General features: G+C 43.9%; 2 pseudogenes; both read left to right on the top strand.

The window, feature by feature from the left end:
* Positions 1 to 41,014: 41,014 nt before the first annotated feature.
* LOC146802145 (zinc finger protein 800-like) lies at positions 41,015 to 41,711 on the top strand (annotated as a pseudogene).
* Positions 41,712 to 42,039: 328 nt separating this feature from the next.
* Positions 42,040 to 43,598, top strand: LOC146802144 (zinc finger protein 800-like; annotated as a pseudogene).
* The last annotated feature ends 28,491 nt before the right edge of the window (positions 43,599 to 72,089 follow it).

The following is a 72,089-nucleotide window of genomic DNA, read 5'->3' as shown; positions in this document are numbered from 1 at the left end:
CTGCGTGTCGCTGGGAGCTGGAAGTGAGACTCAAAACAAAGAAGCGTGTCACTGCCGCAGCAGTTGTCGTCGCATCGCCGAGAAAGCATGCCGCTGCTGCCGCTGTCGCCATCGCATCGTCGAAGCGCCTCGCATCACTGAAGAAGAGTGTCGCTGTGGCAGCAGACGCTGTCGCTTCACCGGAGAAGTGTGTCGCTGCCACAGCAGCTGTCGTCGCATCACTGAGGAAGCGTGCCGCAGCTGCCGGCATCGCATCGCCGAAGCGCCCCGCATCACTGGAGAAGAGTGTCGCCGTCGCAGCAGACGCCGTCGCATCACCAGAGAGGCGTGTCGCAGGCCCTGTCGTGGCTCAAGAAGATTCACCGAGTCACATCACCCCTTCGTTGTCGCAACATCAAGAAGACACCATTTCTGTTCAGGAACCGACGCATCACCGTCCCCTACGCAGCAGTAGGTAATTGACGCATCACCTCCCCCGAAGCAAGGAACCGAAGCATCACCTTCCCTGCAACCCTTTTGTTTGTATAGCGTTACACATCCAAAGGTACATTGAACGTAAAGTGTCGCATTTACCATCTAAAGAGAACTAAGCTATTTCTACCATTCTAAAGTACGTTATTGTAGATTTTTGTCGTCTGTGGTCTTGTGTTAAGCCTATATAAAGATACTTATTTTTTATAATACAACCTGTGTGGTGTCCATCTGTAGTATTGTCACTGTATTACTGTATGTGTTCACAAATGCTTTACACACTGCCTATGAGATAAGCTTGTCTGCTCCTGCCAAGCTACCAAGGTGATGAGCAGGGGTTATTTTAGGAGTGTACCCCCTTATCCTGACCAGACGCAAGGGCCCCTATTTGGTCAAAGCTACCTACCTCTGCCAACTAGAGACCCCCAAGTCTAACAGCAATGTTATATTTTGTGATATGAAGCAGTCAGCCGGACATGGTGGACAGCAGAAATATTTATTTGTTTATCTCTCTGAGGTTTTACATAGTGTAGATCATGTTTTTGTCAGAGCACTTTACAGGAGAACAGAGGATGTGATTTTGGAAATGAAAAAACATTGCTAAGATATAGAAACATAAAAACAGAGGCAAATTGGTAAGTTAATTTCAAAATCATTATTACAGACCCTACATGTCACAGAAAGTGATCTAAAAGTGAATCAAGCATGTTTTGAGCTAAGTAACCTGTGCGGTGATGTACACCATTACATTTTATGCACAGGCCCTGAGTATGACAAGTTTCGAGCTGCGACATAAACTCGCTGTAAATCCTGGTCCTCCCTGAGTGTCGATAGAGGTGTTTTACCACTCTCCCACCTCAACAGAGAAAGAGGGGTGTACAGTAAAGGGGACAAGAGACACAGCACCACTTGCTGTGGCCATTCAGCCATGGTAAAACCTGGACCAGACTGGTGTTGACTTGCAAACATGGGAAGTGGTCTGCTGCAGAAGTTCGGTGGTGGACTAAGTTCTAAAACGGAGACTACATATCAAAGCAAATGCGTTTATATGGCATGAGAAGGTATAGTGCTGTTAAAAGGAATGGTTAAGACACCGTGCTCTGAGATGGAGGGAATGGTGTAGCTGAGACCTGGTGTTGACCGGGATATCATCACTGATCCCCAGCACGCCAAAGACCTGGTAAGGTATGCAGACGAAAAATAATAAACAAATAAGGGAGACTTGCCACAAACAACCAGCCAGGGCATGATGAACAGGGAGTTAAGAAGGGAAAATTCAACCAATGTACAAAGACGCCAAGTCGAGTAAACAAACTATTTGCAAAAGGCAAGACACAACAGCAAGAGATGTTGCAAGGCACAGTTCCATGTGTGTAATGGGGTTACATATACTCTTCCTAGAATAACCGACAGTACAACCAAATAGGACATTCCTGTGCCCGTGGCAGTTGGTTGTCTGGATGTTCTTACCTGCTATTGCCCTGCCTTCCATAGCCTCCACCCACGAGCTGGTCTACATCAGGGGATTCAAAAGTTTCTTCAGAAATATTTATGCAACGCCTAGTCTTGCCCACAATTTCCTTATGTGCAGCATCCCACAAACCCTTCCCAGCTCTTTTCTGGAGGGAAATCCTGACAGTATTCAGCGTTTTCCTACCAGGAGCCAGTTCAGCGTGATCAGTGTGAAATGCAATATTTTAAGATCCAAAACCTCAGTTGGTTAATGTGATCACTACAGGTGTATGAATCTGCAACCAGAGGCACACAAAATGGAATCCTGTTTGATACGGCATGGAATATGACTTGTGTATTTGTAGTGCTAGGAGGTCCCTGCTCGTCACAGAAAGCACTGTGAATGTGTAAATCGTTATTTTAAATTTGCATTACATACAGAATAAGATAGGTTGCTACAAAATGCCGAAATAAAATTATGTTTCTATAGCGTAGATTTTAGTACTATGCAGACTGTAACTAGTGCAAACATTTTTATAACTGTCCATTAAAAGCATGCACTCCACAGCTCAGCTTGGATCACCCTTAAAATACCTCTCAAAAAGAATAATTCTTTGTCTTCAGGAAGCTTAAAGTGAACGCAATCAATCAACACCTATACTGGATCCTAAGCAGCCTTTACATTTGCAGATTAACCAGTTGCAAACATCCACTTCTTTCGGGCAGCTGGCACCCTTGCAAGACAGCTGGTTTCATTTTTAGCTGTCTGCCCCTCCCCTTGGAACACAGCACCTGAGACTTCCTCCCTTCCACTTTAGCTGACTCATCTCAACTGTCAGAATTTACATTTGTTTGTTAGCACAAAGGGTAAAATTATAGGCAAACGCCCATCTGTTGGAACCTCCATCACGGACAATGGACATTAGAGTTAATTTACGGACAGCCTGTGTAAATTACGGATGGTTGGACACCCTACTTAGATACTTTACTTGATAAGAGGTAGAATAACTTTACTACCTTGTGGTTCTTATTTTATGTCACTTGAACTTGTCAGTTTGGTCCATCTTCAATGTCGCTGATTAGTTATGCCACTATGGGCCTTTTTTATGGTGCTGGCTCTATGTGCCTTAGTGGTCGTTCTTGTATGCTGTGGGTTCTCTGTGCTGTTGTGGTCCTTCTAGCATGTTGCTGCTTGTTTGTCCACTGTAGTTCTTCTATGCCTCCGGTTGTAGGCACCAATGTGGTACTTCTTAAATATAGTATTTTCAGAGAAACAAACGAAACAGTCTTAGTTCTGGCTAGACAGTGCCACTGCCTTTCAGTGCTTATGTCAATCCTCTTCTAAAAATTGTGCACAGAGTTGGCTTCAAGGGCTCAAACGCCTTTCACCTCACACTAATGGCTGTTTGGTGTAACATGCTGCTTCATAGGAAGTGCTAAGTGCTTTACTTGCAATCAGTAAAGTGGATTACTTTCAATATGTGGCAGGGACTATTTGCTTAACACAGAAATCATCATGAAGAGAAGGATTCCCCTTAAAAAAGTGACATGTTCTACATCATGTGCAGATACTTACTCGAAGTATGATATAAAAGTAAATACTTATATATGAAGCATTTGTACATTCAACATAAAATCTTTTTGGATGTGGAAAAGTATACATAAAATAAAAGTTCTCTAAACACAACACCTTATAAATATTATCTAGCATGTATCTATGTTTCCTGGTGAGCTGTGCCATTACTTTAATTAGGCCCCTACTAGAATCCCAAGATCAAATCATCTGGCTCTCTTCATTTTGAGATTGCCCTAAAATGAATGTGTGTGACAATGTGGTCTTTCTTCTGTAACTCTGGTGATAATTGCCATGGTGGTCCTTTAATGTCACTAGAGTTGCCACTCTGTTCCTTCTATGTTCCTGATTGACACCTTCATGAAATACTTTTGAAATTATATGGCAATTACTTGCAGTGCTATAATTGTAATGAATTACATCTTCTCTTTTCTATTGTCAGAACACCTAGTAGCAGCTGTGGTACTGCAGGCTTGTGCTGCTCACTCTCTGGACACCTAATAACATCATTTGGTACCTCAGACACCTGCTACGCACTGCCTGGATTCACAGCGATTTCATGCTATTTTCCTAGTGGAACGCATGGTAGGGGTTGCTTTTAGAGTAAGATGGGCTGCCAGGGACCACTCATGGCTCAATTTATTGGTAGCCTCCTGCAATGTGGGGCTACTTTCAGCATGTTTTGCCACAGAAGAGTTTGGTTTCAAGTCTGGTCCTGGATGTAGAACTGTGTGACTTCTAGGTTTTACAGACCATTTTGGATTTCCTATTGGTTCTTTCCAACAGCTCATCACATTAAAACTCACCACTTACTACAGTATCACGCACACTGTCCCATACAGAACACAGCAACACGTACACAGCATAAAAGCTTAACTTACTGCCAGTGGCTCCTCCGCTAAGGCGCAGGAATGTTGCCCCACTGCTCTCAGAGCAGGAGAAAGGAAAAATAAAATTATAATAACCTCGTTACTATCATTTTATTATTCACCAGGGGGCTGGGTTAGGGCAGGGTGTGGTGCGGCTGGTGGCACGGGTGAGGAGGGGTTTGGACACTCCAAGTGGGCATCACTGCTTGGCCTGCCATCTTGGGCAGTGAAACAGTCATGCGTCCTTCCAACATTCTTTACCAATCTGCAGTGCACAGCCTGGTGAAGAACATGCACAGGCTCCCACTGCCTGTCTGAGCACCGAACCACAGCGCTCAGACCAATCACCATGCTGCATTGCAGCATGGTGATTGGCTATGGGGAGGGAGCCTGTGTGCTTCCTGTTTGCAACAGAAGCTGAGGAGAGATGGTGGCGGCAGAAGAGACTGGAGCTTGGATCAGATTGCGACCGGCAAAATGTAAGTGTCCTGTTTTTTTGTCCCCCCACTCCCCTGCCGCCCCCGCCAGCTTCACAATCCCGTTCCCTGCCAGCCGACACTGCTTACCGCCCAGCACCATGCCACCAGACGCCACACCTAACCTTTCTAAACCAAACCAGAACAAACCACATTCCATTTCTACCACAACTCCACAATATGGCCTGACTCCACAAACAGTGTTGAAGATATCGAAAAGGGTCTGGAGACCAAGATATTTGTTATCTTATTTGAATGATCTTAAATGTGCGAGAAATAAATAAAAGAAAACGATACTTAAGTCCAAAGGTTCTTTTTTTCCTTTGACCCTATTTCCACTAACTCTCCAGTGAGGGCCTTGAAAACCTATCCCAGCTCCTTAATTAAAACATTGCCATCCTACATTTCTCCATATTAGGCAAAACTCACAAAGTGCTCAGTAAAAGAGGGAATGTCCCCTGGCAGCTTAAAAATGGACAAGTCAAACCTGAATACTGAAGATATTGAGCTCAACATCAGATCAGTAACTAGGCTACTTTTTGGGCAAACAGTGGAGAGCATGGAAAACCAACAAATGGAAGGCCACATTAAAAATAGCAACAAACCACACTCAACCCAGCCAGGTCTTGGAGACGGATAGAGAACCGAAACTGCAAACCTATCAGCCCTTTGATTACATTAAATATTCAAGACAAAGGAATGTGCACCCTTCTAATTTTTCTTGACACTGTCATCCATGTGACCCTTGTGAATATTCAACCAAAAGTGTGAGGATGGACAATGCTGTTCTTAGATATATAAAAACTTACATGTAAAACATACCATTTACAGTTAAAATGAGAAATGTCTCATCAGATCCATCTAATCTAATGGTTTACAACAATGCTCTCGACCTGACCATTGATGGCAATTTTACTTTATGTTGAACCACTCAAAGAAAGGATATGGGGAAAGTGGCCTAAATATACACTAATACGCTGATAATCCTCAGATCTGTCTTAAATTAGCTGTGAATAAGTTTTACTAGTTTAAAAGAGGCTTAAAATAACTCAGACGTAGCTATCCAAATACTTCCTAAATCTCACTCCTGACAAAAATCGAATTTCATACCAACAAGGTTTCAGCCCACGACTGGATACTGCACTCAAACCTTTTAGTAATTACACCAACAGAGCCAAGTCCTTGGGTTCTATACTTGCCAACTGACTCTCTCTTCTAGATCATGTTAACAGCATTGCAAAAAATCCTCAGTGGCAATTGTGCACCATTTATGACTTGAAACACTTGATCAATAATCGGGATCTACAAACAACTACGCACTCTTTAGTTATCTCCAGGCTGGACCACGGTACGTCCTCAATCACAGGCCTTCTCAAATTAATACTACTCTACTGCCCCTAAAGTCATGTAAAGCTGTGCAGCAAAACTAATCACAAACATGAAGAAAACCGAGCATTTCTCACCAGTCATGCGTAGATTTCTGCTGGAACAACACTTTATGCCCACTTCCAAGGGCCCTGGACCGGATTGGCACCACTTGGAAGATAGCAGAGTTCAGCTGCTGTAGCAGGGAGGTTGGAAGTCTTTGATGTCCCTGGGACTTCAGATCAGAAGACAAGCAGACAAGCCCTTTGAGTCACTTTGGTTCTGGGTTGGAGAGATGTATGTCCAGTCCTTCTCACTCCCAGGCAAAAGGATTGCAGGCAGCATATCAGCACAGCAAAGCAGGAGTCCAGCAGAGATTCAGTCCTTGTAGCAGCCTAGCAGCCCTTCCTCCTGGCAGAGTATCCACAGGTCCGAAAGTGTACTGAGTTGATGGTGTCAGAGGTCCAATACGTATACCCAGTTGTGTCTTTGAGGTGAGGGATGCGTCAAAGAAAGACCTTTGAAGTGCACAGAGTTCCTGCCCTTCCTGCCTTTGTTCCAAACTTACTATAGGGGGGTATACAACCTTTTATGTTGGGACAGCACAAAGCCTAATCCTGTGTAAATGTCAGCTCCTCCCTTCCATCCTGCCCATGATGGCCCATCAGGATGTGAATAGCCCATCAGCCGCACCTAAATCCCCTTTCTGTGTGGCTGTCTAGAGGGCATGCACAAAACTCAGCTGGCCCACCCCAGATGTGTATTCAGAGACAGGCAGAAGGCACCAAATGAAAAAGTAAAAAAATGCCAACTTTCTAAATGCTCCAACACCACACAAATGCCAGTACTGACTGCTTCTGCACACCCTTGGTTTCCTTCATGACCACTGTATTCAATAGCAGGGATCACTATTTATTCTTTCAGCTCATTAACCATAATACTTTTTTTACAAAAATTGTCATACACAAAAGAAAAATATGAGCATATCATAAATATACATTACAATACATTACACCCACCCCACATCACAACAGAAAAATGTTGTGCAAACACAAAACATACAATACAGCAAAACAACTGTGTCAGTTCTGAATATAGCTGCCCAAGAGGAGGTTCTATTTTTTACACAGTGTACAAATAAGTTATAACTCAATAGTTCAATAGACCAAGCAACCAAACAGTGCTGCGCTGGGTGAGACCAGGGGGGTTACTGTCTTTTCATCAGGTCACTTCCACCCTGACTACCTGCACCTATTGTTTTTTAATACACTAGTTGGTTGGAAACTTGTCAATGCGTTTCAAACCCGTAACCTTTTTTCGGGATCACCTCAGAACTTTAGACCACTGGAACAAAAAATGAACACCATATGTACCTCTGAACTCAACATCTTAAGGGGGTAAAAATGTACTAAGCATCCAGCCATCAGCTATTTATCTAATGTCCACTCACTGATATATGAAAATCCTGTGAGAAAGCCTTCCATAGTACTCTGCTGGGTTGGCATAAAACAACAAACATGGGCTCATTATCACCACTTTAGGATAAACAAAAAACCTATAACCGTAGCCAGTTTAAACAGTACTCACTATAGCCCACAACAGTCGATACTTAGCTTCCAAAATCAATTAATAATATAATCCTTCATCTGACATGAAATGGAAAACGTTGTTCTGAAAAACAAAAAGAACAGAACTCTACTACAGCTTCAACTCACATGCAAATATGACTATAGCACGCTACTGTCTATAATTACCAAGTGCAGAGCTCTGGGGCATACGACATATGCTCCCCCCCACATCTGCAGTACCTCACACAAGAGCACACAGGAGCGCCATGTCCCATACCCTACAGGGTGCACCATGCAATACGCGTGGTGCCGTGAGCAGTTGCCTGGGCGGGTCCCCCACCGCCCCCAGCACAGCCCAGCAACAGCCCCCATCCGTGCCGGCAACAGCATCAAACCAGCCAGCTGCAAATTGCACCTGTGCTGCCAGGTAATATGTTTTCATGTCAGGGACCCGTAGCCCTGCTCGTACGCACATGTCAATGTGTCCATTTTCCCTGATAAGTGTGTTTATAAAAGATCAGAGCCTCCTCATATATTTCAGGGGTATCATGTAAAGGCTGCACTGGAAGAGATAGAGACACCAAGGCAATACCAGCATTTTGGATACTGCAATGTGCAGAAATCCATGGAGCTCTGAAAGTCTTGAATTAATTTTTGTGTATTTAGCTCATGTCTGGTGCATTCTGAGGTAGTCACCATGATCCCCTGGTATCAGAAAATCTTTGTTTCCCATGGGATACCCGTGAGGAGCAGCTCTCCAGGCACCGCTTAAATCCAGCTATCGGGTATAGCACTGATTTCTGTGCATTGATGCGCAGTCCCGACTGACCACTGAAATTGTCTAATATAGTAAGCAGGCGGGGTAGCGCTACCGCAGCGTTTCGTAAGAATACAAGCAGATTGTCTGCATATAGGGATGCTAGATGTTTTACCGGTCCCACCTCAATGGCCCAGTCTGCTAATGAGTGCCTGAGCCAACAGACCAATGGCTCGATCGCCAGCACATAGAGCAGAGGAGACAGTGGTCATCCTTGTCGCATACCACGCTCGACCCCCATTCCCTCTAAATGTACCTATTCATTTTCACCCTAACAATGGGTTTGGTGTATAATAGATTAGTCATTGGTATAAAAGACAGTCCAAAATTCATGGCCCATAAATAATGCGGCAAACATGTAATGCTAAGACAGTGTATCAAAGGCCTGTTCCATGCCTAGAGACACTAGGGCCATGGGTTCGGTCAGTCTCAGAGAGGACGTGTCATAGTTGTCTGAGACTGAGTGTAGTGCACCTGCCCAGTTGGAAGCTGCACTGATCTGCGTCAACTAGGATGTGCATTATATGTGGTAATTGACTGGCCAGTGCTTTGACCAGTATTTTCTTATCAGCGTTTAGCAGCGATAATGGGTCCGGTGGGTCCTTTCCCAGTTTTCAAGATGACCACTATCACAGATTCTCTAACACAGTGTGGAAGTGCCTCTTTCCAGTGCCTCTTGATACATCTGGAGCAATTTCTCAGCCAGCTGATTGCTGTATGTACAGTACCATCAGAATAGCAGCCCACCTGGCCCCAGAGTTTTATTGGATTGCAGATCTTTCATGGCTTCTTTTGGCTCATCAATGGTAAGAGGTTCCTCCCATTGCATTCTTTAGTCATGCTATACTTTGAACAAGCCTGGAACCTCCAGTATTGGGTATGTGGGTTCTGCTTCTATGGGGTGTGGATTCTTGTACACATGCTGATAATAGGCCTGGAAGGCATTGTTTATGCCCTCCTGTGTTTCCTCGATTGCGCAATTTGCGACTCTGATGACCATGATACATATAGGTGACTGCTCCCGTTTTAATAGCCAGGATAACAGTCTACCCACCTTATCACCCTCCCTGTGCAGTATCTGGCTAAACATACAATTCTGCAGTAATTCTTTTTCTATTGTTTTCTTTGTGATATCTGCACATAGAATCTCCAGTCTGGCTTCAGCTAGGGGATCTCCACTGGTGGCTGATTGTTGGCTCGCTATAGCACCAATTGCATATATTGGATTTCCCTGTCTAAAGTCCTAATCTTTAAAGTCACCTGACAGCTGGCGAAGCTGCGCACCACTACCTTGAGGGCATACCACTCCACCTCTCTTGTGCTAGCTGTATTATCGTTTATGGCAAAGTACTCTGTGATCGCCTCACACATGTCCTGTCTAATCTCTGTGTCATGTAAGGCCGAAACTAGGAGCCACCTTGTGGCTAAGTGTGTTTAGTATACAGTTATAAAGTAGAACACACTCACAGGGGGGTGATCCAAGATTGCCCTCCCCATGCGTCCCCCATGTTACATACTGCACCTCTTGTCTACCCAGCAGTATGTAGTTCAGTCTGGAATAAGTGTGGCTAGTGGCAGCATAATGTGTGTATTCCCACGTGTGTGGGTTGCTCTGCCTCCAAACATCCACTAAGTTCAGGTCTTCCATTGTTTGACAAAGCAAGGCAACCATCCTTTGTTTGTATGCGGTATTAGGGGTTTTATGTTCTATATTGCCGCACAGTTCAGGTCGCTAAGCCAGATGAATGGCATGCCAAAATATGGCGTGTCTAAGATTGGCAAAGAACTTGCCGTCATCTATTTTCGGAGCATAGATTCCCACCAGTACAATGTCTCTGCCATTCAGCTTGCCCTGCAATACAATATACTGAATATCATTATAAGGTTGTACCTTGGTGACCGCAAGTGGTGAACTTGAGGCAATCCAGATGCCCACCTCCCTCACATATGTGCTATAATTTGCATGTTAAAAACAGCATTTCCATTTATGTGTGAGTTCGTGGCCTTCCGTTGGCAGCAGATGTGTCTCTTGCAAGGAGGCCACTTGTATAACATGTTTGCACAAATATGCTCCCACTCTCAGTCTCTTGCTATAGTGGTTAAGGCCCCTAACAATCCATGTTAGTAGTTTTACTTTGTCCATTGGTTACGAGTTAGTGTGTGCATATATATTTGTGCCTAGATGTCGTGTGTGTCCCAGCCTCCCTCATGCAGGGCCGTCCCACATGTGTCCGCCTCTAACAAAATGTAACTCCGACATGTTCAGCAAATGGGCACCCTTGGGTGGTGTCCATGTTTTTACCTTGCAGCTAGATGTAATGTCCATATGTATGGCTTATAAATACATATGAGCCACTAACTGCATAAAGAAGAACATTGTAAACAGTATAAACTTAAACAACCAAGAAGAGAAAATAGCAGACCATTTGGTGATAGGCAAAATCATTTAACAGGTAAATAACATGAGCATGTGTGCTGAGGTGTTCGGATGATTTGCGTGTAGCACAGGTTTAGGTCCAACTGAAATAAAAAGGTCCTACTCAAATAGGGAGGAGTGGTGTTATCATTATGCAAGCTACAAATGTGTCCCGTAACTGAAGGCAGTCTGTCAGTCATTGGTCCCAGAATGGTGACCTTCAAGTTCAGTGTTGTCATGACAGTAGGTTTGGCAGGAGGTGACTCAATGTTCTCTGTGCGTGCATGCTGTCCGCGTCTACCGGCAATCTTCCATGTCTGTGGTGACATTATTTGTGTCCAGCTAATCCCAGGCATGGGTTGGTTCCATTTAGAAGTACGTTTTTCCCTCATGTGGGATTTTTAATGTGACCAGCTAGAACATCATGTACTTCATGTTACATTCTTTACAACATTGCTTTACCGCTTCAAAGGACCATCAGAGCTTTTGTACATGTTGTATATAGTCTGGGAATACCATGATGCATGCCTCTATGATGTGTAGATTACCGGTATTTCTTGCTGCCTGTAGTATTACACCTCTGTAATTAAGCAGGCTGATTATGATAGTTCTCAGAGGAGATCATGGGTCAGGGGGCCCAATGGCATCCTGTGGGCTCTCTCAATCGAGAAAAAGTGCAACAACCCCTTCAGGTGCCACTATTCCAGGATCTGCCTCTCAAGGTAAGGTTCTAGGCAGTCACCCTCGACATGCTCTGGGAACCCCACTAGACTTACATTTTTCCTGTGCAATTTCCACTCGGCGTCATCCACCTGGGCCACCAGAGCCTTCACATGGCGTAAAAGATCATTTGTTGCTTTGGTGGTGGCGCAGAGGTCCTTCACGGTGTCCGCAACTTGTTGTTCCACATGTGTCACCTGTTCCTTGATGCTACAAGTTGATGGCCAGTGCATCCACTTTGAGTTTCAGTGAGGTTCTTATCTCCCAGACTACTTGGAGTACATGTGACAAGGTGGGTCATCTGTCTCCCCTCTCTATACGTGGACCCTGTTGTGGCAACGGTCTGGTATATTTGTCAATGGGCGCCTGTGCCATCACCCCCTTGGCTCCCCTCACCATGCCAACCACCTCTGTAGGGTCCGGGCCAATGCATGTCCAGCCTTGAGGCCTGCTGTCCTTTGCATGGATGGTGTTCACACCTCCCGGCAGGGACGAAGCAAAAATCTCTGTAGCAGTCCCGGTGCTAGGATTCCATGTGTGGCCCCGGGCCGTATGCCTCTTTTGTGTCCTCTGGGGCTTGCCCAGCTATCGCCATGGTCGTCGGGGTCCTCCCTCTCTCCCCTTGGTCTTACAGCAGCCAGAACAAAGCGGAAAGGGTTGATCCTTATAGTCACTCTTTATTCTCGGGGGCCTCCACAATCCTTCAGGACGACTGTGCTCGGTGCCTACCTCCGACACCCTTTGTGACACGTTGCTAGCCTGCAGACCCTCGGCAGCAGTGGACCCTGCCTGTCTCCTCTTTAGCTGCCAGCGCAGAACAGGCTGTGGCTCTCACTGTCTGTCCTCCCACCTCCAGGTCCTGGTGTGGCGATGGCATAGCTCCTCCTTGCTCGGCAGATGCCTGGCTCCCAGGCCGCAATGCAGCACCCTTTGCTACTGACAACCTCAGACCCACCTAAGTCCCGGGCAGGTTCTCATAGTGGTCTTAGAGTGCCCAGCAAGTCCCCGTCAGCAGCATATACATTATCAGCTTTATTCCTCCTGGGGGTATAGGCCTCAGCCACACATGTGCAGCAGGTCCATCTACAGCTCCACTGGAGGTGGCAAGCAGAAGAGGGGTTTTATGCTTTGAAGCCCCACAGCTGCATCCGTGTATGGGGTGGGGGTACAATTTTGACTGTGAGGCCTCAGTTTTGTAGCAGATTTGTGCAGAATTTTATGCCAGGGCTAGGGAGATGCCACAAAGTGCGTCTCTACAGCATGGTGTCTAGGCCATGCCAGATCAATTTACTAATGAACAAGGAGATAATGGTCCATCTGAATGTAGCATACCTAGAGGTAATCTCATACTGAACACAGTGAATAAATAGTGCAGTATAAAAAAATAGTAAATAAATGCTTTGATAAAGTAGTGGTGCATGGCCACTCCTGGGATGTATCCCTAAAATTCACCTTTTGCCCTGAATTTCTGTCCTGAATTTTCACAGTCCTGCCCTGAATTGCCTCCATGCCAGGTGGTCACTATATACCTAAGTGCTAGATAATGTTTGTTAAGTGTTATTTTGAAAGAAGGTAGATCTGTGTATTAAGTGGAGCGTGAGTTACGAATTAGACATAGATTTTGCTAACCGTTAAACTGGTGTGCATCTGAATCAAAAAAATGACTTTGTTCTGAATGGGGATGTCTTTAAAACGAAAATGTTGAGCATGTTAGGAAACTACAACTTAGTTTACACTGTGTGGGTGAAGGTTGAAGCAAAAACTAGGCATTTGACAACAGGACAGTAAAACAGGGCTGTCATGTTACAGAGATTGAATACTTGGAAGATACTGTTTGGAAATAAACAACATATAGGCAGACAGCTATGCATGGAAAATACTTTTAAAAAATAACACCAAATCGACAACATTTTAATAGGGGGAATTAGAGATATTTATGGCGTGCATGAGCTAGTGGGTCGGGATTACTCATGGCACGCCCCTAGCCAATGGGGTAAAAGTTCCTAACGGGTAGCCTATCAACTTATGTAGCATGTCCTATGTCCCATTCTGCAACCAATCCCTCAGTGCCCCTCCCTGCCTAAATTCAAGATGGTGAAACCCTTCTCCACTTGTGAAAAGCATGTATGCCCAACCAAAGGTGGGCCAGAGAAATGAGAGGCCCCTCCTATGTGGACACTCTAAACTAGTTCTGGGAGTAGTTTCCCACCAACCTAGATTTGTGACTGTCTGACTGGGGGAGGGGGGGCATTGGGACAAAAGATGGAGATTGCCTGGGTGTTAGCTAGTATTGTCAGTGACTGGAGGCCCCAACCCAACCGACCATCCTGTCAGATGAACAAAAACACTGGGAGCAGCTTTCACACTGCATCAGGTCTTGAGCACCCAGTGGGCTACAGCTAGAGACTAATGCAGGGAAAATGTAACTTTCAAAAAATTCCTTTTCCTTCATAATTTTTTTAAATCCATCCATCTTCACCATTAAGTTGAGCGTTTAATAAATATTAAACATAGTGGTTTAATCATTGCTCTTGTTAGTACCTGCTCTGAAATAGCAAAATTAATGTTTAAAATTGCTTTCCAGTGTTTCTCTATGGGCCAGCCAGCCCCCCTATGGTGAAAATAGCTTTTGGGCACTAGCCACTGTAAGAAAATGTTAACATAACATTCTCCATATCCTACTTTTCAATACCTTGCACCCTGCCTTGTGGGCCTGCAAGGCATACCTAGGGGTACCTTATTCACATTTAAAAGGAAGTTTCCAACCTGTGAAAAGGTTTTATTTTCACAGGTTGAATTGTAGTTTTTACACTGCTACAGTCTGGCTATAATGGCAGGCCTGAAGTGCTGTGTGCACTGCCACTGTAGTTGATGTCACAATAGGTGCTGCAGTACACTAGTGACATTAGCGTACAGGCCCTGGGTACACCTCATGCCATATACTAGGGACTTATAGGTAAATTACATTTTACATTTAGGATTATGACAATTCAGCAATCTTTAAAGGGGAAGCACAGGCATTTTACTTTTACTACTGTTTATGAGGGGTAAAGTGCAGCAAAATGAAACAAAACCTGGATCACCACACAGAAAAGGTGAATTTCCTCCAAAGATTTACAGATTGAGGCCTTCTCGCTTAATGTTACGTGAGAAATTTTAAATGACTTGGCAAATTTTATGAACTAGGAAACATTGCCAAAAGACAATTAGGGAATTTAATTAATTTTCCTATCCTCTGCAAAGATTGCAGATACTTTGGGGGGGGGGGGGGGGGGGCGAGTTCAGGAAATCACCCATCACCCTAAGGTGATTTCCAGATTTCTGGTGTTTTCATGACACCCTCTGATCTGGTACATATCAAATACGTTTCAAAACAGCAGTGGTTTCACTGCTTCTGGAAAACTTCTTCTGATTCCTCTTCTCCTTCACACTATCACCCAGTATCTCCAATTCCCCCTTTTCTAAGATACAGAAGTCATTGTCCTTCAGTTGGAATTTACTTTAGGTTCTTTTACACCCTCCACTCAGTGACACAGCACTTTCACACATATTCAACTTTATCGTTGCTTCCCATCAAAACTGACTTTCGTCCATTCTCACTTAATTCAACATTTGTAGAGCCTTCAACTTAATTGACCACCATAAGCTAATCTCCTTTCTTACTTCACAGGGCATCACATGCCCAGCACTCAAATGGCTTCCAACATACCTTTCCAGCTGATCATTTTCCATTTCCTGGAACACCAATATATTTTCCACAGATGTTGGCTTTGGGATGGACAAGAAAATGTTTTTGCCACTATTGTATACTTGTAAAAAATGTAATTCATACTGAAATTGATTAAATATGCCACAAATTGAATGTATGTAAAAGTTGACCATCACTACCTGTAGCTTGCACACTTGCATGTCTGATTTTAGCATTCTCCCTCCCATAAAACCACAATAGTTAGTTTCCTTAGTTCTGCTGATTGAGTGTAAGGTGGCTCTCTGGGAAGAACAAATGATCGCTGGGAGCAGATAGCCTTCTGAGAGAGCTTAGACAGGAAGGAAAGCTGATGTTAATTACAGGACATCCACCCCTACTTATCTAGAAATGGGCGAGGAAGCAGAGGTACAGATGGTCACAAAGAAAATTTAAGAACTCTAGTGGTGGCAGATTTACCCTAAAGAGGCCTCTGGTGTGAGCCCACCTATGAAGACCTACTCTATAGTCAGACTGCCTCCAGTCACCACATGACGTGCCATAGGTTTAAGGGGGTCGCTTGCTAGTAGGGGAGATTCTTATTTCCATCTGCCAGCCCCTGGGAGGGCTAGGGGAAGCTCACACTGGTCCTGAGGCCCTGCAATCTTGAACTATGCCTAGAATTAGATTTTCTGGTATTGTTTGCAGGAAAATTACAAGATTTGTCAAAATAGAGGGTTGAACTGAAGAATGACATTTTCTGAGCCTAGGTTGATTTCTTATCAATATGTGACTGCTATAAGAAGTGCTCCCACTGTCAGAAGATAAATGGAAATGGAAAATAATAGAAAATAATGGAAAAGGAGGAACTTTCTATCTGTGTTTGCCTATTACAGAGATCAACGCCTTAGATCCTGTTTTCCATTTTGCCCTAGTTTAGAAGGGATTCTTAAAGTTCGAACTAACTGGCCCGCTGTAGTACCAGGAATAAGTAGGTAAGCACTACACCATTACTCAAGAACCAGCAAATTAGTGGGGGGCTGGGATCTGTGCTGCAGACCTGGCGTAGGAGAGTGGTTTAACCTGTAGCAACTAGAATCTCTGCACTTTTGTCCTGTATACTGTCACTTGTAGTTTTGGGAACATCAAGAGTGGCCATGAGAAAGTTAAAATGGAAAAGTTGGGACTGGATTAAAAGGTCTGGCCCAGGACCCCTTGGAACAGAGCCTCCAGTTGGGTGCTGTTGAGTGTACCAGACAATAAGGTAACTGTCTCTGTTCCCTCCCACCTGCTAGTTTGAGGTCATGTTGTGTGCTGGAAACTGGTTTTGTTTGCACTGTAAGAGGGGCCTCCGGTGGTTACTTTTGGCCATGCACATAGGCTTACATTAACTAACATTGCTTTTTACATCGGTATTTTATTATGTAGGCGTTTTTGATATTTTCTTCGATAAATCATATCCTAATGCACAGAGATTGACATTGACTTTTACACTCACATTGTATCAAATTGGCATTTTTTATATTTTCTTTGAGAACTCACATTTCATACTTATTTTTTAAAATCTTATCAGTTTGGTTGACTTTTAATATTACATTTGTCATGTTTTTCCTAAAGGGACTCAGGGAATTTATTGGCTAGTTTCTTGACTTTAATATTGTGGTATTGCTTGAATACTTTAATCAGTTTATTGTAAGGAAAATCCTATCGAGTGTCCCATAGCTACAAGGGGTATGCCAGGGTTTTGACATTGAACATATATTTATCTACCAAGGCACTATTTTCTTAACTTTGTGGAAGCTCCTATCTTACTTTTAGTAATCCAGGATGTCACAGTGTCCCATAAGGCTTGGTCCTCCCTATTCATCTCCTCTCTTCCTTGCTACTGTCCCATAATCTGGATTCTCATATCACATTCACAATTACAATAAAGTAATCTTTGTCACCCTTCCATACCTTTACTCCTACCTTCAACGATCCATCTCGAAGAGCACCACTGGATGGCACTGCAGCCACTCATGAAACAGAGGTCCCATCCTCCATGGAACCTATCTCTTTTGCTAACTTTATCCCCATTCCCCAACTCTCTGAAATTTGACCATTCAACCAGAAATGTTGGATTCACTTCAGCCCAATCTATGAAAATGATACTCTCAGTACCAATATAGGACAATTTACTTGAACATAGCTCACCTCGGCATACTGCCAAAAGCAGAAGGTTTATCACCCAGAAGAAGGCATACCCAAACAAATTGTGCATGTATATAAAGCAGTAACTAGTTTGGCCCCCTCAACTAACTCTTCATAATCTTCATGGTGCTTTAACCAGCCTCTCTTGAAAACCAGTCCAATTTAAATAGCAATTCACAAAACATGACTGCCTTTTCTAAGCACTGTTAACAACATGCGTACTATTTCTCAATTGAATGCTACTCAATTTACTCACTTCTGGAAGAATGTAAAGTTGAGTCGACCTTGCCGGGAAACAAACTCATGACCTGTATTATGGTGGTGTCCTTCAAGCTGACTTGAGCCACCCTGTGACTAAATGGTATGATATTGTATAGAATATTACAAAACACATGTGAACTAATACAGCTACAGGATATCTTCACAACATTAAAAGCATCATTATGATGGCTGTCATCCAGACCGCCGACCGCTATCGTTTCCTGCAGGAACCGTCTGACAATGAGTTTGTGGTCCCGCCTGCTCTATCAGGATATGACCGCCGTGCAGGCAGTCATAAAAATCATTTTTCGAGTGTGACTTGTGCTGCGGCCCAGGAAAACGGCTGCAGCACAAGCCGCACTAAAACAAAGCATTGTCTGCACATCCATGCACCGTGACAGGCATCATGTGGTGACTGGAACAGGGTGCATGGATGTGTGGGGGCACTACAAGTGCCGCAGTGGCCCACAGGGGACACGGGCCCTGCTTGTGGCCCCCAAAGTCCCTTTCCATCTGTCTATTCATGGCGGTAAGACCGCATGAACAGGCAGTTATCCTAATCCTTATGGCGATGCCTCCTCAGGCACCACCTCCAAAGTAGAGTTAAGAATCAGACCGCTGTCCAGATGGGATCTTTGATACTGTCGGAGGCAGCAGTCTTTCCCCCTGATATTATCGCTCTGACTACATGCATTGTAATTTGATGGGCGTGCCGATACCCTGGATGTTAGGCGGACTGCCACCGATAGCCTGTCGGTGGCGGTCAGACCAACATCATCATGAGGGCCTAAGTGTGATAAATTTACAGGAAATGGTATATTTCACATATGACTAGCCAACCTATGGTATATAAATTGCTTTCAATAATACAATTGTTGATTATTTACTTAGAAATGATCAATAAAGTATCATAAAACAACAATTAACGTTTCCTTAACTTGTTGATTCCTTATCCATCTTGGTAGATCTTCTGTATTCTGTTCTACCTTTATTGTAGTCACAGTAACATCACTGATGGAAAACATGAAATACATTTTCTATCCAAATGGAGGAGGCACTGCCAATAACAACATATGGTAGCATACCCCTCCATAGCTCGGACACAGAGGCATATGATTGTTTTTTAAAAACACTTGTTCTTCCTTTGAACACAAAACTCTCAACCACTATTGGGTAACAGTTGGGTATTTTCAGTACATTTTTCTAGCATGTACATTGTGCTCCTGATAATTTAGACAGAGCAATTTTAAAACAAGATTGTTTTAAAATGGCAAAAAACGCCAATCCATAAACAGGATAAGAAAATCGAGATATTCTCCAGGCACAAGAAAGATTGATTGCAAATTCCAAAACTTGAGCAGACAAAGCCTGTAATGAAAAAATCAGTTTCCTATACATAAACCATTAGGAAAGCAATTTTTTGCCAAATAATCAATCAAACTAATTTCAATAGGTGACAAATGTATGTATTTCATAAGTATACATGCAACTTAGACAACAATAAGTACAGTGTACATTTGGAAATGCAGACCAAGTCCAATTTATGTCACTTATGTGTGGTTTAGTAGTTACGGCTTCTGATGACAACAGTTATGACAGGGTGGTTTGTCGTTTTAGGAAAAGTTTGGTTCAGTAACTACGGCTTTGATGTTCGTTCTCTTCTATGCCACTATCTCCCTATCATCTCGGCTGATGCCCTCATGGCCTTTTAACATGGTGCATGCTACACTTTACAGTTGGGGTGTTGTCCTAGGGTACAACATGCCCCCGCCTTGTTTTAAAAAATGAGACACGGCTGAATGTCAGTAACTACCTCGGGACTCTTCAACAAAGGCTTACCAAAGACATAAGAAATGCTTTCAAATCCGCTAAAATAGTTAATTTGTGTGAATCACAAAGTAGCGATTCCCTAAGCCTATTAGCACATTTTCAGCAATTCAATAATGTGCGACTTATGTCTTAGTAGATAGGTCACACAGGCAACGTGTTTTTTTGTTTGTTTTTTTTGACAACAGACTTTATTGGCATTTTAAGGACACCGGGGAACTCGTCCCCATACATAGTACCAAAACGGATATCGGAAGAGTGAGAATTGGTATCCCTGTTCAGCCCCCCCCTGGTCTGAGGAACATCAGACCCACAACCCCTCCCCCCCTCCCGCACATCACACCAACCCACTGCCCACCATGCACATTTAACATTTCAGGCAACGTGTTTTTTAATTCCTTATAAATCGCAATTTGTTTTAATTTCCCCAAATTATTGGTAATTCATTGTTAATATCTGTGGATCACAATGGTTATGTTCAGGTATAAATAATTACAAAATGTACATCAACGTTAACAATGGAATGATAAAGCCGCTTTATTAAAGCTTGTGTATTTAAATGCCATGCGTTGCAAGACTCCCTTTGCAACCAAATATTCAGGATAACCCAATTAGGGTTTTTGAATTTACAGACTGTATATGACTAACTTATACATTTGGTCACTGCTTACTGTTGTATTGTAGGTTCTCAGGGGTATGACCGACCTATTGGTTAGTCTTTTGAGCCAAAACAATCAGCCCTGTCTACGTGACTTAGACCCCAAGATCACTACTTCTTTCAAACAGAATCTACACCTAAGTTGGGGACTGAGATATCATAATAAAAATTAATTGTCAGCTGTACATGCTTTTTACTTTCCCCTGTAAATCTAATGAACAATGGCAAAGCAAAGAGGCCTGCTTTTACTTTGCAAGCACAGGCATGCACAGTTCCTGTTTTCAAACATTAGCACATTCAAATCAAACCTATTGGTTGAGCAAATCCTTGTTGAATAAAAGCCTTCAAGGGTTCCTGTTGTGGCCGCAATTTTGATTACAGCTATTGTTACCACTTTGGAAATTGCTGTGGTCACAATTGTTATGGCTAGTTGTGTGTCTCCTCGTGTTTCTGCTGTGGTCCCTGCAGTGGAGGGTGCTATTGTGACTGCTGTTGCTACTGCTTTAGTGATCACTGGGTGTAAAAAACCATCTTTTCGCTGTGGTCACTCCAGATTTTTCACCTTTTGCTGAACTCTTTTTGTTGCTTTTAGAGCTCTTTGTACTCTACCCTTGTTGCCAGGAGTAAAGAGCCTATGCTCTTCCTCTAAACATGGTTAAATTGGCTCATTCCTAATTGTCACATTTAACTTCCCTGAACGTCCTTAGAATGTGGTGTACAAAGTGCACCCAGGACCAGGAAGTTAAATGCCATTTGTGGACTGCATCATCTAATGTGCCATCCAATACAGTGGCAGTGCAAACATGACTACAGGCCTACCCTGTGTTGTCTGACTGCTCAAGTGTACAAGCTGACGTGCAACCTGTTTAAATAACCCTTTTGACCGGTAAACACCCCCCTACCAGAAGACATTTTGGTAACTTTTGAAAACTTTTTCTCCAGACCTGAGGAACTTAGGAACAAACTTTTTGACTTCCAGACTTTTGCTTGGAGCAATCCACTTGGTGTATCTGACCCAGGCTCCGTAGAGGTTGGCCTGAAATTGCAACTGGGTCCCACGACCAGTGACTAGCATTTGTGCTTTACCTTTTCTTGCTGCTTTTTCTACTTATAACTTTAAAAATGTATATCTCCGGTTCCACTTATTGGGTTTTTGCCATTGTGGGGTCATTTTGGTTATTACATTTTACTCAATTTTTCTAATTTCGTTTTACTGCTTGTTATTTTGACGTTGTGAATGTTTTAGTACTACATAAATACTTTTGCACATTCCCCTAAATTAAGCCTGTCTCCTTAGTGCCATACCTACCACGTGGTTGAGTTTAAGGTGCAAGATGTACGAAGATTGGGACTAGCACTTTCCTAATTGAGCTTTTTTGCGAATCACAATTAGGAAATCGCTATTACCATTATAAGAAATTCATTGAGTTTTATTTAGCAATTTGTAGTGGGTCGTAAATAGACCCAACTCATGAATATTAATGAGGCAGGTCGCAATATGTGACCCACTACGATTCACTGGCATCACACGGATGGTGGACTTCTGGGGTCATCAGACCACCATATGATTGACTACTTTTAAATAAAGTTTATTTTTAAACACAGCCAATTTTCCTTGAAGGAAAATGGTATGTGTTTAAAGAGAAAAGAATGAAACTTTTAAGTTGTAGGCAGTGGTCCCTTGGACAACTACCTGCTGTTAAAAAATATTTTTTCAACCATTCTCAATGGGGAATGGTTCCCTTGGGGACCCCTTCCCATTTGCAAATGGGTTACCACCAACTTTGAGTTGGTGGTAAAGTGAAAATGTTTTGTGGCCACATTTTGGTTGCAAATCATTTGTACATACCAATGTGAATCGGTATTTGGAAGGAACGCCCTAAACATGTCCCTTCCAAATAACGATTCGCAAACCCAAATAGAAAACTTGGTAAAAGGTTACTGAATCACAATTTGGGATGTGCACATTTGCAAATGCTTTTTTGCATTCGGAAACGGCCCGATTCTGTGAATTGGGCCGTTTGCAATCTTAAAAAGGCTTCTTACATCTAGCCCTAGGTGACTTTAAGGGGTCACCCTTACAAGAGTTGTGATTTTTCCTTGAGGTAGGCAGTCACCCACCAGAAATAATACTCCTGTGGTATCAGCTCAGGTCATTGCCCTGTTCTCTTTAATTACTCTCCTGGCCCCTGCTGTCATTAGGGCTGTGGTCACTGCCGAGGTTCCTGTTGTTCTTGTAGCAGTTGTTGTTGCTAATGTGACTTCTGTAGTTCCTGGTGTGGTTGCAGCTCTTGATGCTAGTATGGTTCCTGCTGTTGTGATACCTGTTCTTGCACCCTTCTTGTTGATGTCTGTGCTGTATTAACAACTGTAGTTAATAATGCTGCCCCTGCCTTTCAAACAGCAGATGTTGCTGCTCTTGTACCTGCCATGGTGACAGCTGTAGTTACCACTCTGGTCACTAGTGGTGTAGTAATTGTAGTAACTGCTGTTGTGTCTGTTGAGGTCTCTGCTGTGATGCAGATATGATTGCTGTTCTGGTCCCTGCTGTGGATGCACACCAACATCATGGTGAGCACCAGTTGTAGCATTTGTGTCAAGGAAGCTCTTCAATACATTTGTGGAGACAAACTACTTTTTAGTCCCTTCAAGGATGGAAAAACACAATGTAAAAAGTACAGCTGGACAAATCAACACTGAAAGACTCTCAATAATCTAATCTTTTTAGATCCGAAGTTAGCCAACACCTTTAGATTATAACACACACATGTGTATATATATATTACCTACTGGCGGTCGCCAGTAGGTAGTTATAGTTAGGACCACGTTTCCATAGGAAATCCGCAACATTCTATTTTGAATAACTTTGGCGCCGGTCGACGAATCCTCGCGAATTTTTCAAAATAGGTGGGGCGCTACGCTCCGCTCCTACCCTGAAAGTCTCGGGGGGATTCGTCAAGCGGGGGCTGAGATAAAAGGGGGGTCCCAAAACGCGTTTTTCCCATGCATTTTTCCATAGGACCTTTAGACAGGGCTACAGCCCGAACGGCTGAACAGAATTACTAGAAATTTGGCAGAGAGGTAGTCCTCAGGTCAAGGAAGTGCCTTTTGTAGGTTTGGTGTAAATCTGTTCAGTAGATTCTGAGAAAATAGCCTTTAAATCAATATATATATCTGAGCCAGCTTACGGTGCGCTTACGGTACGCTTACCGTACGCGTACGGTGGCGTGCGCGAGCGCGATTCTGATTGGCTCTTAGATCTAAGTAAACATTCGAATCGGCCGAAACCAGGAAGCGGCGGCCGCCATTTTCTCTCTCGCACTGAGAGTGATTTTTAAAATATAAAGCCCAAAAACATGTAAAGGGGCTGTTTAGACAGCTCCCACACACATATCCATGTTGAGGGAGTCCCCAAAGATCCCCCAAGGCCAAAAACGGAATTTTTATTTTTTCGGTAATTTCGCCGATTACGCTTACCGTACGCGTACGGTAAAAAATTAAAAAAAAAAAAAATTATCCACACTCTCTCCACCCCGTGTGCAATTGTTACCCGAAGGGCACCAATTGTGCATGGCTTATTACAATTGAGATAAACTAAAATATTTTTAAAAAAAATAATAAAAAAAAAAATTATCCACACTCTCTCCACCCCGTGTGCAAATGGTGCCCGAAGGGCACCATTTGTGCATGGCTAATAAAATATATGAAAAATTTAAATATTACCTTTCAAAACGAAGTGCATCATATGTCCTCCATGTGCGCACGGTGCGCGAAGCGCATCGTGCGTACATGGCCCATCTAGCGTAACGTGGGTGCACGGCACTAACTGCGTAAAGTGGGCGCGCGGTGCGCAAAGCGCACCGCGTGCTCACTGTGCGCGCACGGTGCGCGAAGCGCACCGTGCGCGCACGGAACGAACTGCGTTAAGTGGGCGCGCACGCCACGAATGGCGTAAAGTAACTTAGCATTTAAAAAAACGTACAAATTCACTGAAAAAACCATAGGTTTCACACACGTTATAGTTAGGAATTAGCATTTAAAAAACCTTGCAAATTCACTGAAAAAACCATAGGTTTCACACATGTTATAGTTAGCGGAAATTTTACTGATAAAAAACCAATGAAATTCCCCCGTTATAGTTAGTGCAGGCAACTATAACTCACGCGACCGCAATCTTCTGCTGATGACATATGTGTCTTTATGAAAAAAAAATATTTGTAATATATGTATAGCTAAAAATGTATGGAAGAAGACATGGGCAAATAAGTGTCTAAATACAGTATTAGCATCAGCAGAGGATTGCGGTCGCGTGAGTTATAGTTGCCTGCACTAACTATAACGGGGGAATTTCATTGGTTTTTTATCAGTAAAATTTCCGCTAACTATAACATGTGCGAAACCTATGGATTTTTCAGTGAATTTGCAAGGTTTTTTAAATGCTAATTCCTAACTATAACGTGTGTGAAACCTATGGTTTTTTCAGTGAATATATATATATATATATATATATATATAGACTCCACTCTCCCCCAACTCGTAGAGGAAAAGAGCACACGCGGGACTCCAGGGAAATGCACAAATCCTTCTTTATTGTGGCGTATGCATAACGCGTTTCGTTTTAAATCAAACTTCATCAGATGCCGCCAAGGATATAGCAAGTGCTTCTCCCGCCCTCTCTTTAAACAAGATGCCTCACTCCGATTGTACAGGCTTCACTGGTGTTTCAAGCACTGGGAAAAGCGTAAACCCAGGAATCTGGATTAGCGCGGAGCAGCCACCATGCGTCAGTACTAGCCCCAGTGGGCGGTGTCTGCTCCCTTCACCCCAATGCACACCGAGTTCTTAACAGTGGGCGGTATTGCACTTCACCTTTGTCCCTCACCCCGCCGCTCTGCTTCCTGACTGGAGCTCGTGCACGTCGCCTAAGTAGGCATCAGCATCCTTCACGAAGTCGTTGTCCACTGGTAGTGGCCGAGCTGTTTACAGGTGAGCGGCGTGTCCAGGCGTTACCACAGAGCCTGTAGTGTGTCCAAAAGTTGCCACCAAGTTCACCTGGACTCTGAAGGGGTGGGCGCTCCAGGGACGCTCGTGGCCGCATCCCAAAACATAGACTCCACTCTCCCCCAACTCGTAGAGGAAAAGAGCACACGCGGGACTCCAGGGAAATGCACAAATCCTTCTTTATTGTGGCGTATGCATAACGCGTTTCGTTTTAAATCAAACTTCATCAGATGCCGCCAAGGATATAGCAAGTGCTTCTCCCGCCCTCTCTTTAAACAAGATGCCTCACTCCGATTGGACAGGCTTCACTGGTGTTTCAAGCACTGGGAAAAGCGTAAACCCAGGAATCTGGATTAGCGCGGAGCAGCCACCATGCGTCAGTACTAGCCCCAGTGGGCGGTGTCTGCTCCCTTCACCCCAATGCACACCGAGTTCTTAACCGTGGGCGGTATTGCACTTCACCTTTGTCCCTCACCCCGCCGCTCTGCTTCCTGACTGGAGCTCGTGCACGTCGCCTAAGTAGGCATCAGCATCCTTCACGAAGTCGTTGTCCACTGGTAGTGGCCGAGCTGTTTACAGGTGAGCGGCGTGTCCAGGCGTTACCACAGAGCCTGTAGTGTGTCCAAAAGTTGCCACCAAGTTCACCTGGACTCTGAAGGGGTGGGCGCTCCAGGGACGCTCGTGGCCGCATCCCAAAACATAGACTCCACTCTCCCCCAACTCGTAGAGGAAAAGAGCACACGCGGGACTCCAGGGAAATGCACAAATCCTTCTTTATTGTGGCGTATGCATAACGCGTTTCGTTTTAAATCAAACTTCATCAGATGCCGCCAAGGATATAGCAAGTGCTTCTCCCGCCCTCTCTTTAAACAAGATGCCTCACTCCGATTGGACAGGCTTCACTGGTGTTTCAAGCACTGGGAAAAGCGTAAACCCAGGAATCTGGATTAGCGCGGAGCAGCCACCATGCGTCAGTACTAGCCCCAGTGGGCGGTGTCTGCTCCCTTCACCCCAATGCACACCGAGTTCTTAACAGTGGGCGGTATTGCACTTCACCTTTGTCCCTCACCCCGCCGCTCTGCTTCCTGACTGGAGCTCGTGCACGTCGCCTAAGTAGGCATCAGCATCCTTCACGAAGTCGTTGTCCACTGGTAGTGGCCGAGCTGTTTACAGGTGAGCGGCGTGTCCAGGCGTTACCACAGAGCCTGTAGTGTGTCCAAAAGTTGCCACCAAGTTCACCTGGACTCTGAAGGGGTGGGCGCTCCAGGGACGCTCGTGGCCGCATCCCAAAACATAGACTCCACTCTCCCCCAACTCGTAGAGGAAAAGAGCACACGCGGGACTCCAGGGAAATGCACAAATCCTTCTTTATTGTGACGTATGCATAACGCGTTTCGTTTTAAATCAAACTTCATCAGATGCCGCCAAGGATATAGCAAGTGCTTCTCCCGCCCTCTCTTTACACAAGATGCCTCACTCCGATTGGACAGGCTTCACTGGTGTTTCAAGCACTGGGAAAAGCGTAAACCCAGGAATCTGGATTAGCGCGGAGCAGCCACCATGCGTCAGTACTAGCCCCAGTGGGCGGTGTCTGCTCCCTTCACCCCAATGCACACCGAGTTCTTAACAGTGGGCGGTATTGCACTTCACCTTTGTCCCTCACCCCGCCGCTCTGCTTCCTGACTGGAGCTCGTGCACGTCGCCTAAGTAGGCATCAGCATCCTTCACGAAGTCGTTGTCCACTGGTAGTGGCCGAGCTGTTTACAGGTGAGCGGCGTGTCCAGGCGTTACCACAGAGCCTGTAGTGTGTCCAAAAGTTGCCACCAAGTTCACCTGGACTCTGAAGGGGTGGGCGCTCCAGGGACGCTCGTGGCCGCATCCCAAAACATAGACTCCACTCTCCCCCAACTCGTAGAGGAAAAGAGCACATGCGGGACTCCAGGGAAATGCACAAATCCTTCTTTATTGTGGCGTATGCATAACGCGTTACGTTTTAAATCAAACTTCATCAGATGTAATATATGTATAGCTAAAAATGTATGGAAGAAGACATGGGCAAATAAGTGTCTAAATACAGTATTAGCATCAGCAGAGGATTGCGGTCGCGTGAGTTATAGTTGCCTGCACTAACTATAACGGGGGAATTTCATTGGTTTTTTATCAGTAAAATTTCCGCTAACTATAACATGTGCGAAACCTATGGTTTTTTCAGTGAATTTGCAAGGTTTTTTAAATGCTAATTCCTAACTATAACGTGTGTGAAACCTATGGTTTTTTCAGTGATATATATATATATATATATATATATATATATATATATATATATATATATATATATATATATATATATATATATATATATATATATAATCTACTGGCGGTCGCCAGTAGATAGTTATAGTTAGGATCGTGTTTCCATAGGAAATCCGCAACATTCTATTTGGAATAACTTTGGCGCCGATTGACGAATCCTCGCGAAATTTTCAAAATAGGTGAGGCGCTCCGCTCCGCTCCTTCCCTGAAAGTCTCGGGGAGATCCGTTAAGCGGGGGCTGAGAAAAAGGGGGGGTCCCAAAACGCATTTTCCCCATGCATTTTTCCATAGGACCTTTAGTCCAAGCTACAGCCCGAACGGCTGAACAGAATTACTTGAAATTTGGCAGAGAGGTAGTCCTCAGGTCAGGGATGTGCCTTTTGCAGGTCTGGTGTAAATCTGTTCAGTATTTCCTGAGAAAATAGCATTTAAAAGCATATATATATCTATAAGCGCGCACCGTGCGCGTACGATAAAACTTACCGTACGCGCACGCTGCCGTGCGAGAGCGCGATTCTGATTGGTTGTTAGATCTTAGTAAACATTCGAATCTGTCAAAACCAAGAAGTGTCGGCCGCCATTTTGTCTCTCGCAGTCTGAGGGGGTGAAAAACAAAGGTGGAGAACGTGAAAAGGGGGCAGGGTGGACAGTTTCTGACCCCCTAGCCTTTGTCAGGGGGTCCCAGAAGGACCCCCAAGTGCCAACATTTCCTTTAATTTTTTTGCGAAAAATCGCGGAGTACGCGTAGCGTACGCGTACGGTAGAAACGGAAAAATTCCGCGAACTGCGTAACGTGGGCGCGCGGTGCGCAAAGTGCACCGCGCGCCCACAGCGCGCGCACGGTGCGCGTAGTGCGCCCACAGCGCGTGCACCGTGCGCGTAGCGCACCGTGCGCGTATGATACACGCACGGTGAAAAACCTTAAAAAAAAAAAGATACATAACTTAGCATTTTAAAAAACGTACATATTCACTGAAAAAACCATAGGTTTCACACACGTTATAGTTAGGAATTAGCATTTAAAAAACCTTGCAAATTCACTTAAAAAACCATAGGTTTCACACATGTTATAGTTAGCTGGACATTTCACTCGTGAAAAACCATTGAAATTCCCCCGTTATAGTTAGTGCAGGCAACTATAACTCACGCGACCGCAATCCTCTGCTGATGACGTCAGATATTACATCACTGATGCCATATGTGTCTTTCTGAAAAAAAAATATTTGTAATATATGTATAGCTAAAAATTATTGGAAGAAGACATGGGTAAATAAGTGTCTAAATACAGTGATGTAATATCTGACGTCATCAGCAGAGGATTGCGTGAGTTATAGTTGCCTGCACTAACTATAACGGGGGAATTTCAATGGTTTTTCACGAGTGAAATGTCCAGCTAACTATAACATGTGTGAAACCTATGGTTTTTTAAGTGAATATATATATCTATATATATATATATATTATCGCTCGTGTTGACCCAACAAGTTTGAGGTGCACTCTAGGACCAGCAATGCCTCATAGTCTCCGCAGCACACAGTAGGCGACCTGACGCGTTTCGCTTAATTGCTTTCTCAAAGGCCGTTTCCCTTCGTTACTCAGCAGGATGCATTGCCTCTTTTATTTCAATGCTGCCACCTCGTGATAGGTCTGCAGTCTCGCACTGAATCGTGGAACTTGAAGTGATGCATCAATATTCCCTGTATGGGTGCCGGGTCCAGAGGGTCACTAATGCTTGCCCTGGATGGGCCCCATGTGCTGAGGAGTCATCATTCCGGCGCCGGTCCTCCCGATATCAGCTGGGCAGATTCCCAGCATATCAGCCCGCTTTCTTCTCGCGGTGGTGCAACTCCCTACGGCTGGCCTGCCGCGTATAGTTTATCGCTCGTGTTGACCCAACAAGTTTGAGTTGCACTCTAGGACCAGCAATGCCTCATAGTCTCCGCAGCACACAGTAGGCGACCTGACGCGTTTTGCTTAATTGCTTTCTCAAAGGCCGTTTCCCTTCGTTACTCAGCAGGATGCATTACCTCTTTTATTTCAATGCTGCCACCTCGTGATAGGTCTGCAGTCTCGCACTGAATCGTGGAACTTGTAGTGATGCATCAATATTCCCTGTATGGGTGCCGGGTCCCGAGGGTCACTAATGCTTGCCCTGGATGGGCCCCATGGGCTGAGGAGTCATCATTCCGGCGCCGGTCCTCCCGATATCAGCTGGGGAGATTATATATGTCATAGACAAAGCATTTTTTGTGTAATAAGTTTGATGCAGTTTGACGATTTTTCACGAAATTTCCCCAAAAAGTGCCCTATGTTGCCTAGCTCTGCATGAAAAGTTACGGGGTGATCTGTCAAGTGGGGCCAAGAAAAAGGGCAGGTCCCAAAACCCTTTTTCCCCATGCAATTTCTATGGGGACTTTGCATTTTTTTAACACGAGTACTGCTCAACAGAACAACATCAAAGTTGGCAGAAAGCTAGATATTTGTCGAGGAAGATCTCTTTAGTTATTTAGTGCAAATCTGTTCAGTAGTTTTGAAGTTGTTAAAGTAATAATAGTTAGTATACCTATGGAAGCGGATACTTAGCGGATCCACTCATTGGAGGTCCGCGGATCCAGAGCGACAAGCAGGGCTCTGATTGGCTGGCCAAAACCTCAACGGAAAGTTGTGGCTGCCATCTTGTTTCTTGGCTGGGCCCCTAGGAAGAAAACATGAATAAAAACACATATATAAGGGGTCAGGATAGGCCTATCCTGACCCCATAGGACACATGGAGAAGTCTCTGAGGGACCCCTGATGGGCAAAAAATTGCCCACATTTTTTTTCATCTGATCCATGGATGCACCGTGGCTCTCAGCATGACCCTCAGTGAAAATCAAAAATGGATCCATGGACCCGATACCACATAAAAAAATACACCCATTCACACACCAAACCCCTGCTGCACAGTGCCTTTGACCGTGCCAAACATGGGGCTGGGTGCATGCGGCCAACCCCAGCCAGACACGGTCAAAGGCCGTGCGCAGCTGTGGGTGTATCAGTGTACATTAACTAAATATTACTTAACGTTAGAAAAACATAGAAATACACTGAAAAAAAACAAAGGTTACAGGGATGTTATAGTTAGTTTGACGTTTTACCCACACAAAACCATAGAAATTCAGCAGTATAGTTATACTTATCTGAAGAAACTATAACTTTGTAACTTTGGGCCACGATTTATGGTTTCTTAGCACAGTATATAAGTATAACTATGACGGCTGAATTTCTATTGTTTTGTGTGGGTATACTTCTCGGAAGAAACTATAACTTTGTAACCTTGCGGCATGAGTTATGGTTTCTTAGCATAGTATTACCTACTGGCTATAGCCAGTAGGTATTTATAGTTAGGACCTGGTTGCATTGGGAAAAGCGTTTTTTGACTTAGCTATAACGTTGGCGTGGTTAAACCAATGTTCGCAAAATTTCCCCAAAACAGTGTCAAGGTATGTTCTGTGTGTCATGGAAAGTTTGGGGGTGATCTGTGCAGTGGGGGCTGAGAAATTGGGGCACGAAATAAGGGTGCATTTGTAATGTTAATTCCCGTAGGAACATTTAGCCACATCTAAAGCCCGAACCGCTGAATGGACTTACACCAAATTTGGCAGGTAGGTAGATGTTGGTTCACGGAAGTGCGTTTTGGTTATTTGGAGTAAACCCGTTCAGTTGTGTTTTAGAAATTTAAGCCAAAATTTATAGAAATATCTCTAGCCATGGGTATTTTGCAGTGGTTTCGTGATTAATCGCGACTGCGGACGCCAACAGGAATGCTGTGATTGGCTGGACGCAACCTAAATAGAAAGTTGTGGCACCATTCTATTTATCTGGATCGGTGCCCGGGGCTAACTTTTCCTGTGAAAGCAAACGTAAGGGGTCAGGTGGGGGTACTCTGACCCCATGTTTCAGAAATGTTAGTGACAAATTATGTGTCCAAAATTATTGTTTTTAATCACACGCAATATTCGCAATGATGCCAAACTGCCAGCGCGGCACCCCGTGTACCGTTACGGGAATACCGCAACTATCACAATGTAATCGCGAATATTGGTGGAAATATGGAAAAATATATCAGTGAATCATTAATACACATTGTTATAGAGATATTGAGATTCTGATAAATGTTTTTATAGAGTTATTTAGATAGTGATTTATCTAGTGTGATTGTTAGAATTAATTATATAGTTATAATTTTTGAATGTTGTGGTGGCTTTTGAATTCCTGCTTTTGCTTTCCGCTTTCACAACGTATTTGTGGAGATCACGATCTTCGGCTTCAGCGCAAAAACAGCCAATAGGTTTTAGAGATGGTTGTTCTAGAAATACACTAGAAAAACATGAGTTTAAGGTGTATAATAATAAACACCTAGTGTGTAAAATACTGTATGTAATATGTGTGCATATATGTGTTTTTTACTTTACGGAAAAGCCGCGATTGTTGCAGTTAACGGCGTCATCGCAACTCCCCGAATAACAGCGAAAAAGGAAAATAGATCTTAAAGATGGATTTTGAAAGAAATTTAGTACAAAAACTTGAGTTTAAACATCTTTTTAAAGAAGCATGTATATAGTAATATGTTGTCACAAAGTACCCACAAATACTGAAACGGTAGAGGAAAGAGAGGAGGAAACTGACACACTACCCCCTTTCGTTTCTTCTTTCCCCTCCTTGCAGCCCGCAATACCTTCAATCGCCACCGACATCAACGTGGATAACAGCCCTCTTGATGAAGCTGATCTTTCTCAAGAGGGACCAGCTGATGTGAAGGTATGACAGGAACCTGCTGGAAAGGACGCGGGCCCTTTAGCAAGCCAGCCGGAGGCAGAAGCGGCACCGCGTATGACAAACGCTAGAGAAGACGGGAGACCTGGACGCTAAGAATAACGAGGAGCTGGAGGACACCTCGAACTGGGAGGAGAACCGGCAGGTGTATACCTACTAAGGCAGCCCGCGAAGGGCGAAGGCGACGAGAGAAGCAAACAGTGTCAAGCAGTGCTCTGCCACGTTCCAGGAGGGACGTGGCTATCTCAGGTGCATGGCCGGTTTCAGGGCCTATTTAACCCCTTCGCTGCTGCGGACATTCCGCTGCAGCGCTGGGGGGGGCAGGGGGGCAGCGCGGCGGGCCTGTGCTCATGACGGAGCCGCTCCGTCATGAGCCACAGTTGAGCTGTGCTCATGACGGAACGGTTCCGTCATGACTCCGCCCATTTGCGTTGTCGCCCCGCACAGGCGGGGAAACAGCGCCGCGCAGGCGGAGCGGCCGCCGGCAGGATTGTCATGACGGAACCGTTCCGTCATGAGCACACGACAACCGTGGCTCATGACGGAACGGTTCCGTCATGAGCAGGGAAGGGGTTAAATAAACATAATACAAAGAGTAGGGAGGTCTGGGAAGGTGGGAGACTGGAGAGAAACGGTACATGAGGCTACACTATAAGAAAGAAAAAAGGGAAAATCACTGGCGATGGTTGGGTGGATAGAGCCTCTTTCCCCCTCACTTCCAGAACCTGATCATTAATAAAACAAAAAGAAGGAAAGAATAAAGGGACTTACCCGAGTCACTTTTTCTTCTCCGAGAGGCATCGGCGGTGACCAGACCTACAGAAGGATGTTCTGAAGACCCTGAAAAGAGAGAAGAGAAACTTATTCTCAGTAAACCCCTGTCAAAAGAAAAAACGAGAGAAAGAAAGAATAAAAGAAAGCTTCAAAAGAAACACTCAGTTTCAGAGTCATTGCATTGTCTGTGCCGTAAGCTTCAGTGTCACATATGTGTAGCGCAAAGTTTAGAATGGATTTCTCTAGGATGGGGAATCTTGGTAGAGATGATGCAGGTGGGCTCTGTTAACCTGTAGTTTGCAGAATGTCCTCTCCTTAATCCTTCTTGAAGTAAGACACAGTCCCCATGGCTGTATTGCCAGATTGTACAGCAGGCGCAGCGATTTAGAGTGCAGGCCTTTGGGTGCAGATCCAGATTCCATTAGGGCAGTCCTTTTTCTCCTTCCAGTTTCAGACAGCAGATCTGAGAGATTATGCAGCTCTCACATATTTATTCAGTGTTGTAGGGCCTCAAGCAGGGGGGCACCTCTGTCCAATGAGATGCTGGGTGCCACCCAAAAACATGAAAATATCCTCCAAAGTGTGGCATCTTCTTGCCCCACAAAGAACTGCACTTCCAAAATCCAACATAGAGGATTTCTGTCCAGAGGGGTAAGAACTGGCTAAACCAACCCACAGTGTGACTCATTCACATTAGCTCTCCTCTCCCTGACCTCTGCAAATTCCTGTCCTAAACCTGCCATCTGGCTGGAACACATGATGTGGGGGTAGGTACACCTGGCATTCCTTACTGATATGCTCTCTGAGCTCAGTTTGATTTTTCCAGCCCCCTCTGTATGACCCATCCTTCGTAGCTTCAGAGCTCTCTCCATCAGATAACCTCTGATCCATCCAGGTCACTTATCACCTAATCAAAGCAGCCTGGCTAAGCCTGTTAAGGCTGACCAATCATCCGAAACTACTATAAGGTTGGATTATCAATACCAATAGTTTAAGTCTTTGAATTATATTTTCTCCTTACCTAGCAATAGTTATACCTAAATTAAATATTGCAATGTTAGCCTATGGAGCTAAGGGTCTACAATGGGGAAAATGAAATGGGCAGTTCGGCACTCACTTTGGCATATACAAATATTTTATAAGGTTCCGGCTTATAGTTACATGCCCCCAACACCCCTGGGGCATTTAGGGGAGACCTTGGGGGTGCCTAATATGTGAAAATAATGTAGATTATCACTTTTCAAGTGCCCTTATTTTTTAAGACAGTCTGCAAAGCCAGAATGTTTGTAAAATGACAGCAGGCACTTGGCAGTTCACACATGCAAGTGCAGGAAATCTGCTGGGTCTCTAAACTTTAATGCCCTATTGTACACTAGAGACATATAGGTAGTTTGAACTACCAGGGACTTGCGGGGCCTTTCATTGCCAATGCAATCATACAAAGGTACCATATACTTTTAACACAGAGCACAGGCCTTGGGTCTGGTTAGCGGAGTCCAGGGCACAGTCATAGTCAGAAAACCAGTGTCTAGTGGTAAAGAATGGGGGAAAAGTGGGAGGACACTGCAAACAGGTCTTGATTTCTCACAAAAACGTATACAGAATGTGAATGACCCTGGCAGCAAACCAATGGCTGAGACGACCAACCCATTGCAATACTTGATTCAGAAACTGCAGTTTGTGTTCTTGAAGAAGTAGTCCTATGGTAGTACATTTGTGACCACAAAAAAGGGTAATGGCATGTACAAATGTTATTTTGCGAGTCATGACTCGCAAAATAGAATTTGCGACTCCCGCTATTAGGAAGGAGTGTTCGTTCCTAATAGCGAGTCACCATGCCATGTGCAATTGTTTTGCAACTGCATTTGCAGTAGCAAAACACTCACAGTTTACCACCTACTTCACGTAAGTGGTAAACCACTCGCAAGCGGGAAGGGGTCCCCAGGGGGCCCCTTCCCCTTTGTGAGTATGTGAGAAAATATTTTTAAGAGCAGGCAGGGGTTCCAGGGACCACTGCCTGCCCTTAAAACAATGCATCCCTTTTTCTTTTCAGGAAAACGGGCTGCATTTAAAAAAAAAAGACTGCTTTATTTAAAAGCAGTCCCAGACATGGTGGTCTGCTGACCCCAGCAGGCCACCATCCCTGGGAGTCTAGACATTCCTAATGGGGTCGCAAATTGCGCCTACCTCATTATTATTTATGAGGCATGCAATTTGCGACCCCATTAGGAATCGCAAACAGTGTCTGAGACATTGTTATACATCCCAAATAGCGAGTCGCAAATGGTGGGTTGAACATCTGGCCCTTAGCCCCTATTCTGAAGTGGTTTATTCTTTATTGGTCAGAGCATTTTCAAACCTCCCAGCAAGTGGAGTAAACACCAAGTCCACTTTGAAACATTGAAAGTGCCCCCCCCCCCCTGCTGGAAGTGAACTTTTGATCTGTTTCCGTGCCATATGGCCCACTCCCCAAGTCTTGTTAGGCCTTCGGAATGCCATCCCCTAGGGCCATGTCCCCCTTCCCCAGGGCTGTGCATTTTTTTAAGGGGAAAGGAGTACACAGCCCCCTCTCCCCGAGCCATTATCGGCACGGGAGTCTCCTTCACCTGGGACCACTTAATTTTTTTTTAAAGTTGACGGGACACATGGCTCCCCTCCCCGAGCCTTATTAGGTTCTGGTTTCCCCATCCTCCCAGGCTATTCTTTTAAAGAAAAGGGAGGTATCCTGGTGTGATTTTAGGGGGAGGGCCAATTTTATCCACGGGGACCCATTACACAGTAAAAGGTGGGTGCCCTGGTGCCCTGTGGGCAGGGAAACAGATCAAAATATTGCTCCCACCCACAGGGTGCACCATTAGGAGCTGCACCCTGTGTATTGGAGCAATGCTAGCTCCCACTGTATGTGGCGAGCCGGCTTGGGCCACAGGGGCCTTGGGCTCCCCCTGTGACTCCCATTGAGAGTATGGTGGGTGCCCCGTACACAGCTGAAGTCCATGTGCAGCATGGTATTGGCTGCATGTGGGGGGTTGGCTGCAGGCAGGCATGGATTGGTTGTATTTATGTACAGTAATTACATAATACTTTATGTTTAAAAAAAAATAGAAATTCACTAAAAAATACAAAGATTAAAGTTACGTTACAGTTATAAAAAAGATTATTTTTTTTTTAAACCTTAAAAATTCACTGACAAAAAGTAACATTATAGCTAGGTGAATTGGTCAGTGACAACATTAACGTTTTGAACTAATAAAAACACTGAAATTCACCAGTTGTAGCTAGCAGAGCGAAGTATAACTTGTGCCCCTGCCATGCACTGCTTATGGCCTCACATGCCATCACTCATGACATGCTCTATGACATTATTTATGACATCTCAAATTTTAAATGTTAGTTATTGGCAGAAACCCTCCTCACCATTAACGACTTATCTTTTTCTTCGATTGAGTTCTCCTATACATTGCAGGTGGAGAAATCCCCAACCTAGGTGGATTAAATACCTACAGATAGAAGATGACGGGAAAACATGTGGGATTGTAAAGGCCACCGTACTGGTACCAGAAAAGAAACTTAGGTCTTGATTTGTTGTGATAGAAAAGTAGATGTACATGAATATGTAGATGTGTAATCCTACATATATAATATTATATGTTTTCTCCCTACAAAATGTGTGGGTTGCAATGATGTTAGTCAAAATTGCAATTGTTTATGAAGAATTAATGTAGTTGTAAAATTAACTATGTGGATAAAAAAGTAAGTGATGTGTTAGCGGATGTATGGTGTTGTGAGACTTGCAAACTTCGATATAGCATCATGGTGGTGCAGCATTCAAAATTAATTTGGAATGCTGAATTCACTATCATGCAGCAGCCAAATTAGTAGCTGAGGTGAAATGTGAGACACACTGGTGGACCCTCAGTACCATGGATAGGGGAAGTAGTTCATGCGAAAAGACGACATGTAAGCCCCATCTCATGGCGATCTTGAGTAACATGGAACAGGTTACTGTGATTTTTCACTCTACCTCTGGTGAGTACTGGATCGCTTCCCTGTAGAGGCAAGACATCTTAACCATGACTTGATGATGCCAAAATGATGCTCAATGTTAGCTTGCATACTAGTTTCACTTTGTTATACTTCTGTTAAAGCTGTGTTTGGACATTGGAAGAGGGTCAGGAGATGGGAGAAGGCATATTTGATATGATATTATTTTGAGAATATTGCAAGCATTATATGCATGCATGCATTCAATGCCACTCCTATGGTGTGTATTTTGATGGGGTTAAATTATGAGTGACTGTGTTTGTGATGCCAGTCCCTAGGTATACATGCAGTGCCAGTGAGTTAGTTACACTTACCTAGTGACTACTTCACTGAAAACCCCAGCAGCTAACTGATGTACAAGAGTGGACATTGATGGAGTGCCAGTGGTGTCTATTGCAGGAATGGCGCTTCCTGTAGCAGCATGGCTGTAGTGATATGTTGGTGCAATCAATAATACCTAATACAAATGGCATAAAATTCTCTTGTCACCTGTTACCTTTCTGCCAGTGACTGTGGCATGGCAATATGATGGTGTACACAGCTAGCTATGCATCTGAGTACCTGATTGGCATGCCTGTTACGTGCAGTCTGTTCAGAGGATTAACAAATTTAATTTCTCAGAAGGAGTTTTACTGCCTTTCTAGGTCCAGCATGAATGGTAGATCACCAGATGAAAACAGCAAGCGAAGTCAAAGATATCCTGTAAGCCATTTATTCAAAAGCAGATGAAGAAGAATACGGTATTAGGACGGAGCCCTTCGAACCTAACCCAAACGCAGTGTTTCAGCATGTTAAAAATTTCAGCATCCCAGACAGGAACAGTGAGAGAAGCAGACCTTCTGAACAGACAGAAATGCAAGTACAAGAAGCTACAACAGAACAGTTACCTTCATCTCCCCAGGCAGAGGGTTTAGAGCCCTACCTTCTGAACCTGTTAAAGAAGATACATCTGGTGGTACCTCTAATGTAGAACTTCTCAAAGTATTGGAAACATCCAAGATAAAGTTTACCCTTCTTCCCCAGTTTACTTATTGTGTGTATGCAACATAATTGAATTCTAGATGGGGTATCCACTATCATGTGAAAAGAGTACACAAAATGAAAATTATGAAGAAATGTGTTGAAATGAAAGGGAAAATATTCTATTATCAAAGCAAATTTTAGCAAGAAGTTGACCTATGAAACATCAACAACCACTTTTCATGAATTTAAACGACCTTAGAAGAGATGCCTCCATTCCTGAAAAATACCTGCAAAGTTACTGACCCCCCATAAAAAACTGTTCATTAAGTGTGACAGCAAAAAAAAAGGAGTATTTAAAGGAATCTTTCAAATTAACTACATGAAATGCACCCATTAAAGAAGAAGGTACAGTTTGCGAGTTCTGCAAGAAGTTTGCAAAACCACTCTGTCCGCAGTGGCCACTCAGCGACGGAAAAGGTGCTCGAATTCTGCCAAAAAATCTTAACCCCCCAGAACAAGTAAAACCTATGGGGGCATATTTCCAAGCCCCTTGTGCTGCATGTGCCTCACTTTTTCCTATATCAAAATGACGCAATGGCGGCGCAAACGGTTTGTAAATAAGCCCCATAGTATCCTTGCCTGTCACTATTTTACATTCACCACACAGCGAATTAACATGCCAAATCATTGAGGGGCTTATTTACAAGCCCCTTGCGCCACTGGTGCATCACTTTTTGTGGCACACAGGTGGCGCAACCGTATGCCCCATATTTACAAGGACACGTAAAGCCACCCTGCGTGGCTTTTCGTGGCTTTGTAAATATAGCCCTTTTAAATGCAACACTTAGCGTAAAAGGGGTGTGCTATGGGTGTTGCTGTGGGTGTTCCCATGCAACACACATGGCTTCTGCCACATTTTCAGATTGATGAGAAATCGTAAGCTTGGAAATGCGTGAGAATGCCACGCCTCCCCAGGGGAGGCAAAGAGAGGCGCAACAAGCAGAAATGTTTTCATTTCTCCTCTTTTTTTCCTCTTTCTATGTGTGCTGACGAAGGCAGCACGCATAGGAAGAGAAAATCACCTCTTGTGATTGTTTTTGTGCCCCTTCCTGCACAAAAACAATCACCCCCGTGATGCAGGTGCAAGGGCAGTGGCCGCTCGCATAGGGCGTGCTGCGGGGCGGTGAGGCGGGGCGGGGGAGGGGCAGGGGAGGGGCAGGGTGGGGGGTAGTAAACTCTGCCATACAATGGAACCGAGGAAAGTAATTATTACTTTCCTCAGTTTCCTTGTATGTCCGAGTTTATTACCCCCCACCCTACCCCTACCCCGCCCCGCCTTACCGCCCCACAGCACGCCCTATGAGAGCCGCCACTGTGCAAGGGTGCCTGTGTTGGTGCATGGCAGCTAATTGTGCGCCAGCACAGGGGAGAGAGAAGGGATCCATCAAACTTTTGTAGACATGACGCATCCTTTTGCTTCAGAATTAACGCAGCGCGGCACAGTCAAATTGCTTCCGGCACCACGCTGCGTTACTTTGTCATAAATAAGGCTCTAAATGAGAAACTCAACACACAAGTAACGCACAAAGGTTAAGTGAAGATGGATTCTGAAATCTCCAAATCACCTACCACATCTACACTGGGTAGCCGAGGAAGCCAATTGCTGTCTGCAGGGTCTGACTTTAAACAACTTTATTGCTAAGTATGTAAGCGCCAGTTTACCTCCATACAGATTAAAAGAGCAGTTTTGTTCAATTCTACAGATGTCCAATCTGCGCATTTGAAACTCGTCGGAAAAGAGATGTAAAGGCGTCTCGTTCACTTGCAAAGATAACTTCTAATTTGGAAAGCAAAGCAGTAAAAAAACGATAGAGTGTTCTTAATAAAGAAGCTAATACGATTCTCAACGATAGGCAAGAGAACGAGATATGTGGATAAAAAAGTAAGTGATGTGTTAGCTGATGTATGGTGTCTTGAGACTTGCAAATTTCGATATAGCATCATGGTGGTGCAACATTCACCATTAATTTGGAATGCTCAATTCACTGTCATGCAGCAGCCAAATTAGTAGCTGAGGTGAAATGTGAGACACACTGGTGGACCCTCAGTACCATGGATAGGGGAAGTAGTTGAGGCGTAAAGACGACATGTAAGCCCCATCTCATGGCGATCTTGGGTAACATGGAACAGGTTATTGTGATTTTTCACCCTACCTCTGGTGAGTACTGGATCGCTTCCCTGTAGAGGCAAGACATCTTAACCATGACTTGATGATGCCAAAATGATGCTCATTGTTAGCTTGCATACTAGTTTGCACTTTGTTATACTTCTGTTAACGCTGTGTTTGGACATTGGAAGAGGGTCAGGAGATGGGAGAAGGCATATTTGATATGATGTTATTTTGAGAATATTGCAAGCATTATATGCATGCATGCATTCAATGCCACTCCTATGGTGTGTATTTTGATGGGGTTAAATTATGAGTGACTGTGTTTGTGATGCCAGTCCCTAGGTATACATGCAGTGCCAGTGAGTTAGTTACACTTACCTAGTGACTACTTCACTGAAAACCCCAGCAGCTAACTGATGTACAAGAGTGGACATTGATGGAGTGCCAGTGGTGTCTATTGCAGGAATGGCGCTTCCTGTAGCAGCATGGCTGTAGTGATATGTTGGTGCAATCAATAATACCTAATAAAAATGGCATAGAATTCTCTTGTCACCTGTTACCTTTCTGCCAGTGACTGTGGCATGGCAATATGATGGTGTACACAGCTAGCTATGCATCTGAGTACCTGATTGGCATGCCTGTTACGTGCAGTCTGTTCAGAGGATTAACAAATTTAATTTCTCAGAAGGAGTTTTACTGCCTTTCTAGGTCCAGCATGAATGGTAGATCACCAGATGAAAACAGCAAGCGAAGTCAAAGATATCCTGTAAGCCATTTATTCAAAAGCAGATGAAGAAGAATACGGTATTAGGACGGAGCCCTTCGAACCTAACCCAAACGCAGTGTTTCAGCATGTTAAAAATTTCAGCATCCCAGACAGGAACAGTGAGAGAAGCAGAACCTCTGAACAGACAGAAATGCAAGTACAAGAAGCTACAACAGAACAGTTACCTTCATCTCCCCAGGCAGAGGGTTTAGAGCCCTACCTTCTGAACCTGTTAAAGAAGATACATCTGGTGGTACCTCTAATGTAGAACTTCTCAAAGTATTGGAAACATCCAAGATAAAGTTTACCCTTCTTCCCCAGTTTACTTATTGTGTGTATGCAACATAATTGAATTCTAGATGGGGTATCCACTATCATGTGAAAAGAGTACACAAAATGAAAATTATGAAGAAATGTGTTGAAATGAAAGGGAAAATATTCTATTATCAAAGCAAATTTTAGCAAGAAGTTGACCTATGAAACATCAACAACCACTTTTCATGAATTTAAACGACCTTAGAAGAGATGCCTCCATTCCTGAATAATACCTGCAAAGATACTGACCCCCCCCCCAAATAAACTGTTCATTAAGTGTGACAGCAAAAAAAAGGAATATTTAAAGGAAACTTTCACATTAACTACATGAAATGCACCCATTAAAGAAGAAGGTACAGTTTGCAAGTTCTGCAAGAAGTTCGCAAAACCACTCTGTCCGCAGTGGCCACTCAGCGATGGAAAAGGTGCTCGAATTCTGCCAAAAAATCTTAACCCCCAGAACAAGTAAAACCTATGGGGGCATATTTCCAAGCCCCTTGTGCTGCATGTGCCTCACTTTTTCCTATATCAAAATGACGCAATGGCGGCGCAAACGGTTTGTAAATAAGCCCCATAGTATCCTTGCCTGTCACTATTTTACATTCACCACACAGCGAATTAACATGCCAAATCATTAAGGGGCTTATTTACAAGCCCCTTGCGCCACTGGTGCATCACTTTTTGTGGCACACAGGTGGCGCAACCTTATGCCCCATATTTACAAGGACACGTAAAGCCACCCTGCGTGGCTTTTCGTGGCTTTGTAAATATAGCCCTTTTAAATGCAACACTTAGCGTAAAAGGGGTGTGCTATGGGTGTTGCGGTGGGTGTTCCCATGCAACACCCATGGATTCTGCCACATTTTCAGATTGATGAGAAATTAAAAGCTTGGAAATGCGTGAGAATGCTACGCCTCCCCAGGGGAGGCAAAGAGAGGCGCAACAACCAGAAATGTCTTAATTTCTCCTCTTTTTTTCCCCTTTCTATGTGTGCTGACGAAGGCAGCACACATAGGAAGAGAAAATCACCTCTTGTGATTGTTTTTGTGCCCCTTCCTGCACAAAAACAATCACCCCCGTGATGCAGGTGCAAGGGCAGTGGCCGCTCGCATAGGGCGTGCTGCGGGGCGGTGAGGCGGGGCGGGGCGGGGAGGGGCAGGGAAGGTGCAGGGTGGGGGGTAGTAAACTCCGCCATACAACGAAACCGAGGAAAGTAATTATTACTTTCCTCCGTTTCGTCGTATGTCCAAGTTTATTACCCCCCACCCTACCCCTACTCCGCCCCCCCTTACCGCCCCACAGCACGCCCTATGAGAGCCGCCACTGTGCAAGGGTGCCTGTGTAGGTGTATGGCAGCTAATTGTGCGCCAGCACAGGGGAGAGAGAAGGGATCCATCAAACTTTTGTAGACATGACGCATCCTTTTGCTTCAGAATTAACGCAGCGCGGCACAGTCAAATTGCTTCCGGCACCACGCTGCGTTACTTTGTCATAAATAAGGCTCTAAATGAGAAACTCAACACACAAGTAACGCACAAAGGTTAAGTGAAGATGGATTCTGAAATCTCCAAATCACCTACCACATCTACACTGGGTAGCCGAGGAAGCCAATTGCTGTCTGCAGGGTCTGACTTTAAACAACTTTATTGCTAAGTATGTAAGCGCCAGTTTACCTCCATACAGATTAAAAGAGCAGTTTTGTTCAATTCTACAGATGTCCAATCTGCGCATTTGAAACTCGTCGGAAAAGAGATGTAAAGGCGTCTCGTTCACTTGCAAAGATAACTTCTAATTTGGAAAGCAAAGCAGTAAAAAAACGATAGAGTGTTCTTAATAAAGAAGCTAATACGATTCTCAACGATAGGTAAGAGAACGAGATTGCTACAATACAGGGTAGCCCTGTTTTACCATTAAAATGTTTGAAGGAAAATATTTTGGTATTGGGGTGAAAGTGAGTAAAACATTTGCACTTCTTAGGTGCAATTAGTGTGGGAAAGCAATTTCCTAAAATAGTGATCTGGATATACATAATACACCTAGTTCTCCTGATGAAATTAAAAGCAGAAGTACATGTTATAAACCACTTGTCTGACTATAGGAACATTGCGTTTAGATTTTTTTTTCTCTTGATTCGCCATGGTTGTCAAAGTATTTAAAAGAAGTTGATTTTATGAGTGGCTTCACTTAGGGCGGCTGTACGCCATGATCTGGTTAGAGGAATGTGTTCAACATGTTGCCTCCTGAATTGTATGAACTTGCAGAAACAACATGTTTTCGCCAAGCCTACTTTGTTAGGGGCATATTATCAAGCACCGCGTTAAAATTATCGCCGCTTTAGCGGCAGAAAACTGCCGCTAAAGCGGCGATAATGGGCTTGATAATATGCCGCAGAGAATTCCAATAGAAGCCCATATTGACACCAGAACATGGGCTTCTATAGGAATTCGCTAGTGCATATTATCAAGCCCATCGCCGCTTTTGCCGCTAAAGCGGCGATAATTTTAACGCCGTTTCTTGATAATATGCCCCTTAGAGTTCTAAACTTGTATTTTTTTGGGTCCTTTTTTAAACTGTGTTTTTTGGCGTACACGTTTTTAAATAGGAACTGCAAATGTTTTCTTTTGGAAAAAGTAATTCCTGGAACTGTTTCAGTCTACTAATTCAAATATATTTTTGGGGGAATATGTTTATTAGTTTCAACAAGCATGTTGACAAACAAAAAAGTGTGAGACAATTAGCAATATCGGGTAGTGAACAACCCCCCATCCCACCCCCCCAACAGAGCAGACGACAATACAATGTGCATTTGGAGGATTCTTGTACATCATGGACAAACATGAGCGGAGTAGCACAGATACATTCAATGGTAGGACTCTCGTAGTGTGGCGACTATCACACAGACATTAAGAGGCATACACAATACAGGCTATACCAAATCTGGGTGGTTCAGCAAGTATACAGTAAGAGGGGCCCAGAAATCCTTGGGGCGTGAAGTTTTGGGTAATTCTTCCGCATAGATCCCAGCTGATCTCCGCAGTAAAGTAAATCACGGGTCAATTTTCTTACAGTTGGAGTGGTTTTCGCTCCCCAGCACTGCGCGACAGCTCTTTTGGCAACAGAGTGGATACTGCAACTATACGTCTATTACAAGGCTTAAAGCTTTTCACATATCCAAGGAGGCAGATTTCAGGAGTGCAATGCACCGTTTCCAGCACGACATCAGTGAGCACACGCACCACCCTGGACCAAAAAGCAAATATGCCTGCACACAGCCATGCCACATGCAGGAAGTCAGCGTCAGCCTGCCCACACCTCACACAACTAGCAGAGTCGTTCAAACCATATCTACAGAGCTGTAAAGGGGTATAATATAGATGGTGTAGGTATTTAAAGTGGATAATGCGAAGATTACAGTTCGCAGTGAGGCGACCTGTGAGCTCGCAGCAAGCCTTCCAAAGATCCGGTGTGAGGACGGGCCCCAGCGCAGCGTCCCATGTAAGATATGAGGGGTGGTCCCCTAATTCCCGCTCCCGCAGGGAGGCATTGTATAGTTTGGTGATTAGGCCCTTTCGCTCCTCCCTCACTAGCATTGCCTGCAGCACCAGCAGAGTCCTAGGTTCATTAGGATAATTCGGGTAAATGGTCCTAACAGCTTGCCGGACTCTGACGTATGTAAAACTCAACATGAATCCACAATTTCTACCCCCCTGTACATCTTACAATGACCTGAACCAGCCCTGCTTATACAGGTCCCCCATCCGGGAGATCCCGATGGCCGCTAGCTCCCGCAGTGCGGGCTTCTCCCTTGCCGCAGAAATGTCCGGATGCGAGGCCAATGGTAGCAGTGGGGCATATAAGTACGGGAGCTGCGCCCTTTTAGCCAGCATCTTCCAAGCCCATGCAGTGCATTGCACGGGGTTAATATTAGTCCTAGGACCTCCCAAACCCCCAGAAAGAGTCACTGCTTGCAGGGGCATTGGAAGGACAGCGTCGGATTTAATAGCAACATGAGGTTGAAACTGTTGCGGAAAGTGCCAATAGTGCGCAAACTGCGTCTCCGTGCACATATAGTGTAGCCGGAGGTCAGGAGCCTCAAACCCACCTTGGTCAAATGGCTGCACCAGGACTGCATCTGGGATTCTTTCCGCCCCATACAAATGTGAGTGTTACTGATTGGAGCATCTTAAACAACGCAATATTCAACTTGATTGGGATATTAGCATAAAAATAGAGCAGCTTAGGTAGGAATGCCATTTTTAGGTCTCGACCTTGCTATCGCGTAAGCGATCGCAAAGCAAGACTATGGAGAGCGGGTTTGAAAAGTGCTCCCAAAAAGCAGATTGCATGGCTAGCACGCGCACAATCACGCGCATCGTGCCGCCATGCAATCCGCCTTTTGAGAGCACTTCAAAGGGTCCGCTCCCCCGCCCCCAAGCGCGCGCGCGCCACGCTCCGCCGGGCTTGTCTTGTTTTTCCTTACACCATGCACCACTTTCGGGACGCTGTTCTTTGATAGGCGTGTTTTTTTATGTTACGTCGGATTTAATTGTGCTTGGAGTCTTTGATTATGTTTTCGTTTCTGTTCATAATTTATGAAACTTTTATTCTTGAAGCCCGCACGTTGAGCTTGTTGTATCTGATGCATCGTTTTTACGCAGCATAATGCTACCAGCTATTTTTTGCAATTATCTTTATTCAATTGTCCGCTAAGTAAGCGCTTTCACTTTAAGACGCACAAACGCCACGTCTTTTTATTTTCGTGCTACACGTCGATTCTGTACCGTTCTCCTTGCGAGCTGCCCGGACGGTTAAAGAAATTACTCCAGTAAGTCGAGCTTTCTGGAGTTTTTAATCACGCGTTCACAGTAACATTTGGTGACCTTCTCACCATATTGTATACAACATAGAGACGTAAGGATTCTTGCTACTGCAATCACGTCTTGAAGCTGCAGCATTTATGTGCCTTTTGATTAATCACTTAGTACATGGCAACCTCGTTACCTTATACCCGGTAACCTTGTCACCACATTATATACCATGTATATAAACGCGAGTTCACGCTACGGTAATCACGTATCGAAGTTGCAGCGCTCTTGTGGCCATTGATTATTCACTCCGTTTTTGAGCCCAGAAGCATGACTTTGTTTTATAACGTAGGCATGGATTACACCATCGCATTGAGTGTTAATTTAACTTTTGACCGTCCGAAATCATTTTGACACTTTAAAGCATGTTGTCAGTCATGATTTGATATCTGAGCACCAACCATTTTACTTCCAAGCGCCATCATTTTTCTTTTTCGTTCTGGCATAGAATCACATTTTATATAAACTCGTGGTATGCATGCTATCAGGTTAATAGGTGCACTGCAGGCATCCTTGTTTTGTCTGGCTGAATTAATGTACGGGCTGTTTTGATTAGTCTCTCGCTTCATTTCTAGATTTTGTTAATGTGACCTCTGACGAAGGGTCATATCGGACCCGAATTGCATTGGGTTGTATACATTTTCGTTTACTACCAAACAACAATTGGATACCATGACATCATTCGTTTAATGACTACAATTGAAAAAATCTTCACAAAGAAGCTTTAACAATGCACTGAGTGTATTTTTTACTTGAACCAGCACAAGACTGTCCAAAAACTATTCCGTTTCTTGATAAGTGCTCCCGGCAGCTTGGAGGGATTTTCCCCTCACAGCACATTAGTTGGACTTCGGATTTAATGTCCCGTCCTGGTTGTACGAATAAGGTAACTTTAAACTGGAAGTAGGTTTATCCCTATCCGTAGTGAAACCATGCTGTATAGGGGTTTCATTTTAACATGTATTGCATGCTGGGAGCTGTAGTCTTGGTTTACTTCAAATATACTAAATTGATTAAAGTACCAGATCAGAGCGGTCTAAATGAAATGCTGTGGACAGAACATACTGCTTGTAGAGAGACCGTGACAAACATTAAAACTCAAAAATATTTGTGAGACTGGTCGGCAGCTCCGTAAGCTGCACCACATTGCAAGCTTGAAAAGCAAACTTGTTTTTCTGCTTATTGAGAGACCGGCAGCTCGCAAGAGGATCCTACGGGCCTTCATTTATTTTGTGTTCAAAGCTGTCATTTGGGATTGGTGTTTGCTTTGTCTCACGAGACTACGGGAGCTGCAGACACTTTCCTTCAGCCTCTCCCAGACTCCTTATTCCGAATTAATTCGAAATTAGTTTGGCTTTTGGTTAACAGGCTTCCCTTTATGTAAATGTTAAGCTGCTTTGACATAAATGTTCCATTATTGCTCGGTTCCGCGTATTTCTTGTTTTGTTGTATTAGCGTTTGGTAAACGTGTATTTCTGGGCAAATCTCTTTTTGAATAAACGTTAACATTTGTATCATCTCAAAGGCTAAATTTTTACTACAATTTTATCGGGCTCGATATATAACCATGGGCGTATTTATAGATATTTTTAAAAAGAAATACACATTTCTATTCAAATAAAAAAATAAAGCTCAACGGGCTATTTGCATCTGTTTGATTTTAGTGGTCTCGTGTGCATTTTCCTTTTATTCTATAACACTGTCAATTGTACATTTTCTTTCTTTACACTATAAAACACGGTGCTTATACTATCATGGCTGCCCGCAATACTACTAATGTTGGTCTCTACCTAGCCCTAGTCCTCTCCCCGCACCAGCAAACAAAACAAACCTGTTTTCACGCTGCAACCGCATTAATATAGCATCCCCCTTTTTATACAGCCACCCTCAATATATCATAATAATGCTGCCAAGTTCAATAGTCACACGTGCATGCTCATCACTATTACACCTACCACGTCCCGCCTTGGCACCCATACTCCAGGCATGCTGCCCATTCATCTCCAAAGCATCTTGGCTCATTTCATACCAACTTTAAATAAAAAGTGTACGATTATTCGAAAATGTTGAGGGTGTGGGCATGCTAATGGGGGATAATCTGCTGCATGGCTAAACATATTAGGTCCCAAAGGCGAGACCTATTGGCTATGCCAATGCTTGTTATAACTGCTATCCGATCTGCGAGGGAGAGGGGCAAGCGCGCCCACCGCTCTGCCTGCTCAGTGATGCACGTAACGGTTTGGCCATAATTCTCAGATATCACTTTATGCGGATCTCTGTGCAGCCATACCCCCAGATATCGCACAGGGTCATGAGTCCATGTTAGTGGAAAATCCAGCTCCACCTCCCTCGTACCAGCCGTCAGCGGGAACACAACCGACTTTGTCCAGTTAATCCCGAGGCCCGAATACCGCTCGAATTTAACATGCTCCCGGAGCAATTCTGGCAAGGAAGTGGCAGAATCATGAACATATAATAGCTTGTCGTTGGCATACAAGGAGACCACAAGTGGTCTCTGCCGAAAGCATAGCGTGGCTGCTGCATGCCGCTGTCAAAGTTTACAGGCCAGAGGCTCCAACGCCAGTGAGAAAAGCATCGGCAATAAGGGGCATCCCTGCCGCGTGCCTCTCTCTATAGGAAACACCAAAGATACCCATCCATTGACATGCACAGGAGCGACCGGTTCCATGTATAGCACTTTGAATCTTGATACATTGAAGAAAAAACAGGGGAAGGCCCATTCTAGTTAAAATCGTGAACATGAAATCCCATTGGAGGGAATCAAAAGCTTTTGCTGCATCAAGCAGTACCGCCACTGCTTGAAAATCTGGATCAAAATAATCCAATGTAGAGATCACTGTGCGCAGGTAATGTGTCATAGAGCGCGCAGTCACAAATCCCGACTGGTCTGGTAAGACCAGGGGAGGGACCAGTGGTTGAAACCTGGTGACTATCATCTTTGCCAGGATCTTGGCATCTATATTCTTGATTGAGAGAGGTCTATAGGATTTGTACCGATTAGCAGACTTATCTGGTTTCAACAAGGTCACCATCAAGGCCTCTTTGAGGGTAGGTGGAATTCTCCCCTCCTCATAGGCCTCCGCATAGACACCAAGAAGCCTAGGGGTAGGATCGGCCGTATAGGCCTTATACAACTCGCTGGGGAGCCCGTCCATCCCTGCGGCCTTACAGGTAGGCAATGACATTATAGCTAATTCAACGTCCTCAATATCAAAGAACTGCATTTGATATTCCCGGTGTGCATTTGAGAGCCACCCCAGTGCAACGTCTTCAAGATAGGAATCTTTCTCTGCAATTGCTGGTGCGCCCCCTCAGCCGCGTAAAGTTTAGTGTAAAATTGTAAGACTATATCACAAATTTCGGGAGTCGAGTAATGTGCAACCCCATCATCATCTAAGAGTTCCTTAATACAGTGGTTCCCAAACTTTTGACTCCTGAGGACCCCCATTAAATCATCACTGGAAGCCAGGGACCCCCAAGCAATTTGTATGATTTAAATTTCAAATATTAAAAGAGTAATTCGAAAAAAAACACAAGTGTGCACACAAAACAAATACTCAAATTACTAAGGATTTTGGGGCCAGATTTATGACCATTTCATTTAGCGCCATGGAATTTGCGACACATTGCGAGTCGCTAAATGAAATGTACAACTGTGTTTAACACTGCGATTCCCAATGGGGTCGCAAATTGTGAGGCTCATTAATATTAATGAGCTTCTCGCAATTTGCGAGCCCATTGGGAATGCCAGCCCTCTCAGGGATGGTGGCCTGCTGGGCTTGGCAGACCACCATGTCTTAGACTGCTTTTAAATAAAGCAGTTTTAAAAAAAAATATGCTGCCCGTTTGCCATGCATAAAAAAAAAGAATGTTTTCATGTTTTTAAGGGCAGGCAGTGGTTCCTGGGACCACTGCCTGCCCTTAAAAAATAATGTTGCATGCATTTGCAAAGAGGAAGGGGTCCCCTGGGGACCCCTTCCCATTTGCGAATGCATTACCATCTACTTGAAGTAGGTGGTAATTGTGAGTGTTTTGCGACCACAATTGCGGTCGCAAAATATTTGTACATGGTTCTGAGACTCGCTATTTGGAACAGAATGCCCCTTCCAAATAGCGAGTCGCAAAACCTATTTAGTGAGTCGCAAAAAAATTGCGACTTGCGAAATAGGCTATGTACATGGCCCAATAGGTTTTTGCATGCGCAAACGGGTTTGAGAACCCATTTGCACATGCATATAAAAACGGGTCGTACATCTGGCCCTTGGTATTTTATATTGAAGGAATTTGCAAAAAAGGAAAAAATGTAATGGGAAGGTTGGTGCTGCATCTCCGTGACTAACTTTTAAATTATTGGTTTTATTTCGCAGTACGATGCTCCTGCTCCTGCCAGGGCCAGACTGGAAACCCTAAGCAGCCCTGGCAAAAGTTTTCAGACCAGTCCCCACACGGTGCACCCAAGTGCGGGGAGTGAGCCTGACCACTACAAAGAGGGCTTTGGGAGGCTCTCCCCCTTAAAATATTTAGGAAACAATGGTGCATTCTGCAACACATTTTTCATTATATATTGAATTGTATTAGCTTTTAAAGAATAGTAAATGAAGACCTTACTATGCACCAGGATTCGACAATCTTTGTTAGGGTTCTTCAATGATTCCCTTATTATCACCCTCCAACAGTGGCTCTCATCTCTCCATAGCCCCTCTGTCACATGTATTTCATTTGTTTTATAGCATCTCTCATACCATGGTAGGATGTCAGAGCACTTTACATCACACACATATAGAGACAATGAATCATACGCGTAAATCAGTGTATAGAAAATGTTATGTAAGGTGAAGGGGTAGGCATTTTTAAAGAGTGCTTGGTCTGGAAAAGCACAAACTCAGGATTCAGAACATAACACAGTGGCTAGTACTGACTTTAACATTAAAAATGTATTTCCACCCAAAAAATCCTTTTTAGCAGCATCAGGATAATGAATGACTGGGAATAAACACAAGTTACTAACTTGTACCATGCAGTTTGCAAGCAGCTCTTTGATGACAGTTTATAGGTCCCTCTGCTAGATTACGATTGACACTTATGAAGTGCACAGTAACAAAAGAATATCTGTGACAAAAGCAGTAACCCAGGGACCTATGCACATAAAATACTGCTTTTTAAAATGCATGTTACACGTTCTTTTCAGTAGACATATTAACCCTCTGTGCTACATTAGTTAAGTCAAAGCTGCCACTGGACAAAACTCTAATTTCTCTCCAGCAGGTACATTAATAACTGGCATTATCTTGAAACTTTTATTGTTGCTCTAAAGCTGCTATGCATACAGGAAACTTTGCTGTTCTTTTGAAACTGCTGCCTACGGACCCCCTGGAAATGTGTCACGGACCCCTGGGGGTCCGTGGACCCCAGTTTGGGAAACACTGCCTTAATACATTCCTGACTGTGCAGCGCTTCTAGATTCTGTGCCAAGGAACGGCTAGGATGGCCCCCCTCCCCATAATAATGGGCAGCACTGCGTAGAGTGGTGTAGCAACTCCTGATCAGCAGTTTCATTATGGTCAGTGACAAGGTCTCGTATTGCAGCTAACGTCTGTGAAGAGGGATTTCTCTCGTAGTCACGTTCAAGTGTGGAGATGTCAGATGCCAATTTATGCATCCTGCGTTGCAGGGCCCGCAACACTCCCGATTGCATCCCTATGCAAGCCCCACGGATAGTCACCTTGAACACCTCCTACAGCACTCCGGCACTCTCAACCGATCCCTCATTTTCACGAAACAAATTACGAATCGCCTCGCCGATAGTGTGTTTAAAAACCGGGTCAGTTAACTCAGTCGGCTGAAGTCACCATGTAAAGGGCGGCCGCTCACATGTGGGTATCTGCAGCTCAAGAACCACAGGGGAATGATCAGAGAGTGTACGAGCCATATGCCCGACTTTCACCGCCCAAGTGCAAACGACCTTTGAAACAAGCCAGAAATCTATGCGGGACCATGTCCCATGTACCGAGGATACAAATGTGCTCTCCCGACCTCCAGGATGTTGAAGACGCCAGATATCATGTAGTTGGCCAGCATCCAGTATCCCCAATAGTGTCTCTGCTGCCTGCTTAAGCCTCACTGTTCCGCTACTGAACCTATCTAAGGTGGCATCTAGACAAACATTGAAGTCACCTCCCCAAATTATCTCCGCTGGAGGGAACCCAGAAATTCGGCGCCACAGCTCCGCAAAGAAGGACAGATCATCAGTGTTTGGCCCATACACGTTAACCAACTCATACCACCCAATTGCCCATGCACGATTGTCACTCGCCCATGCTCATCCGTGTCAGTCCAAACCACAGTCAAGGGAACCCCTTTTTTAACAATGGTCATCACGCCCCTAGAATAGGTATAATTGGAAAATTTAATTCTCGCACCTGCCCAGCGTGCACCCACTCTCTGCGCTGATTCTTTAGTGAGGTGCGTCTCTTGGAGTAAGGCTACTTGCACCTCCATTCTATCTAAGTATGACAGAACAGATCGTATTTTTTTAGGGGCGTTGAGTCCACGCACGTTCCAAGTGAAGAACTTAACCATATCACTCATATCGTCCATCCATCATTAAATTGATACCTGCACTATATAGCATACCATGTATGTCTGAAGCTCCGTAACATGTCTTTGCAACAAACTCACAATATAAATGCAATGTCGGCCTGCCCTTCCCAATAGCACACCCCCCACCCACTTCAGCGTCCCAAACTTGCCAAAGCCATCCCAATTCAAAAACACCCACCCACCCTCAACAAAACAAAACCTGAGAAATTTGCATTTGGGGTACACCCATTTGGGGGACGTAGAGTGCTAGTAGCCTCCCAACCAGTAGGATTTAGTAGATGTGCCAAGTGTCGATCCTCATCCACCACAACACCCACTAATACTTGAGCATACTGTCCCCTTGAAGTGTGGGTTGTCACATTGTAAACATACACTAATATGACTTGCAAAATTGTGTGCATAGTACAACCCTGAATTAAAGAGTGAGGCTATAAGTTAGAGAATAATCAACACATCTCCACATTAGTCCTCGTCTTCTCGAGCAGTGCTGCACTCACGTCGCCTGCGTTTCAACTGTTTAGCATGCTTGAGGGCAGCTCTGGGGTTGGAGAACATTTTAGAGTCACCATCTGGACCGATGCTTAGACGAGCAGGATATAACATTGCATAGGGGACCCCTTCAGATTGCACTTTTTTTTCACTGCTCTAAATTCCCGTCTAGCAGACTGCCCAGCCACAGTGAAATCAGGAGAGAAAAACAGAGTGTTACCATGGTGCTCAATCGTTCCCTTGTCCCTGGCTAGACGCAAAATAGTGTCACAATCTCTGTAGTTTAAAAGTCATGCTATGATGGGGCGAAGAGGGGCGCCCGGGACAGGTCTCGCCGCAAGAGAGCGATGAGCCCGCTCGATGATAAACATGTTGGGGAGGTGCTCAGTTCTAAAGATGTCTTTAAAGAGGTTCTCCAAGAAAGTCTCTATTTTCCCCGCATTCGTGGACTCCGTCAGCCCCATGAGCCTGATGTTATTGCGCCGGGACCATGCTTCCAAATCCTCATTTGTGGCTTGAATGAAGGACAGCACCTTCTCCATGTTGAGCGCCTTCCCAGCAACTTCACTCAGCCCATCTCCCGTCGCAGAGACTCGTTGTTCATCTTCCCCCATGCGGGTATTCTGCTTCTCTACCTGCGCAGAAAGCTGATCTAGACGATGGTTCACAGCCGCAATCATGTCCTCAATAGATGAAAGGCTGCTCTGCATTGCCAATAGAGTGGTTTCCAGTGCGGGGGGGCATCATTATGAGCATCCGCCTCCGAGTCTGAGGCAGCCTTTTGCGACAATTTAGCAGGTTTTTGAGCCTCAAACATGAGGTGAGGCTGTGTTCTGTTAGTTCTCCCCATTGCAGACACAACCAGGTGCACCCCCTAGTTCGATGTGGCAAAACGCAAACGTAAGGAAGTGCGCACTGACCAGTCCAGAAATTGATCGTAGAATAGTATGGCAGGGGGACCCCAGACGGAGCCCCCTAGCATTCCAGGAACAGAGAGGGTATACCGGACAGGCGCCTGAGAGGGGTGGCTCAGCGCAGACCAGAGGCACACTGGGGCCCCCTAGTCCCAGGGACCACACAGCACACTACTAACAGCACGTGGAAGGGGGGGGCACCAGGCAGTCCTGCCACACAGGGGAACAGCATAGAGCTTCAGGTACAGTAGACAATCCAGTGCCAATCTTCACAGTCAATGCAGTGGCATAAATATTCCGCCAGACAGCCTGAGGAGGTTGATCTTGTCATGCACCTCCTCCTCCGACGATAACAACAGCCAGATGCATGTACTGTGAGGCCAGGGTCAGCCAGGCAATAATCGGGAGTGGCGACTCCTGAGCACAGCAGGTTCGCAGGGGACTGAGCACTCCAGCAGAAATATAGGTCCCAGTGATGCCCCCAACAGCTTGGCAGCATTAGGCAATGTGGCGGCCCAGGCCCACACGGTGCACAGAGCCAGCAGCCTCGACGAGCGTGCGCTCCCACCGGCCCTACAGCAGCTCGCAGAGCACAGCACCAGCCCAGGGCCCCCACCTGCCACCACAGCTACTGGCCCTGAAGGCGCCGCATCTCACTCACCACCGCCGGCACCAGGGGCGACACGATCGGCAGCCAGTCGCTCACAGCCTAGGCCAGAGCGCAGGAGGTTTAGTCGGGCGGCCGCCTACCCCGCTCGCCGCTCCACCTGCAGAAATCGCACAGCCGGCTCCAGTATAGGTGCGCTCGCCTCTGTCCAAGCTTGTGTTGCCGCCTCGAAGACAGCACAGCCGTTCAGGGCACTGTGGCAAAATGTAACACTCTCGAGAAGGCACCAGCAAGTGCTCAGCGTCTCAAGAGCGCTCGGTGGTCGCCATTTTGCGAGAGCATGCCAATTCAGCCGGCAGACCAGATTATGAGCACTGCAGCTGTCGAAAACTCCACAAATCATCCCCAGAACCTGCATGAGGACAGCACAGCATTACTCAGTCCAGGTAGGGGTACAGATGCGATGATTTTTGGCAGATTATGGACGGATTGTGGCTTGGCCGGGCAGAGCAACATTAGGGTGCGGCCATCTTGCCGTGCGCCCTCTAGCGCCCCCTACTAATTCAAATATTTGAACAGATGTTTATGGAAGTACTAATCTGAAGTCAATGCAATAAACATAGAAATGGGATCCTACCACACCACATTTGCAGAAAGCCTTCAATAAGCTGGTCATTTGCTCCACTACGGATAAGTATGTAATGATTTATTATAAGATTCAGAGCCTCATTTTGGAAATATGGCCTTCAGGAATTTTGGTATGTAGGCAGTACACAGTAACTAACTTTACACAGTATGGGTATTTTTAATGACACAATTCGGTCTAAGGATCAGTTATTGGGCGCTAAAAGTTAAATGTATATTTAACATCCGACATGGTCTGCACTCATTTCTAAGAGACTACCAAGCTAAGCGGACCCTCTGCTCTTGTGTGGGAAGTTCCACCATGGGTCCTGATTACTGGGAGACCAGGAAATAATTATCTAGAGAAGGATATTTGGTAATAGGACAAAATAATTTGCTTAGCTTTTATTTGGGATTAACCTCTGAGTGGGCTTGCTCTCTTCAGTTTACCCTACTGTGTTATTAATCACTTAATCAATCTCCTCCCTCCATATATAATTCTCATACAATTGTGGCTTGGAGGGAACTCACCACAGATCAGGATTTGTGGCACTAGAAGAATGGTGCACTTACATACCCATGTGTGTCATGCAAAACACACAGGGCCATATGTATCAAAAAAGAGTTTTGCGATTCTCAAATTGCGATTTTTTGCGAATCGCAATTAGAGAATCGCAAAATGCGATGTATGTAGGATTTGCTAAAATTTTTGCGAATCCTGCATATTCCTTATTTGCAAATCGCAAATTGAGATTCGCAAATAAGGAATACCTTCCCATTCATTCCTATGGGCTAGGAGGCACATGCGAATTAATGGGAAGACATTCTCAATTTGCGATTACCAATTAGAGAATCGCAAATTGAGAATGCAATTCAAGGTTGCAAGGGTGCCCAAAGGACACCCTCTTGCACCCCTGAAATATGCATGTGTGCACATTTTGTGCACATACATGCCCTAAGGGCGTGTATGTGCGACATATGGCACTTGTACTTGTAAAAATTCAAAAAGGTGCTTTTTTAAAGAAAACCGCAAATTACCACCAACTTGAAGTTGGTGGTAATTTGCAATTCCTTAAGGCCAAATAGCACATTTCTGGTGCTTCCAGAATTGCATTTAAGGAATCTCAATTTGCAATTCCTTAATTGTATTCGCAAAATAGAGAATCGAAAATTTTGCGATTCTCTATTTTGCGATGATACATCCCAAAAGGCTTTTTCCCATTCGCAAACGGGCAGATTCTGAGAATCTTCTCATTTGCAAATGGGAAAAGGCTTGATACATATGGCCCACAGTTTTTTACACTGCCCCAGATTTACAACACAGCATAAATCTGGGGCAGTGCCAAAACTCACGTCTTCCCAAAGCAGGTATAATGAGGAGAAATGTTTACATTTCTCCTCGTTTCTTCCTCTTTCCACGTGTGCTGCATTCTGCAGTACACATAGGGGCTAATTACGATGGCGGACTGACCGGAGTACGTCCACCATCGTGGTGGTGACCGGGACTGTCCGCAATACATGCGGCGGTCCCGCACACCCGATTAGGATGCGACCGCCACCATAGCGGTTGGATCCTGCATTTTAATATTGCGACAGGCGCTGCTGACAGCAGCACCCACTGCGATGTTAAAATAGCATGTTGTGCATTTCCCTTCACTACGTGGCAGGCACTACATGGTGCCTGCCACTTGGTGCAGCGAAATGTAGGGGGGGTACCATGGGTACCCCCCCAGTGCACACACACCTCCCCCAACACAAGGGGGGCCCGCAAAGGGCCCTTAAAACCAATCTCTACCAGCCTTTCTATGGCGGTTGAACCGCCACGGAAAGGCTGGCTGGAGACCTCATTGTAATTTGGCTGACGGTATCTGCTAGGCACCGCCACCATTTTACGGATGCAGACCGCTCCTCAAGGCAATCGGAACGATTGCCTGTGGCGGTTCCATGGCAGACAGTCTTTGCATCCGCCGTGGTCTGAAAGCGATTCCCACCACCGTTGTAATGTGGCGGGGGGAAAATCGTGCTCGGATGGCGGAAGGACCGCCACCGCATGGCTTCTGCAATCGTAATGACCCCCATTGAATGAGGGAAACGCCTCCTTAAATTGTTTTTGTGCAGGAAGGTGTCCTTCCTGCACAAAAACAATCATGCCAACAACACAGACAACCTTGCAACATGGTGAATGGATGCCCGCGTGGGCACTCAGCTGCAGTTTGTTGACCAGTGCTGGCAGAAAGGACAGGAATGCACTGTATCTTGTCGATACAGCACATTTCTGCCCTTTTCTTTTGACGTAGGGCAGGGTAGCTAGAAGGATTTCGCCGCTGCCCTATGGCAAAATATGTAAATATCCCCCATAGTCTCCAGCAGTAATCTCCTGAGTTTTCATAGCCTCATCCTTGAGTTATCTATAGGTAGCCATAGAAGACTTCAGCCCAGGTGATTTTGATGCATTCTTTCTCAACGAACACACTACAGTACAGTGTTTGGTTCTCTTTGCATCCCTTCTTTCCTATTGCTCTCTTGTCCTCATCTTGGAGCAGTACATTTTGTAAGAGGAGGTTGGGGCTTCTTCATTCATGCACGAACTCTCATTTATACTACCGTCTGCACAGATAAATATGCATTCCATATACCCTTTTCTAAGACTTGATTGAAGAATTACATTGTAAGCCAATGTTGAATAATAGACCATTTACCTCAACTTCATCAATTCTGAAAGTATTTGTCAAAGGGATCGAATTTTCTATATGTGTATTATTTTATATCGGCGAGGGTTCTATCCTCTTGATGGAAGACAATTTATGCAGATCAGGCTTGTAGGTTTTGCCCCTTCTTAGAGTGTTTGGGGGAAGTTATAGCATTAAGAAGAGGGAGAGAACTTTACACTGTGTGAGGCAGCGCAGCCACAGCTATGTAATTATTTAGCCCATGCTGAGCAAATCGATAATTATTTTATTGACTCTGCACTTCATAACAATACAATAAGAAACAAACTATGAATGTCAGAAAGACATAGTAGAATCCGTATTAACTTTTTAAATGCTCTATGAAATTATTTAAAATGTATGAGATGATGTATAAAGCATTATTACTTTATACTCCTGTTGAAGCACATGCTGATGTGTTGTGACTTTTACGACCAGCGCCCAAGGTCACTCTTAGGATCTTGCTAATGTTAGAGGTATATGTAGATGCAGATTTGGCAGATCCATGGCCTGCATCTATTCGTGAAGGGTATGTATGACAGTAAAACAAAGAGGGCATGTGTTAGATCATCTTTCCGCCCTGACTCTTCAACAAACAAGCTATCTGCTGTCTGAATGCATGGTATACAAAGGCTTATTTAGCTTTGTATCTATCTCTATCTTCGCTTTGTTTGCTTAAGAGATTATGGAAGATGAGTGTTCAAAATCCTTCAAATGAATCTTGCGCACGTGATATTTACAATATTATTAAAGAAAACACAAATCCACTATCCAGATACTACTAAAACGCACTACATGAATTATTAAACTCTAGCAAGATATTAATATGAATGATCTCTTTCATTTTTGCATATTTCACATATCTGAAATGTGGTCTGCAATGGTTCATTAAATCAGGACTATTTGTTTCTGTTGCTCACACAAAGCTCTTAGGAAATTAAGCTCGGCGTTCAACTAATTGATGTTTGCCAGTGACTGTTTGTTTTAGATGCAGCTTGCTGATTGACATGGATCAAGAGCTACTAAAGATGTATAGACAAGCACTGAATAAAAATGCTAGCTGTGGTGCACGCCTAACAACAGCTCCTTTGGAGATCTTTCAGCATTTCCATTATGATATACTTACTTTGGAGGATTATAAACTAGTAAACAGCCCAAAACTGTTCTCACAATTCTAATACTTTATCAGACGTTAAAGGATCTCTTTGAGGGATTAGTTGATCCCATTACACTTAAATCAAACTGCAATAGTTTTGAGAATGTGGCCATTTTATTTTGAAATGTGTTTTATTGTGATGGACTTTGTGGGCGCTGCATGGTCATTGTATATGTGCATGGGCGTGTACGTCCCTAGATAGAAAGGATGCACCCAGATTTTAGCTGGTCAAAGAAAGTGAAGCCCGAACCCCCTCTACCACCCCCCTCTACTACCCCCCACTACCACCGGTGGGATACCATAGAAAACATGCAGGGATGGACATGGTAAGCGGTGCATTAGTGCTAGCCCTACATCAGGGATGGCAGCTGCGTAACTATCCTACCAGCACACTTGAAGCTGGGCAGGATGAGAGACAAAACTCATGCTCCTCATATTAGGAGTGTTATTACCTGTGCACTATTCAGATGGATCCGATAATCTCTATGAGTCATGGTTTCTTTCCATCATCCTTGGTCTCGGAACAGGCAGTGTAGTAGATGCACAGATGGTAGACACAGACTTCAACATATGCAGAAATATTTTTGACTGGCTTACCCATCCCAAGTATGGTCTGGATTCTCATTCTGAGGTCCTAAAGTAATTTCAGACGACTGGAACTTCTCTTTCTTCGTTTATGACCCCTTCCTGGGAGAGCTTACAGTTCTGATTGGCTAACCATTCTGGACTATAATTGCCATGATAATTAACTTTCTACAAAAGTTTAAACTTATGAGGTAGGTTTATATTATATTTTTTCTCAATACAAATGTATCACATCAGTAAAAACTTCTCTATACCTTCTAGGCAATTTAAACAGGAGTGCCTATCTTTTGTTTAAGGGGTGCCCCCACAGATTCTGAAAAAGAGTGCATCAAAGTTTTAAATGCAAAAAGAACAATCCATATTTTTTTTACTCACCATGCATTCTAGTTTGGACCCAGCCATATCAAATCTGTCTTAACCCTGCTTCCCATGGGAACAGGGCCGGACTGGCCGTAGTGGGACCTGGGCATTTCCCTAGTGGGCCGTCAGGGTGGGTGCCGGTTTTGGGCCCTGGGGGACTGTTTTTGGAGCATAGATGCAATATCGGCCCCAGTAACAAAATAGGCCGAAACTGTACCTGGCAAATAGCTCGGTCATATCCCCCACCCCCAGGGGGGCCAGCTGAGCACTTTGCCAGGGCTGGTTTTGGTTCCCAGTCCGGCTCTGCATGGGAACAGTCCAGCACGAACTGCCAGGCCAGGTCCTCCCAGGGCTACAACAACCATCCTGGGACCGGTTTCGGGGTATCACCCCTCATCAGCCAGGTTAGCTTGACTCCAGTGCCCTGGAAAGCACGGGACCCACGTCTGGGCATACCCGTCCCACTCGAGATGACAAATGCAAAAAGAACAATTGATGGACGGAATTCTGAACAATGTCAAATATTCACCCCCTTACCGAGATTTGGGCCTAAATCCATCGTTTTTTTGATCACCATGTCATTCCAGTTTGGACCCAGCCACGTGCAAATCAGTCTTGACCCCGCTCCCCATGGGAAGAGTCCAGTCTGAAATGCCAGGCAAGGTCCTCCCTGGACCGGAAATAAGCATCCTAGGACCAGTTTAGGGGTATCATCCCCATATCAGCCAGGCTAGCTTGACTCCAGTGACTTGGAGAGCACGGGACACACGTCTGGGCATACCAGTGAGAAATGCAAAAGAACAATTGATGGACGGATCCAAGTTCTAACGCACAGTTACGCACACAGCCAGAACACAAGAGAATATAAATAGAATGGTATACAGTAAAGGGCATTTGCCACTGGTGTCCTGGGGTTCATCCTATTATGGCTCTGCAAACCCTTTACAAACTTGCCTCTCAGGGTGACAAGGGAGAGCAATCAAAGGTTTCTAAGAAAACTACTGTGGGGTACAGGAGGTCAGAACTCAACAGTCAACCAACAGGCACAATAATTTTGTGTTCAACCCAGTACTTATCTTTTAGTAAAAAGAAAGTCCTTTAATCATACAGAAAAATGAAATACTGCACACTCCAAAGTTTGCTCAGGTACAGGTTTGCAATCTCCCTACAAGGTCTAAACAAATGCTGTTGCCCTCTGTGGTGCCCACTCCTCACTCCCTCTTTTTGGGGTGTTCCCCCACCTAAGTTAATATGGGCTGAGATTGAGGTGCATGGGTGGATTATGCACAGATGCAAATCACTATCCATTACCTCAAATGTTGGTTCAGATCAGTTGAATAGCCTTTAGGCCCAACAAATTCTTGTTGAAAAGGGTTAGCTTTCTAACAGCAAAATTCCTCTTTACACATACTAGGTAAATTGTCTCAGTTTGTGCAGGGACAACGTCAAATTAGCTATTCCGATCATCAGCACAGGCCAGTGCAGTCACTGACTTCACTCTCCCAGACTTCAGCGTCCGTGAACGGAGGTCACGAACAGCAGTTTCCCATCTCCCTGTAACTCTGGGAGTGAATATGTATGCCTTGAGCTGCGCCCTCAGAGCAGCACTTTCCACAATGCAATATCCATACTTTTCAACCCTGTCTTAAAATACCAGGGTACTTTTAACTTTCCCCAAATATTTTAGGAGTAGAGTTAGAACAGTAAGTAAACCTCCTGGAATAGTTTTAGGAACATTGCACATTTCACAAATATTCCATGACTGTAGTTAGAATAGTTAAACTTCACTTCCCAGGGTCCACCGTGCACACTGCTGCCCGGGGTGCTACTCAGGGCAAGAAACATGTTGTGTATTATAGAAATAGGAATATTTCCTTCTACTTTCCTGTTTTCCACTTCCCTTTTTCCACCTCTTGGTTGCTCTCTCCTGTGGGTGATGTAGTCACTGCTGTCACCTGAAGGTTCCAGCTGTCAATTCATCTGTCATTATCAGCTGCCTGTAATAGTGGTGATGTTAATAAAGAGTTGTGAAGACTTCTACTGGTGTTAAGGTCATTTACAACATTGGTGACAACCTTTGCTGTGTGTGAATAGTGACACGATAACCCCTAAATTGTACCCAGTCACAATTCATGCACCACAAGTACAGAGACAGTGTTTAAAGGACAATTTTGAGTGTTACGACCTCATATAACTGTGACCTACAACAATCTATGGGCCCGATTCACAGAACTAACCTAAGACAAAATCCTAAACTTACTACCATTTACTCATTTTGGTATTTACAGAAGGAATTTACTCAAATGACTCATTTTGGTATTCACAGAAGGCATTTACTTATCAATGAGTAAGTGCCTTCTGTGAATACCAAAATGGTAGTAAGTTTAGAATGTTGCCTTAAGTTAGTTCTGTGAATCGGGCCCTAAGTGAGCAAGCTTTAACTTTAAAGCACCTTCACTGCGTGGAACTGTTTATAGACTTACTAAGCTCCAGCATGTATCATCATTGCCTCACATTAGTTGATTATAACACATGTTGGATAGTAGCCAAATGTGTCCAAAACATCACCACAGACACCTTAATCAATTTTATAAGTATATTTTGCGATGAAGGTATACCAGAGATGCTTGTTACAGATGACGAGGTGCAGTTTACGTCTCACCAAATTCCAGAATTCCTTAATGAAATGTCTATAAAATATTTTAAAACAGCCCTGTACTTCCCACGAGCAAATGGTTTAGCAGAACATGTGAAATGGCTACGAAAAGATTGCACACCAAAGAGCAGAGAAGATGCAGTTCTCTGTAACCAAGCTAGTAGGCATATGGGACCACTCCTAATAATGTCACAGGAGTATCGCCTTTTACTTCATTAAAGGGGAGAAGACCATGAAATATCAGCCTCTTGAGATACTAGAGATACCTCAGTTGGTGTGAGCCGACAGGACATTATCCAATGATTAAATTGTCACCAAGGCGAATATAAAAAAAGGTATGATCAACAGAATTGTGTCAACAAACCCAATTTCAAGATAGGAGAGTGGGTGAGTGTGGAAATGTCAGAAAGGAAATATGTGGAGGGCAGAAAGTGTTCCCATCCGATGAAAATTAAACACATAAGCTAGAATGTCATCATGTTACAAATTGGTCAATATGAGGAATGGCTAGGATTGCCAGATGTGCTCCTGGTGACCGCACCATGCCACCTGTACAAGTTCCTGTAGTCACTGATGACGGGGTAAGAGTAGAGAATCAGTTGAGAAGGGTACGCTGTGCACCTAAACATTGGAACACTCTTCCCCTGTCGCTGAGAAGCTCCGGGGACTTTTCCTCTTTTAGGAAGGAACTGAAAACATTTCTCTTTCCTAGGTTTTGAGTAACTCCTTGTGACTGCTCTGTGTGGTGTTGGTATAATTGTCTGAAGCACCAGGATACCCTTCGGGTGACAGCTTGCGCTATACAAATACGCCAAACATACATACATACCTAGATGGCATGCCGATTTTGTGATGAATAGACTCCTTTTACACAGGGTGAACATTTTTCTCTGAGCACACGTCGTTATACAGTAATTCTTAATTCTATTACGAGAACTTGACAGTTACTGTAGAGAGCCTAAATTGCAATGTTTCTTAGGTAATTTATTTAACCCTTTTAGTTATATATTTATTATGTGCTAATACCTCAGTTATGTTGTTTTACTTCGGTGAGTAGATATGTTGTATATTATATATATAAGAATGGTTCCTCATTCTCTCCTGTTTTATCCATCCCTTTTCCCATCCATTGGTTGGTTCCTCTCTTGGGTGATGTAGTCACCGCTGTTATTTGAAGATTCCAACTGTCATTATCAGCTGATTGGAATAGTGGTGGTGTTAATAAAAATATGTGAATACTTTTACTGGTGATAAGGTAATTTCCGACAAAACACAAATGTGAGGTGGAACAGTATGCCTGGCTAGTTTGTCAACAGTTGCAGTTTCCGGGCCTATGTAGGTGGGCATTCAGCTTCAGGGGGTGCAATCTCTAGGGCCAATGCAGGCGGACATCTGTTTTCCGCCTTTGCATTCCATGGGTCCGTTGCAGGCAAACACTTGTCCTTTGGCAGTTGCGGCCCTAAGGTCTATGCAGGTGGGCACCTATATTAGCAGTTGTAGCTTCCAGGCTTATGCAGTAGGTCCAGGGCTGGACTGACCTTTCAGTCTACAGTGAGTCGGAGCCCATGAAAGCCGTTTTTTTGCAGAGGTGGCTCCTCAGACCCCAAGGTTAATTGCAGCAGGTACGTGGAGCTTCTAAGGGACAGAGAATGAGAGAGAGGGAGGGGGAAGGTAGCGAGAAAGTGACTGTGAATGTAATAATCCATATTTGTAAAGCATGAACATATCACTCCTTAAGGTTTCAAGGCATTGGGGGCCGTCGGGGAGATTAAGCGAGCTATTGTCACATGGTGTTAAGCTGAGCTGCTGCCCGGTATCGAACCATGAGCCCTGCGCTCTGGAGTCAGCTGCTCTGGCCGCTGCGCCACATAGAAAGTGATTAGAGAGGGAGAAGAGAGAGAGAGAGGAGCGAAGGAAGAGAGAGTAAGGATGATGGATGGAAAGAGAGGGTTTGTGTGAGGAAATGAATAGAGCGGACTGGTTTGACCATTTCTAGCAGGGCTGCTTTGGGTCCCCAGTCAGACCTGAGTAGCTCCTTATAAATTGGCACCCCTGGAAGCAGCAGTGGGCCTTTGGAGTTCATGTCAGAAATGCTGGGCAGCACAATGACGATTTGATGCACAACTTTATGTGCAGCTCACAGCAGTAACTGCACACCGTGACATGGCTTTCCTTCACTTTTCGGTTCAGTACCAGTTTTGCTCCCTATTAATAGTCAGGTACGTCTGTGTGTTGAACATGCCGGGAACATGCTAGCCTTCTAGCCAGGACATTCTTTCCTCCTGCAGTGCCAGGCAGTCTCCTTCCTTCTCTGAGCACGCAGGCAGGCTTCTTGACAATTAGGCAGGTCCTCTTTTGTCCTCATTTTTCAGATAGGGCAAATGGATCCACTCGCTAAGGCAGCTTTGGATTGTTTTTCTTTCAAATGTAATCTTCTGGCTGTTCCTCAGATGCAGCTTTTGTGCAAGGTAATGGCTCTCACAGCAGATAACAATTGTACTCACTCCAAAGAGTATTCAAAACAAGTGCACAATGGAGTGTGACAGGTGGCTGTCATCAGCCTTCCTGAAGCTATAATGAGGGACACAAAAGGGAAGGCCCTGGCTAGAATGTTCCTCACCTTGAATGACAGAAACTGCAGCCCTACCCCTCATCCCTACCATCTACCAAATGGCAGTGCACAGGAAAACCTACTCAGCAGTCCCTTGCTAACAGGGCCTTCATTGAATTTCTAACAGCAGCCCTGTTTTCATCCACCCTCACTTCAGTGTTTGGTTCACCATCCTCCACCCACAGGAATGCAGGCAATACACTTCAACTGTCTAGGGAAGCTATTTCCACCCTTGCGTTGTGCCATGCTAAACCACGGGCCATCCAGAATGGGCCCCTCTGGTCCTAGTCCTAGTACCCAGATACTCACTGTACACAAATTCCCATTACACATGTGTAGCACACTTTTACACACATACATATATCAAACATACGATCCACGGATAACTATCTTATCTTCACAAGACTACTCAAGAGTTTGCTCATTCCTAGATAACCACCATACTCGAACACTAATGTACAATATATTTCTGTGCATGCCAACATTTATAATTTGATTCTATGTACGTATCTAGATATATGTATGTTTTGTACAAATATGTATAATAACTATAGTTTTTAAAATATATAGATATTCTTTAGGTCTGCTTAACAAATCTATATGTTGCTTATGGGTAAATATCTATGCCTAACATGTTTATAGGTCACTGCATAGTTTTTATAGAAGTTATTTGATTAGATACATATGGGTCTCTGTTTTATATTCATCTATCATAACATGTAAATATTATCATAACTATTTTATCAACAAGTGTTTCACTGTTGAAATATTGAGGGAAAGATAAAATAAAAAATTGAAATGAGTTATAAAAAAGACACAAATAAACTGGATTCAAGTACAGCAACACTTGAAAGTCCAAGTTTATGCAATACAAATTTGAATCTCAATATGTTTTCTTTATACATGTAACCCCTTTTATGTAGTCATCTATCTATATATTTATTATTTTACTTCTACTGTAGAAGAAAGAAAAAAAGGTTTCACTATCTGCAATGCACTACTCTGACTCACCATATACCTCTCTCAATATATCATCTACGTTCAGTATCTGACACATACCAAACCTCATTCTACTACTATGATCTCTAAATTGACCCTTTCTAAATTCTTCCCTCATGTATCCCTCCTTTGACTCATCCCAAACTTCAGTTTACTACTGTGATCTCCATAATCCCTTTCTAGAGACTCTTCCCTCCTCTGTCTCTTTTTTCTCATCCCAGAACTCATCTTACTGCTATGAGCTCCCAAAAAACACTTTATAGACATTTTCTTCATCTATCACTCCATTATCCTATTCAATCGAAATAAGACTCACATACCCACCGCTCAAATTAACCCTATAATATTCCACCACTAATCTTTTTGGGTTCCGTAGTAGAGTGCTACCTGTCAAAAAGCGCTTTGACGCCTTGTCAGAGGTAGTAAGCCCTATATGAATACAATTACATTACATTAATACCTTGGAAGGATTTGTGCTACCCTTCTATTGCATTGTTGGATTTTTCTAGTTGTGCCATGGTGTTGTGACATGGAATCTGCCATGGTATATGGTACTTGGGTGGCCATCTGTGACCAGAACCATGTAGTTGGCCAACCAAAGTATCTTTGAAATAGTTCATTGGGACGGAGGTTAATTTGTGTAAATGCCTTTAGTAATAGGGTGATTCAATTAAGAGATTATAGTGTTTTGCTGCTTCAACTACAGGGATATACACAAGGCCAATTATTTTTTTAGTTTCCTGGGCAAATTTGGTGATTGTTGAATATTCTATGATTAGTGTAGATCTTTGGTTGGGTATCCATATACTTTAATTAAAATGGTAATAACACCCCTGAATGGCTGTTTATGTGTGTATGTTTTTAAAACAGTTGAAATCATTGCTTGTTCAAAGTCAATTATTACTTTTTGCAGATTGTGATTGTTAATTTTGGATTTCATTTCAGTCAGTAATTCCTGGTTTGTTTGGTAAAAGTGCATAGACTAACAACATATTTGTGTTGTGGTTTTCTCCATGGATTGTGTAGATTTGTGTGAATAATGGAGGGCATGATTTGAAACTGCTCTCCATCATCCATATGTTGCTGTGAGTTAGTGTTTGTAGGTTATAGTTAGTTGCAGCTATAACTATTCTCCTTTCATTATGGAGTTGACCGACAAAAAAGAAAAAATCATAAGCATATCTTACAGTTTCGTTTTCAGGGATATTTATATCATCAAATCCTTTTAAATTGTGCGTGGCAGGGAGTTGGCAAGTAGCATAATCAGGAACATTGGATGTTTTATTTGTTACAATCGTTCCTGTGGGCTCCTGGGTCTTGTACAAGCCTCCCTCCTGAGGTCTTTTGGTAATATTTGGGTGACAATTGTACTTTTTAACATTTTCAACAATTCCATTCTTTGTAGTTCCCTCTCGTAACATGCATTAGAATAATATTTCCTATGTTTCTAGTGAGTTTTCTCAATGTTTGAACTTTCTTTGCTGTAAGTATATCCCATGTGATTTCATAACAATTTTATGGATTTTACAAACATTTATCTGTGGGTTTTAGAATAATTTTAATTAAACTTATATTATTTTTATCAGACCCCTACCCTGAATGCCCGACTGCATTTGAAACTGGTAGCCCAACTTTTTGTTTAGCTTTAGAATCACACTAATCTAAGTTGTGTGCAGGGGGGTGGCTCTGTTGCTGATAATGCAGTGCCAGAATATTTCCTGAGACCTGTCATGGGGACCCAAAGTATACCCCAATTGCTGGCATTTCTATGATGCAAAATGAAGGAAAATAATATTGCACTACACAAATATCCCGAAAAAATGATTGACAAATTTAATATCCTGACACTATACTTAAAAATGAAAAACACTAATATTGAATACAAAATATTGGCATAAAAAATATCTTAAAAGCTTAGATATAGAAAACAAAAATAAAGATACACTAAACACCTTCTCCATATTAAAAGACACAAAATACAACACATTTATTGTTTCTAAAAAAGCAAAATGTATTAATAATATAAATAAATGAGATTAGTACTTAAACATATTGCAAAATATAAAAAAATGTAAAAACAAATTACAACCATACCACAATTAAAAATAATATAAACTATTATTTTAATGGTTATTAAAATATATTAAAATAACATATACAATAACTATACATTAAAACATTAATAAAATAAAATTATTGAATTTTAACAACAAATCTAGTGAAACAAAATGATTATTTAAACTTTTAAAATACTGAAATCAATATATTTAAATCCAACATACAAAATGTAAAGCTAAAACCTACACATAAACACAAATTACTGTTTACCAACAAAGGACAGAAAAAATACAAATTAAATCGGGAAATCAACGTGTAAAATTGAAGTTAAAAAGAATTAACCAATTAATACTTTCTTATTGAAATAACAGTATAACAAGCCCCAAAATGTAGAAGGATTTGCTCCAGATAAGCCCAACACTGCAGACACCCTTGCACCATAGTACAAGGGTGCCTGCATTGTAGGGGAATATTTTTTATGTGCAGGAAGGTGCCCCTTCCTGCACATAAACAATCTGAAATGGCATTTTGAAACTTTTGTGTGTGCTGCTTAATGTAGCACACATAGAAGTTCCAAATGATTTTTAATTTTATGTGCAGGAAGGGTCACCTTCCTGCACATAAACAATCAAAGGCCTTTCGCTGTTTCTACAAAACCTCAGCAAAACTGAGGAGAAATGAAATATTTCTCCTCGTTGCGTCTGTTTAGGACCCCGTTTTCCTTGGTCTTGATTTTGGCGCTGCCCCCTATTTACACTGCAGATGTAAATATGAGGCAGCATAAAAATTAATAGGTTTTGCTGTGGAACGTGCACCACAACACCCATTGCCCGCCTCTTTCACTCTAAGTATAGAGTGAAAGGGTGCCTTGTAAATAAGGCGAAGCCCCTATCGCCACAGGAACGTCCTAAAAAGTGACACTCCCATGGCGATAGGGGCTTGTAAATATTCCCCTCAGTTTCATTTAACACTGGAATCATGAACTCTCCTCTAGTCGAGGTACATAACTGATAGAAAAACTGAAAATGCATTGACATTACCACAGGGACATTTTAAAGTATCTTCCTAAGCACAACCAGGGTCACCTTTTGACGGTAGATTATGATGTAACCCACATCTGAATTTTGCCAAAAGTTAACACATGCTGATCATCTACTAGCATTAAAAACCATTCTATTCATGAGACAGTTTTAATTGGAAGGCATGCACTAACTGGACTTTTGTTTGAAATCTCACAATCTCTGTCATCAGCGCCATGCTAAAAAGGATTTTAAAATCCAATTTTTATTATTTACCATCAAATCTTTAGATTTGTTAAACTAGTCAGAGTGGTCGAACAATAGACTAGCATGTCTGAAATACTTTAATCAGGGAATAGTATTCCAGACACCAAGAGGAAGACAACCAGAGATGAATTTCCAATTTATTCTCAAGGCTAGCTTAGCCCAAACAGAAACCAACAATAAAAGCAGGGCTGCTTTTATATGATCCTCGACATAATGAGGGGCAATTCTTCATGCAAAATAGTTTATGGGTTGTGGTAAACTGAGTAACCATCTCTAAAATGTATACTCAGTTATCTGGAAGTTTGTTGTATTAATGTAACCCAATTGCCTTAGCCATAACCTGTTATGTTATGTTATGTTATCTGCATTTATAACGCGCGCGGCTACTCCGAAGAGTGTCCTGTTGCTGAGATACATTTGAATTTATATACAGTAAGCATTTAAGCCCAAGGTCAGTGGCCTAGCACTGCCTGTTCTACCATTTTTGTGAGTTTTTTAGTCCCTAATTCAAGCAAACAATCAATTTTAAGCTCTAATTACTTCACACTTGTGAACATAAAAACCACAACGTGTTGGCTGGTTTTAAGAACAATCACAAGAAGCATAAATAAAAGAAGATTACTGGATTGTGCAGGAGTTATTATTATTAGCGTGCTATCAGTAGTTGCATAGTTTATGTGTGGGGCACCCTTGGTTTTTATGTTCTGAATTCGCTGCCCCAGAGGGAGGGGAGCACCTTTTTGTCCAGAAGGTGCATACAAGTGTGTGTACACATGACATGAAATATTGTCAAACCTTTAAAATTCGGTGCTATAACGGTGTGGGTGCTGTGCTTTTTTGAATGTCCACTGCCCTTGTTTGTTATATTGTTTACTTCACACTTGTGTGTATACATAGATGTTATAATCTTAGAATACTTATAGTGAGTTGGTATGTTCCAAAATCCCCTTCCCCAACTTGTATATGGTATGACCCTAGGGAGCTCACCTTGGAATGTTCAGGTGAAGTCTTTCATTGCTGTGAGAGTGGATGGTCAGTGAATAAAGGCTGCAGCAACTTACTTGTGTGTGTAGCTTTTTCTTCAAATATAACACTGGCGACGAACTGCGAAGGGGGCAGCTGACCATCTCCCCTCTGTGTATTCTCTCGAAGCAGAAGAAAGATACAGTACCACGACGAGTGCGGTGGTAACCTTCTGAGGGTGCTGCGCCACGCAGAAGAGCAGTGGGACAATTTAATACTACTCAGTCTTGAGGAGCTGGAGGCATGTACTGGCGAAAACTAAGAGACTGAAGATTTCCAGCAGTCCAAGGGGTGCGTGGCTCGTCGGTCTCAGGAGCCATTGGTTTACTGGGTAACCCCGTGTGCATCGCTGTGGGGGTGCCAGTACTCAACTGTGCACTGAGAGTATGCCTGGTGAATTACTGTTGAGGCAGTGATGAGGAGGAAGGAGGCGTCTCGGTTTTCGTTGACCCGCAGTAGCGCATCCAGCGTCGTGGACAACGAAGGGTAAACAACCAAGCCTGCGTTGTGTCACGGATTCAGGTGCAGTGGTGAGACAGCAAGGTGCAGTCTTTCGCTTCAGAGTACCTCACCCCGAGAAGACGATCGACATCCCAGCGTTTCTGTGAGGCAATTGAGGCGAGTGCAGCTCCAGTCCGCGGCGGAAGATATCCTAAGCGAAGATATTGTTTACGAGCGGACAGTGTGTGGGAAGTGCGCACCTTAAGCAGCCGCAGTGCCGGGTTTCTCCAACGAGCGGACGTCCTGGGAAGCAAGTTCCTCTCAGAGGAACCGGCGCTCCAGCCTCTGAGGACCGCCCAGGTTCCAGGAAGTTCAGTCAGCTTTGTCCGGCGCTTCAGCCGCCTGTGAGCCGGTGTCTCATTCCTGGAGATTTCTTCAGGTGAGCCTGGTGAGGAGTATTACCGGGCTCTTCCACATCGCTTCTTCAGGCAGTGTCGTGATGAGGTGAATTTTTTTTTTCCTGTAACACTGTGAAGGGGAACCAGCGTGCACTGTGGTAGCTACGCTAAGGCTAGTCAGG

This window comes from Triturus cristatus, chromosome 8 (genome assembly GCF_964204655.1).
Source record: "Triturus cristatus chromosome 8, aTriCri1.1, whole genome shotgun sequence".
Lineage (NCBI taxonomy): Eukaryota > Metazoa > Chordata > Amphibia > Caudata > Salamandridae > Triturus > Triturus cristatus.
This window is presented reverse-complemented; position numbering and strand designations above follow the sequence as displayed.